The sequence below is a fragment of the Haliotis rufescens genome, unplaced genomic scaffold, assembly GCF_023055435.1.
Source record: "Haliotis rufescens isolate VD_foot unplaced genomic scaffold, xgHalRufe1.0.p SCAF_14, whole genome shotgun sequence".
NCBI classification, from domain to species: domain Eukaryota; kingdom Metazoa; phylum Mollusca; class Gastropoda; order Lepetellida; family Haliotidae; genus Haliotis; species Haliotis rufescens.
This window is the reverse complement of record NW_025963824.1, coordinates 6,800,310-6,872,398: the sequence shown is the minus strand read 5'-3', so window position 1 is coordinate 6,872,398 and position 72,089 is coordinate 6,800,310. Positions and strand designations below refer to the sequence as shown.

The window sequence follows — 72,089 nt, the reverse complement described above, 5'->3', positions numbered from 1 at the left end:
TAGAAAGTTAATCCTATTATTACATTACCTGGTCATAAAAAGTGTTTATTGTATATCTATTTTATTTAAAGTTTTATAATACATTGTATATTTATATACTCATCCTATCTCACACTATTAATTTCTTCTTTTCCTGGTGTGGAAACGATCCATGAAAAAACACCTCACCCCAACACATCCCACTCATCACCATGTTCACCATGCGCCACTTGAATCCCGTGCAATCTGATCGTCTGACATCCCTTGCACCCTCGTTCTCTTTCTAGAGCGTACCCCTTTGCGCTACTAAGACAGATCCACATCATATCAGGCAACTCATGTGTTCTGTGGTTTCCCATGGACATCAATCTATTGAATGACCGCGTGGCTTTGAACTAGGGGGAGCCTATTCAGGCCTGACTTTAGCCTACCCTGTTTACGAGAGGGAGTGGATCTCGCCTTCTCCGTCCGGGAAGTTCTACAAGACAGGCTACATTCATTACGCTCCAACGGAGCACCTTATTGTGACTTCCATGGGAAAGACATATAGTCCCTACAAACAAGTATATTTCCCTCCATTGTACATGTCTGCGAACCAAATGGTAAGAAAAATAAACAAATGAAATAAAATCAATTTTTCTTGCTGTAATTTCTAGACATGGTCCCAATTCTGAAAAAGCTGGTATCGTCATCATCGTCCTCTGAGACTAAGATGTCCCGGAGGTAGTGGGAGGCAAACGCTGACTGATTTCCAAGAGCAACCTTCCATTTTGGTCAGTGACGTGCAGTTGCTATGTAACGCCATGGTAGATGCCACTGCCTTCATCTCATGTGGGTTAGAGGCAACTGAATGTGGTAAACCAATCTCATTAAAATCAGATCCTAGTTCTCGCTATCGCTTAACAAAGATCTGAGGACATCCCATTATTGGTCACGTCAGAATGACCTTTCATCCAACCAATCAAAGCGTCGCTTACCAGATAATGAAAGTGACAGTCGTAAGGGTTTTCTCATCATGCAACCTCGAAAACTTTAACACGGGGTATTCCGAACGACAGTACAGTGACTGTATGACTGATTCCGTCAAAATTATCGTTTATCTCTCGCTTCCGTGGGTCAAACATTTGAACAGAGGAGACATTGCACAGTATGCGGAAAGCACTGCTATACAATCTCAACCATACATTAGACATTCCGGAAAGTTCGTTTGTTCAGTTTTCAAAATTTTAATCGAGAACTGTGCCAACATATTTTTCAAGCATATTCTGAAATGGAAGTCGCCAGGTTGAAACGAGTACCGTAAAGCTCGAGAAAGCTGCTTTCTAATTGGCTGACGTTTGTCATTTCAGTCGTTGGTCAAAGTTGGCGAAAGGTCGTTCTGGCGTGACCCGTAATGGGTTGTCCTCAGATCTTTGTTTAGCGGCAGCGAGAACTTAGATCTGATTTTAATGAGATTGTGTGGTAAACCTGCAGAGGTGTAAGCCCAAAAGAGCGCAACCAGAAGGACACCATAGTCCGATAAACTTCAGTGTTCACCAGTCAACAACAGGATGACTAATCTCTCACGTGACCGGGTAAGGTTTCAGAAGCCTTTAAGTAGATCCTTTGGGCTCTGACAGGGAATAAAGAGAGATCTTCGATATCGTCAGGACTAAATATCTAAGAAAGTGGCAGAATGGTAAATAATCGGTTTGGCTGTCCAGGAAGATCTGATCTGATCTGCAAGGCGATAAGACCGAATCAGGGCGAGGGAGCTCAGCTACTGTGTGTGGAGATCTTGCAACCAGAGGTGGTTGCAATCACTGAATTAGGAGCAGCCAAATAGGTAGCCCAGGAACCCTTCAGCTTCCGTGTAGTGCGCAAGGGCTGGAGATACTACTTGTTGTGGCAATGAAGTGGTCTGCAATGTAATGTCCCGAGCTGTGCAATAACCCTTAGAAGCCTCTATTTTTTATCATACATGGCCCCGATCCACAAAGCCTTCGTAACTTACACATAGAGTTTACGACTGAAATTAAGATAATTTTACTAATATTTACGACCGATCGCCAAAGCGTTCTTAATCCGTTCGTAATTCATTGTCTTATGATCATTGTCAAGTACTCTACTTCGGTCTCGAAACACCCTTGGTCGTGACCGTGTTGCCTTTTCTTCTAATAAGCCAAGCAAACAAAAAATATGCCGCCCTCTTGATACTAAAGTTACGACAGAAATGTTTGATTTACGATAGGTACTGACCACTCATAATTTTTCTCTTAACTTTAAGAGATATTTTCACTAAGATAGCTTTGTGGATCGCTTAAGATTTTTGTCATAAAGTTACGACGGGTTTTACGATGTTCGTAGCGCTACGAATGCTTTGTGGATCGGGGCCCTGAGCCTTTGTGAAACGTGACGTGCAGCAGTGAAAGCCCCAGACACTCTTCAGTAATATCCATTAGCTAGGAGAGATTTCTGGAGATGCGCCAGACGCAAAGATGAAGCGTGTCCAGTGACGGATGAAGCTGGTGTTTGGAGTAGTAAGTCTGGTCGCAGAGGTAGTCAACATTTACGAGGATGAACCAGCTTCTCAGTGGCCAAAAGGGCGCGACCAAAATAATTTGGAAGGTGTTTGGTGTCCACTTCATTCTGCATTACTTGAGGGATCAATTCTTTTTGTGAAGGCTGGGCATGTTGGGTTGTAGTTTGAGACAATCAATCAATCAATCAATCAATCAATCGGGGTGGTGGTGGGCAGGGTTTGTGTGTGTGTGTTTGAAGCTGGAAACTTTGTTCTAGGATTGTTTCCACACCAGGATCAAAGATAAAGTTTAACCATTTGGTTTTATTCAAATTCTAATTCAATATTGTTTAAGTTAATTTTGGTGAAAACACGTGTGAACTGGTCAGCAGACTGCATGTGATGCAAAAGGACTTTTCTCGTTTGTAAACAAATTCACTAATTCTGAAAGCAGAGCAGTCCGGCCAGATAGAACCCTTTCAGTGTTATGTTTGTCATAATAATAAAGACATGTTATTACAATGAGGAGTAAGATGATATACCGTATTCGACGTAATAAGCGCCCCGCTCTAATAAGCGCCCATATTTGCAAATATATTGAATAGCTAGTGAACAATCCCAATTAGCACCCCTTCCGATTGATCAATGTACACAAGACTTATTTATTCATGTATAATACGCACTCGTGTGTTATATGCACCCTTAATTATGGGCAATTAATTTCTGGAAAATATATCTGTCGTGTATAATACGCACAGACTTTTCTTTTGTATCATTTCAGGCTGTTAGCATAAACCACGAAATTTACGATCTTTCAACTCTGGGTATTTTCTCACGAAAATTATATTCTAATAGGGCCCCCTATTTCTAATTTTGAGAGCGCCCTGGGCGCTTATTACGTCGAATACGGTATATCATGCCTGTGGCAGAGGTACCAGGTTGCAAGGAGTGAGTGAGTATGGTTTAACGCCGCTTTTAGCAATATTCCAGCAATATCACGACGGGGGACACCAGAAATGTGCTTCACACATTGTACCCATGTCGGGAATCGAACCCGGGTCTTTGGTGTGATGACAAACACTTTAACCACTAGGCTACGACCGCCCCTGACTGCAAGGAACTAGGAGAGTGACTTCTAGACAAATAGCCTGCAAAGCCAATGTTCAAACATGTTTCATGTAATTCTGATCTCTGATTGTACTCCCAAGCCCATTCAAACAGATAAAGATACAGAATGAATAAAGGTGATTGACAACACATCGTAAGATGAAACATTTATTTCCCCACTGGAGCAATTGTCCATTTCTATCCAGGCTAGCATGCACACATCAGTCTATCACTTTTAGCATGCGGCCAAAAAGTTTTCTTTCTAGGTAAAAAGGCTACCAAAGACAACCAGCAGACAGTAACCAAGCAATGGAATATAAACAGAAAATAGAAATAGCCACACAAATTACAAACGACTTAAAACCTGCCATTTTAATGGAACCAACCACAGTAAATCATGCAGACTGTTACGGTCTTAATAGAAAATGTGACAGGTTTTAAAAAGTCCTATGATGCAAACTTTTGGGGGATTGTGTCTTGTCTGTAATTTGAGGCTATTTCTATTTAAAGTTTATTCATATTCCATTGCTTGGTTGTTCTCTGCTGGATTTCTTTGGTAGGCCTGTAAAAAGTTGATTCAAAACATTACATTCAAAGCATACTTAAAACAGGTGAGGGAATGAAATGTTTCAGGACTTGAAAAACTTTTAATTTTTTTTACATTCTTGAAAGTATTCCCATTCCAACAAGCAATTCCTAGCGTGTTATACTATTAAGTACGAGGGCAGCATAATTAGTAAAAGCATCCAAGGTTAGTTACATTTAAACTTGGCACCCAACCACGCACACACTGAGGATGTGTTACAGCTATTATTCCACCTCAAAAGCATTTACAGCGAAGACAGATGAAGAGACATGGAGACGGAGAAGCGGAGCTAAACAAAGGGAGGTAACTGAACAAGGGGATGGAACTACAAACAAAGATGACAAGAATTACCTAGAGATGTCTGAGCCAATGTGGCAGACATGCTGGAGACGTCGTTGGTCTCACCTGTAGGGCTGACTCGACCGCTACTCACAGGCGAGGAGGAGTTCTGTTTGCGCTTTAGTGCATCTTTGTAGCATTTGGAGCACATGCCATCGAAAGCAGCATTGCCATAGAAACCACAGCCTGTGCGACAGAGTGTAGTGGGAGGCAGGTTCTGGTTCCCGTTCTGTTCCATCTAGAACCCTGGCAGGCACCCACACAACTGAAACAGAGGATACACAGATGAGGTGGGGAATGGCACGGCTGGGGGGGCAGAGGGTGATGGGAGGTGATGGGAGGTGAGACTCGAGCATCTCGAGGTGCTCCGACAGGCTTGGCACTAGTGACAGAGGACACACGTGGCAGAGCTCCAGATAAGCTGCGTATCTGCGTAAAAATCAGAAATGCAGAAATATGCAGTAAAATAAAATCCAAGCGTATCAAATACGCAACGAAAATTACAGATACGCTACAAAAATAAAACTTGTCAAGTAACTCCGCGTATTCGATAAGCAAATCAGCAACTTATTTGCAATTATAAACAGGCACTCCGTCAACCTTGCCAAACTTCACGATGACAGTTTCATCATGATCATTTGCCATCACACTCTCTTGTGGAAGTATCGTGGTATTTTTGAGTCCTATAAAGCTCTCGAACCCACACGACACCAGTTTGCAGGGACTAGATGAATAGTGTTTTTAAATATTTAACTTAAATACCCACATGTGTAAAAACTACTGGGTAACAGAAATTTGAATACCCAGATAGAATTACTGATACCCAATGATTTTAAAATGCATGGGTAAAATACCCACAACACCAAAAGCTTATCTGGAGCTCTGATGTGAGGTGGGAAACGGCATGGTTGGGACAGAGGGTGAGACTCTCGCATCTTGTGATGCTCTGACAGTCTTGGGGCTAGTGACAGAAAGCTAAAACAAAGAACGCACATGAGGTGGAACAAAGCTGGTTGGGGCTGGGACATCCACAATTCCAGCAACAGTGACAGACAATCATAAGTACAAGGTGTGCTCAGAGTGGTGGAGCACAGCATGCTGGGGTAGGGTCATACCATGGTGGCAGGCAGACACTGCATTGGGGGGGCACCGTATGGTGGGTGAGGTGAGGTGAGGTGAAATGGGGTTTAACGTCGCGTCCAAGATTATTGCACTTATATAGCGACGTGTATTTGTTTGTGTGGCTGCTTGTACTAGTCCGGACTGATGCCGATTTATAGTGCTAGCTCACTGAGATACCATGCCGCAGTTTAACATGAATACCCCACTCAGACACAGTATACTGACTCCGAGCCGACCAGTCCTTGTTTTAGCCCCTTAATGCCGAGCGCCAGACAGGGTAACAACAAGTACCATATTTTAACGTCTTTTGGTATGATGCGGCTGGGGATCGAACCCCGGACCTTCCGCTCTCCGGGCAGACGCTCTACCACTAGACCACGGAGGCGGTCTGTTTTCGGTTTTAAGGTCTGAAGATGCAAGGAGAGTGTCAAGGTCAGTTTGTGAAAGAGTTCCCAGCCTGCTTAGCCCTGGAAGGATTTTAAGGTGTTTAGTGGGGTCCCGAACTGAACGTTATCACGAACTTAGCTAGGAAACTTTATAAGGCTTTTCCAATTCTGCTGAATGAAAATCAATGACAGAAATTGGCACTTGTCCTATAGTCCTTACCAAACTGCCGGATTGACTGGTCCAGCATCGATAATTTACAGACCGCCATCGTACAGCTTGAATATTGCGGAGTGCGGCGTAAAACAACAAACCAACCAACCAAACTGCCCAACAGTTAAGAGTGAGTGAGCGAGTATGGTTTTACGACGCTTTTAGCAATATTCCAGCAATATCATGGCAGGGGACACCAGAAATGGGCTTCACACATTGTACCCATGTCGGGAATCGAACCCGGGTCTTCGGCGTGATGAGCAAACGCTTTAACCACAAGGCTACCCGACCGACCCTTATAGAAAAAGATCCTAGCAAAAGTTAATAAAAATCATGAAAACGTCCTGACGCCATTTGTCTCAAGCAAGATCACTGATCAAAGAAACAAAAACTGATGAATACTGAACATTAACAAGAGGAAACAATGTGGTCACACCTAAATGCAATATCAGTTACAGGGAAAAGATTACAGCAGACTCATTGTAAACAACCTGTTCAGTGAAAAATGTATTCTTTGGGCAATCAGATGGTTTGCATATTTTATGTGTGAGTGAGTTGGGTTTAACTCTGCTTTTAACAATATTCCAGTTATATCACGACGTGCCAGCTTAGGAGAAAGCCCAAAGAAATGCAGGTCTCAGACGTTTACAGCTTCAGTGAAACACTTTTATTTTATGAAGCCCTCTTGATTTTCATTGGAACAAGGGCTGAGAATAATCAGAACTTCTGTTTGCATCGACCATGGGGTTCATCCCAGGATCAATCAAAAGTGTCCACACTCCATTGTCAGAAAACCTGTTCCTCCAAAACCTTTTCTAAATGTGTCTTATAAGAAGTGTTTTTAAATGATAAATCTCTGGGTGATGATGAAGCAAATACCACTGCATCCACCAGCTGGATGTAGAATACATAATGATAATGTGTATTACATTTGTTGACATCTGCAGAGCTCCAGATAAGCTGCGTATCTGCGTAAAATACGCATCAGAAATGCAGAAATATGCAGTAAAATAAAATCCAGGCGTATCAAATACGCAACGAAAATAACAGATACGCTACAAAAATAAAACTTGTGCGTATCAACAAAATATTGTGAAGTAACCCTGCGTATTCGATTAGCAAATCAGCAACTTATTTTGAAATTATGAACGGGCATTCCGTCAACCTTGCCAAACTTCACGATGACAGTTACATCATGATCATTCGCCATCACACTTTCGTGTGGAAGTATCGTGGTATTTTTGAGTCCTACAAAGCTCTCGAACCCACACGACACCAGTTTGCAGGGACTAGATGAATAGTGTTTTTAAATATTTAACTTAAATACCCACATGTGTAAAAACTACTGGGTAACAGAAATTTGAATACCCAAATAGAATTACTGATACCCAATGATTTTAAAATGCATGGGTAAAATACCACAACACCAAAAGCTTATCTGGAGCTCTGCATCTGTAAAAAACCTAGGCATGGGCTGGAGGTGTCGGTTGCATTACAAATCACATATCAGTAATTTCTTCAACAAATTGCACACCTTGAATGTCAATAATACAAACTTCCAAAGTAAATTCAACATGACTAGAAATTCTCTTGAAACAGAAACAGCACCAATTCGAAGGTGAGAACTGATGTTCCATCTGCGACCAGTCCAAAGTCAAAGTAAAGAAAAAACTGCTGCAAAAACCTTCTAGCACAATTTGGTCCATCTGTTTAAGGATTTATCTTGGATTCTAAACTAATTTTGAATGATTTAAGTCTGTATTTTCTTAAATTCAGAGGTATCGCAGCATTGTAATATGTATCCAATACAATAATGCCCCATCAATTTGATTGGTCCTGTTATCAGTGAACTACAAGTCATCCCAACAAAGCTGTATTACCGTGTTCACCGTAATAAGCGTCCCACTCTAATAAGCGCCAACGGCTATATTTTCTAATATATTGGCGAGTGAACAATCCCAATTAGCACCCCTTCCGATTGATCAATGTACACAAGACTTATTTATTCGTGTATAATACGCACTTGTGTGTTATATGCAACCTTAATTATTGAAATAGGGGGCTCTTATTAGAATTTTATTTGGGTGAAAAAAAGCAGAGTTGAAAGATAAATTTCGTGGTTTATGCTGACAGCCTGAAATGTTTATATAAGAGAGATATATTTTTCAAGAATTTAATTGCCGATAACTAAGGGTGCATAATAAGTATTGTGTACATTGATTAAAGGAAAGGGTGCTAATTGGGATTGTTCACTCGCCAATATATTAGCAAATATCGCCATGGGTGCTTATTAATGTTCTACCGACATCTGGACATTCGGATCTACCACTGCTGTACATGCTCATCTCGAATATCAATGTGGGAATCCATTAGCATCCACCAGGAATTACATAAACAGTTACATCTGTTTAGTAGATATTGCTTACCACCTATCAAACACCAGCTGACTGATATTACAACCTATATTTGGGTGATTTTTGCTTTGTTAGATAAATGAAATATTTGCAACTGTCAGTTCTCTTTGGTTATCAACCAAGATATTAATATCGATAGCTGGAGCTTTAAATCAATTTTACAATCATCTGTTTCCCTCATGAAAGTGGGAACGGGTAAAGTTGAGTGAGTATTGTTTTACGCCGCTTTTGGCAATATTCCAGCAATATCACAGCAGGGAACACCAGAAATGGCATTCACACATTGTGCCCATGTCGGGAATGGAACCTGGGTTACAGCGTGACAGCGAACACTTTAACCACTAGGCTACCAGACCACCCCGGAACAGGTCAAAAGGGCCACAGATACCCAAGTCAAAAGGGCCACCAACTCTAGTAACAAAACATAACATTATACAAAATAATACACCTGATGTGATGAAATGGTCAGTGTGACACTTTCAGCTGACAGAAATAAACAAAACCCATGACTAGATGACATGTGAGCATTATTTGAAAGAAACTAAGAATTTCAATATGAAATCTTACATAATGAGTGATAACAGTTATTAGCCACCAAAAATATCATGATGGGGACACCAGAAATGGGCTTCACACATTGTACCCTTGTGGGGATAAGACCTGGGCATTAAATGTGATGAGCAAATTCCCGAAACCAGTATGCTACCCCACCGTCCTAACATACTATAAATATCCAAGGAGAAAGCATTTAACATACATTACAGTGTCAGATATTAAGGGATACCCCAGCTTGTTACTGGATGAAAATATTGCTGAGGTTTCGGAATAGTTCATAAAGACGCAGACTGAATAGGTATTTGCATAAAAATTGAGAGTTGATTTATATAATTCACATACAGCATCCTTAAACTTAATAAATGTGTTAGTACTATGTCCATGGAAAGTAGAAAGAGACAAATGCCAACCATTAACAACATTAAGACTTTACAGATACTTAATATGCTGCTATCGTACCGCAGTCACCCTGGTACAACCATTCCCACTTCCTGGGGCAATTCCATCACAATATTCCAAGGAAATACTCTGGTACCATTCCAACTTGATGAAGGTTAGCTGATGTGATATACAGACCAACAAAATCAAAATATCCAGGGTTAGAAATTGGCACTAGTCCTGTAGTCCTTGCCAAACTGCACAATAGTTAAGGTATCATAAGGACAAGTAGAAAAATGCCATTTTTAAGTGTTTTGTTATTTGTTATCATTATAAGGACTAGTGGACTAAAATTGCTAGTTTCTACTGCTGATATCATGTGTAAATAAGATTTTAAAAATTGACTTCATGAAGACAAAGTTAAAGTATAGTTCACACATTCCCTAACTGTTGAGTCCATGAACAAAGCACTTTGATCCCCCTACCTAACAGTAGATGACCCTATTGTGACTCACAGCTGGCCACAGTGAGATCTATTATTCAACCAACTGTTAGGCATACATATATAAGCCAAACTTACATATTCAGACACGTTCCTACTGCAGATACATTAATTCCACTATCCTTTCTTACTGATTCAAACTTTTTAGCCTAAAATATGCCGTAAGTTTGAATTAATTGATCACAATTGAAGCACAACTCCTAAACTTCCACTTTGTTTACATCTGACTTACTTTCATTCAATCCGACAAAGATACGTTTAGTTAGCCACATTTTAACATTTTGACTTATAAAGACCGAGTACAGGTATCGTCAGTTACATAAATCTCCACAAAAGGTTAGAGAAGGAAAGTACGTATATCTCCTGCTTTATCAAACCAGCTGAACAAGCTGGGTCGTTGCGTTGGCAGAGAAATAAACACACGGAAGGAAAATACCGTTCACACAATAACTACCTGGTCAAATTTCATGAAACCAAGTTTACAACACACATTGAACGATTCCCTTTGTAATGGATGGAGTCATGGGTGAAAATGCAGACCGAGAGACCCTGTATTTCATCCATATAGACAATCCAAAATATTGTTTTGCTTTCTCACCCAGTCCAAGATGGCGACCGAATAATCGTCTGAACAGAAAAGTCTCCTTTCGTCGCTCAAATATCCTCCTTAAACGCGCTTCATTGGCAAAATATTGGTTTGTAAGTCTTGCTAGGATCTTTTTTCTTGAACTAACGGTCAGTATTTACCTGGTGGACTTTAGTTTTAACTGCGTACCAAACCTTTTCTGTTGCCTACGTGTGAACCCAGCTCAAAGTCACAGTGTCACGATTCCTGATTATTCTAGTCACATGACCTCCATTCCAAGCCGCTGATTGGCTGAAACGTACATGACCCCATATTGCGACCTCTCTAGTGACGTCACAAACAGATGACTAGTTGCATGATAGGTCCCGTTACTAAATGAACTTTCCCTCTAAACAAAGGAAACGCGTGATTAAGACGATGCTGTGCCCCAGACGTTTATTACCCATCTAAAGTATTAGCGGTTTCTAATATGTAATGAATAAATTATGAGATAAAACTTTTGGATTAAAGTGAAAGCGATGTATTTAGAATCTGCCACACCCACCTACCCTACAATTGTCTTCCGTTACTCTATATAGTAAAGTTGTCCCATCCCTTTAAACTAAGCATGCGTAATAACTATGACACACATCGTAATAACTAGATCCGTCTTCGTCATCATATTGTTTCTTCATCGGAACATTTTTAAACACATGTTTAAGGTAAATAGTTTACATCGTTGATAAATGACATTAACATGGCTTTATTTTTCTATGCCACATATTGTGTTTAATGTGTGTGTGTGTTGACAAGTTATTAACAGGCTTATATTAACAATGTAATAAGCGCCACATAATCTCTTTATCCAATGTGATGTTGTTGGAATGAGCTTTCTTAACGCGGTTATTTAACTGTGCGCCATTGTGACAACGAACATTCAGTCATTCATTCATTCATTCATTCATTCATTCATTCATCGTACCCGTCAAATCCAACGTTCTTAGTAAAATTCCTTTCCTGCACCTTATCGACAATTTATTGATGTGGCATATAACCTAACGTCAACGTCAACGTCAACGTCAACCAAGTCCACATTACCAAAAAAATATTCAGATAAAAAACAGTTCAATTTTGATAAGTGAAATCAAATACATTGCTGACTTTTCTGAAATTGCTTGCCATGTTTTAAACAAAAATTAGCATTTAATCGACTAATGTTTGACCGACAAACGCCAATTTTCCCGAATTATATTTTTAATTTTAAGTGCATACACGCAACCACGCAACCACGCATACACGCAACCACGCATTCACGCAGTCACGCACGCACATACACAAACCTTTTCCGAGGTTCCCGGGAATTGTCTAGGATTCCAAAACTTAGTACCTGTGGTAATGATTTTTTTCTTTTGGGGAGTTGGGGGGGTGTCGTTATATTGGATTTTTGAATTATTTTCATACATTATAAGGGATTGGAAAATTTTAATTTCAAATTGGGAATTTTTTACTGTCATTTACTGCAAACTTAGCAGGCCTAGATACACCCCTGGCCGTATCCGCGCTTGGGGTTCGACTCCCAAGTTTATGATGTTTATGAAGTTTGTTGATGTTGTTTATGATGTAAATGGTGTTAATGATGTTTATGATGTAAATGGTGTTTATTATGTAATGATGTTTATGATGTTTTTGATGTTTATGATGTAAATAGTGTTTATGAAGTTTATGATGTTGTCTCAAGTTGACAGAAGATGGTTACCAGGAGACAAGGCCACAGGCCACAGACTGAAATCTGAGACGGACAACGACATAATGTTATCCCCTCCTGTAATTCTTATTTAACGCCGTATTGATACTAAAGTGGAGTTAATCCTCGCCGCGTCGGTCGTAAATTTCCCCCGAGTTAAACACATAGAATAACATTGAAATTTTAATATTCAGCTGTCACCCGGATTAACACGGAGATGGATAATCCTTCGTTTAATCCTCTCCGCGTCTCTGAGACAAATCTGCCAGTCACGCTTGTCACATGGGACTTGTCGCGCCATGGGCGAGGTCTGTATTATCCATGAGTTCAATTTATTCACACGTTTTAATGTCTTCTGAATTCATTCAAGCGACCGAGAATTGATTAGGCACATACGCCGAATACCCCCTAATTGGGAGTGACCTCTTGACCGACATTGATTATCAGGCCTGCGGTCAGTACGTGACTGATATTGACTACCTACACAGAGGTCACCTTCCGGGTCGGACTGACCGGTGTCACCACATGCAACGTCCTAAAGTACAGTAAACTACGGTTATAACGAACTCAAAGGGACTACTAATTTTAGTTCGTTATAACCGTAGTTCGTTATAAGCATATATACAGCATAACTACAGCAAATCGTCGGGACCAAAAAAGTAATTTCGTTATAACCGTAAGTTCGTCACACGCGTGTTCGTTATAACCGTAGTTTACTGTAGATATATATGGATGAAGGTAGAAAGAATAGATAGGAGAGATCGATACAGTGAGTGCATGTTGTTTAATGCCGCATAGTCGGCGATATTCAAGTTGTTACCGCGAAATATAGAACAATAGATACTCAAGAGAGAGAGAGAGAGAGAGAGAGAGAGAGAGAGAGAGAGAGAGAGAGAGAGAGAGCTTTCAATTTACGTTGATCACGTCGCGTCAGCTTTGTAGAAAAACACCTCGCAGCCGTTAACCACTTTGATAAAGCAATATTAGACATAGTTAGACATAGTGTTTAGTGCTGATAATAGACAATAATTAGCGGATCATGGCCAGACTACGGGACACAACTCTGCATCACTTTGATGTCATATGTGTTGCCGACAGATACACATCATTTGGATATATCGTGTCGTGACACACATCTGCCGGGAATATAGCTTCTTCATCTCATTTCTCTAATCAATAACCTATTTAAAGACAAGGGGGTTTCCCGCTTATGAATACTTTCGGTTTGGTTCTGGTGAGCTTGACATATTTATAGAATATAGAAAATACAAATGATAAAAAAACCTATGTCAGCAGATATTTCAGGATTTATGAAAGAAAATTAACATATCATCATCATCATCATCGTCGTCGTCGTCACTATCATTATTCATCATCATCATCATCATCATCATCATCTTCATCTCGTCGTCAGTATCATTATTCATCATTACCATCATTGTCATCATCATCGACGTCGTCTCTATCATTATTCATCATCATCATCATCATCATCATCATCGTCGTCGTCGTCGTCGTCGTCGTCGTCACTATCATTATTCATCACCATCACCATCAATGTACATATATAACTTTGGGTGTTCCAAAAAGGTGAGCGGAACACTACAGAGACGGGAGTCACCTCTGTCCGCCGGTACAGACGCGTGCAAGTGTTTTTTAATTACGAAACAGTATGTGTCTAAGCATAGACTACATCACGCGAACAAAAAACGATTTTCACTCTGTGAGGTTATTAGAGCGTGAACCTTCATAGAGAGAGAGAGAGAGAGAGAGAGAGAGAGAGAGAGAGAGAGAGAGAGAGAGACGCTTAAACGGTGTTTGGTTGTAGATTTTGTATTTTTCCCCCATCACGTCAAACGCTGTCCGAATGATAATAAATGATCTATTTAAAAAAATAGTGAAAACTGCGAGTTGATCTGTTTTTAAATCCGGGATGATATTAAGCCCGTGTTTCAAAGTCTAAAATTGAAGCATAGGCATAGGGTCTAAAAATAGATGCCTGATTTTGAATTACCACATTTTTTTAATATGTACGTAAAAATAGAGGACGAAGTAGATTCATCTAAGAGAAGAAATACGGTATTGGTGGTGTTCACTACACGGACAGATATGCTTTACATTGCTACACAGTCGCTTGAAGTGAATACATTGTGTTCTAAGACGCTTATGTCAGAACTCGTCATAGATGGAGGTGTTTATCACCGCCATGACAGCGAATGTGGTTATGATCCGTGCTATTAATAGATCCGACCCTTCCGTTACCAGGATGACGCGACGCTATAAATAGATTATTATATTTTAGCATGGCTGCCGCCTGTTCTATGACTTGCTGACCTTATGCTTATTTTAGAAGGCAATAATACACAGCACAGCGTGGAGTAGACTCACACTTAGTCTATGAAAACATTTCTTTAAAATAATTGTAATTTATATTTTTCAAAAGAGGAAGGAATTAAGCCAACCTCCTCGACAGAACTAGGCTTGTTTTTTTTTCATCTAGCCTTGCCTAGGCTTTTAGTTAAAAAATGAATATACAGTAAAGTACGGTTATAACGAACTCAAGGGGGCTACTAATTTTAGTTCGTTATAACCGTAGTTCGTTATAAGCATATATACAGCATAATTACAGCAAATAGTCGGGACCAAAAAAGTAAGTTCGTTATATCCGTCAGTTCGTTATAAGCGTGTTCGTTATAACCGTGGTTTACTGTATGTATATATAATTCCACGGTCATGTCACAGGACTAAACATGGAATTACATGCTAAGAATGTGTAACAATGTGACTACATATCTATAGAGAGGGTCAGAATAGGTCTGCAGGTCCCGTGAAGATCCGGGGTAGAATAGGCCTTCAGCGACCCATGCTTGCCGTAAAAAGTGACCATGCTTGACGTTAGAGGCGACTAACGGGATCGGGTTGTCAGGCTCGCTGACTTAGTTGATGCATGTCATCGTATCCTAATTGATCGATGCTCGTGATGTCAATCACTTGATTGTCTGGTCCAGACTCGCTTATTTACAGACCCCCGTCATATAGTTGGAATATTGTTTGAGTGCGGCGTCAAACAACAAACAACGCAGATAAACGAAATAGCCACACGATCGCACCAATAGTGGTAGAGATATAGAGAATCTCACCCGAGTGTCAAATATATCAACACGAGTTGATAAAAGTGGAAAAACATCCGAGGCTTGCCGAGGATTTTTGCCACTTTTATCAACGAGTGTTGATATATTTGATATCAAAAGACACGAGGGTGAGATTTTATTTATCATCCAACAACATTCTTCCAACCTTTCAATTTGTAGACAGTAATTAGCAGTATTTTCAGTGTAAAAAAGTACTGCTAACAGCTTCGGTAGCAGAGCCATTAGTGATGTCATTTGATTGTGACGTCATGGTAACCGGTGACGTCACAATGGTCTGCAAAGCATTGTGATGTAATTTCATTGCGGCGATATCTACTGTATCGCTTGATCTAATCCAAGCGATATCTCCTGTGGGAGCCAGTTTTGGATGATAAATGACAATCGGTATTACAGATAATCGACGTGAAAATTGTGAGATTTGCCGTGAAATACCAAATGAACAATGACGTCACAATGGTCTGTAAAGCATTGTGATGCAATATCATCTCACCTGATTTTTTACCTGTGCGCTGTGCACACGACCACATGCAACCACGTGCATTATTAAGTGGTGTGTATGACTGTGACAATTAAGCACAAAATGCATTCACAGAGAAAGTGTGTTCAGTCATATCCGCATTCTGTATGAGAAACACACGGACCGCGTGGGATCGTAGCATGCGAATAAGCGGATCGGATGGTCAAACCCGGGACTTGGTTAATTGCGTGTCACCGTGCCCAGACGGTTTGGTTTGTTTGTTGTTTAACGCCGCACTCAACAATATTCCAGCTATATGACGGCGGTCTGTAAATAATCGAGTCTGGACCAGACAATCCAGTGATTAATATCATGAGCATCGATCCACGCAATTGGGATCGATGACATGCATCAACCAAGTCAGCGAGCCCGACCACCCGATCCTGTTAGTCGCCTTTTACGACAAGCATAGTCACCTTTTACGGCAAGCATGGGTTGCTGAAGACCTACACTACCCCGGAATCTTCACGGGTCACGTGCCCAGGCGGCGTGGATCGTCGTTACAATATCAACCACTGGATTGTCTGTTGCATGCTAGATTAGTCGCAGGCCACTGTCATATAGCTGGAATATTTTGCCGCAATCAACAATATTCCAGCTACATATGACGGCGGTCTGTAAATAACCGAGTCTGGACCAGACAATCCAGTGACTGACATCATGAGCATCGACCTACGCAGTTGGATACGATGACAAGCATCATTTGTTTGTTTGATGGTTGTTTAACGACGCACTCAGCAATATTCCAGCTATATGACGGCGGTCTGTAAATAATCGAGTCTGGACCACACAATCAAATGATTGATATCATGAGCATCGATCCACGTAATTTGGATCGATGACATGCATCAACCAAGTCAGCGAGCCTGACCACCCGATCCCTTGGTCGCCTTTTTCGACAAGCATAGTCGCCTTTTACGGCAAGCATAGTCGCCTTTTACGGCAAGCATGGGTTGCTGAAGACCTATTCTAACCCGGATCTTCACGGGTAGCTGGAACATAACTAGTGCAGCCGACTCGATGCCATTTTTTCAGATACAAGTCTAACTGTTTCAACGAAGCTTCTGCGATTCGAAGCATTTTATAATACTTTTGTAAATAAAATTATTGCTTGACTTTTAGATCGAAAAAAAACCCCCATTTCCGAAAGCCTCTTAAGTAATGTCCAACATTAGACCTACACAGGACAACCTATTTTATGAAATCAAGATCCCGTGCTTCTGAAATAGACACTATGCACACGCGGCAATTTTAACGTAGGTGTATCACGTGATCTAGATGGGGAAATGACGTGCCGACAAGTATTTGTTGGAGTCGGGGTACATTATTCATTGTATGTCGCTACCAAAGTACCGTGGTTTCCTTCCGTCAGAAATAGACCCGGTTGTCCTTGCGGGTTTAATGGTTAAGGCCGTGTGTACATACTGAATGTCAACACGCACGCGACAAGATTCAGCCTCTCCGAGATACGGCGGATTTCAACCGTGTTCTCTGATTGTATCATGTAGACATGTGCACCCAAGCTAAAGTTAAGAACCTCACAATTTTTTTTGTAAACGTCAGATCATACCCGCGTCAGTTATGCATGAATATTTAACAAAAATGGAAACACTGCGAGGCTTGACGAAGAGTTTTTTCCACTTTGATCAACGAGTGTTGATATCTTTGATATCAAAAGACACGAGAGTGAGATTTTATTTATCATCCAACATCATTCTTCCAACTCATTCAGCTTGTAGACAGTAATACGCAATGTCTTAGTGTAAAAAGTACTGTTAACAGCTTCAGTAGCAGATTCATTAATGACATCATTTGATTGTGACGTCATTGTAACAATGTCGTCACAATGGTCTTCAAAGCATTGTGATGCAATTTCATTGCAGCGATATCTACAGGGCACTCTCAAAATTAGAAACAGGGGGCTCTTATTAGAATATAATTTTGTTGAAAAAAAAACCAGAGCTGAAAGATCGTAAATTTCGTGGCTTGTGCTGACAGCCTGTCATGATACAAAAGAAAAGTCTGTGTATATTATACACGACAGATATATTTTCCAAAATGTAATTGCCCATAATTGAGGGTGCATATAACACGAGTGGGTATTATACAGGAATAAATATGTCTTGTGTACATTGATCAATTGGAAGGGGTGCTAATTGGGATTGTTCACTAGCCAATATATTAGCAAATATCGCCGTGGGCGCTTATTAGAGCGGGGCGCTTATTACGTCGAATACGGTAAATATCTTTATATATATACAGCTCTTCTTTGGCCTTTTGTAATTTCTCTCTCTCTCTCTCTCTCTCTCTCTCTCTCTCTCTCTCCCCCCCCACCCTCTCTCTGTTTCTCTCTCTCCACACACACACTCACACAAACAGAGTCCAGATACTCGTGCTTGTCAAAACTCCTTTGTCCATATATATATATATAGGACAAAGGAGTTATAGATAGTAAAACAATGATAAGGGCTCTTGTACGAAACTTCTCATCTGATCTGATGGACAGCATCCCTGTTATAAACATACAGTTAACGCCTACAAGTGTGGAAGTTTATCCCCATCACAGTTTCACGTTTAGAAGCATCTTGCTAATTTTTCATTATTTCTGAATGCCTCCCCAGATACATAGTTGGCTGGCAACACGAACAACGATCCGCGCTATAGCGGGGACGTTCACTCAAGCTCGTCACATGGTGTGACCACCGTTATCCACCTCCAGCGTAATCCTCTCTTGTAGACCTGGGATGGTTGGTTGGTTGGTTGGTTTGTTGTTTAACGCCGCACTCAGCAATATTCCAGCTATATGACGTCGGTCTGTAAATAATCCAGCCTGGACCAGACAATCAAGTGATTGATATTATGAGCATCAATCCACGCAATTGGGATCGATGACATGCATCAACCAAGACAGCTAGCCAGACCACCCGATCCCGTTAGTCGCCTTTTACGACAAGCACAGTCACCTTTTACGGCAAGAGACCTGTGATGGAGTGACATTGTCGTATTGCCGTGCATGTTAACGCCTCTTTGCAAATTGAGTGGTTAGTTTGTTGTTTAACGCCGCACTTAGCAATAATCCAGCTGTATAATGTCAGTCTGTACATAATCGAGTCTGGACCAGACAATCCAGTGATTGACATCATAACCATCGCTCTACAATTGGGATGACGATGACATGCATCAACCAAGTCAGCAGGTCTGACCACCCGATCCCGTTAGTCGCCTCTTACGACAAGCATAGTCACCTTTTATGGCAAGCATGGGCTGCTGAAGACCTATTCTAACCCTCTATATAGATATCCAGAAGTTAAAAAAGGGAGCAGTCTAAAATATCAAAATCCTCTCTCAGATAATTTCACTGCCTACAACATTCTACTTTTGGTTTTCAAAAGGGAGGGTCCAGACCCCCTGGACCATCCCCTCCTCTGGATCCGTCAATGCCTCTTACGGCATGTATGGGTTGCTGAAGACCTATTCGATCTGTACCCGGATCTTCATGGGTCTCTCCTTTTCGGTAAAAACCAACGGTACGAGGGATGGCTGAAAAGTTCGGATACTACCTATTGGTTTGGTTTGATGTTTAACGCCGCACTCAGCAATATTCCAGCTTCGATTTCCGCAATTGGGATCGATGACATGCATCAACAAAGTCAGCGAGCCTGACCACCCGATCCCGTTAGTCGCCTCTTAAGACAACAATAGTACTTCGCTATTTAGGGCAATCATGGGTTGCTGAAGACCTATTCTACGATGTAATACCAAAGAGTCCTTCTTCAAATTATTCATGACCGCCTCCGTGGTCTACTGGTAATGCGTCCGTCAATCAATAAATTATTGTGAGGATGTCTTGAGTCTGCTGTTCTGAGTGTACTGGTTATGTCAGAAACCTGTGTTTGCGGGTTAGAATCCCATCTTTGCGTATGTTGTAGATTTGTCGACCACCTCCGTGGTCTAGTTGTAGAGCATCCGCCCGGAGAGCGGAAGGTCCGGGGTACGATCCCCGACCGCGTCATACCAAAAAACGTTAAAAGATGGTACTTGTTGTTACCCTGTCTGGCGCTCGGCATTAAGGGGCTAAATCAAGGACTGGTAGGCTCAGAGTCTGTATACTGTGTTTGAGTGGTGTAGTCATGTTAAACTGCGGCATGGTATCTAAGTGAGATGGCACTATAAATCGGCATCAGTCCGGACTAGTACAAGCAGCCACACAAACACACACACGTACATGCACGTCGCTATATAAGTGCAATAATCTTGGACGCGACGTTAAACCCAATTTCACCTCTCTTCAAATTAGTCATACTCCTGAGGCAAAAGGTGTTAAAAAAAAGGAAAGCGCGGATATGTCTTCATAAAGTGGTCAAAATATGTCTGTTCGAAGTGGTGACAAACAAATCGGAATAAAAAATAACTAACATTTACAGCAACAAAATCTAAAAACATGAATTGAAAGAAAACTGTTTCGATTACATTTCATTGCGTTGTTCAAACTGTTAAATTCAGTTGAGTTAATGATATCAAGTTCAATACGCGATGAGATCCAATCTCATTAAAATAAATCTAAGTTCTCGCTACCGCTTTATTTTTATGAGATTGTATTAGGACATGCATTATGTTATTTCTCAGTTGTTGTTACATATATATCTAAATAGTGAGTGAGTGAGTTTGGTTTTACGCCGCTTTTAGCAATATTCCAGCAATATCACGGCGGGGGACACCAGAAATGGGCTTCACACATTGTACCCATGTCGGGAATCGAACCCGGGTCTGCGGCGATATCTAAATAGAAGAGTTTTAGGATTGTCTGGTCCAGATTATTTCCGAAAAATGAACCGCTTCAGTTCCTCACTCGACTTTAAAATGTTTAGCGGCAGCGAGAACTTAGAACTGATTTTGATGAGATTGTAATTCACGCTTTGTGGATCAAATCCTTGCAATGTCAGAAGTAAAAAACCCATTGAATTATTTAAAAAATATTTAAAATCAGTAGAAGATATTACATCAATATTTACTTTTAAAATGTCTATTATTGTTTTTTTAAAATCACTGTTGTTTGAACCTGGCTACGAACTGGATGTGCTGACTTCACGGTCACTGGGCTCCTGTCTACATAAACTAAATGCGCTAAGTTTGCGGCGTGTACCTACAGTGAAACCCGTTTGGTGGTCACTGGAATTGAGAATTATTTCCCTTGGTGTGTTCATTGTAAAATCAACAGCTATTGGTTAGTTCTTGTACCGCTAGCCAATCAAATGTACCGTTACATACACAACCAACACACGCCATTTTGTTCGTCGATTTTGCGAATTTTCACGTGCTCAAGAACTGTGTTTTCAATAGAGGTACTCCACTCTGGCTGTATTGACGACTATGTCTGAATATAATCATCTAATGTCTGGTTATCAAAGCAATTTCCAATGGTTTCGGCTCAGTATCAATTCAAAACCGAAGAGGCAAATGTGCGTATCTGATTTGCCATGTTTGACTAAAATTTCCAAAAATTGAAACTTGCAGTAATCTTTTGGCTTTTACGATGATGCAACTTCACATCAAGTTGTAATTGTGGTCAATATGTTCTGCAATTGACGCAAGACAATGGCCACAGGATATTCAGACATGCCTCATTGCCCGAATTTACTGTAAACACAAAAGTGATGCTTGTGAAATGACTGAGTTAACTTGTATTTAATGCAACAGTGGAACATTTCCGTTAAAGCAAAGATGAGAGAGTTGTTGTGTTGTTTACCGGCCCAGGAAAACCACAAACAGGCGTATAAATACGTCAATCGAAGTGTAAAACCCCTAAATGTATTGTTGACACGCAGATCGGCTTTTAATATGGCTGAAAGTGTCGTCTGATCAGGCAATACAGATATGTACCCCAGGTACGTTTCTGTTCACAGAAATGTACCCTAGCCAAAATCCATATTAGTTCCCTAGAATGAGTCCATTTCGCCTCAGCCTTTATTGCGCAATGCCCCTTACCGGTTCCTTGAATGCTTACGTATACCACATATCCTGGATGCCAAACCGCACTAAAATTCAACATGACAGTACGCATTGTATACTTTTCACTCACTGTTTCCTTTCCATAAATGGATCGGAACTGTCATACTGTTGTATGAGATGCTTTCCAGTGTGCTTTATTAAAAGTGAGCAAATACAGTGACGTATGTACATAGTCCACGATGCACAGCACTATCCAGTATGCAGTCGTCATCAGGCGAACCAGAACTATAACTTGAACCGGTTTTGCTTTCGGGTTGAGGAACTTGTCCGCTGTTTAGGGTACCCGGTACCTTTCTGTATTCTGCTTTTGGTTAGGGTACATTTCTGGATACAGAAACGTACGTGGAGTACATATTTGTAGTACCTGTGCCGACAACGGCCCCTAAAGCTATAATATGATGTAACTTATGATATTTTAGTTACTACTCAATTCTAAGATGCAGAAATTGTCTCTATTGTGATTGAATGAGAAATGTTTCCGACTGCTTCAAATTCTGCCTGGGTCAGTGAATTTTCAGCGGTTATGACTTTACTACCCCGGTACCTGACCCCCTATTACCCGACCCACCTGGGTGCCCACTTTAGGTCTGAAGAGTTGGGATCAAAATGTCTGATTGGGAATTGTTTTACCCAGAGCTCCAGATAAGTTTTTGGTGTTGTGGGTATTTTACCCATGCATTTTAAAATCATTGGGTATCAGTAATTCTATCTGGGTATTCAAATTTCTGTTACCCACTATTTTTTTTACACATGTGGGTATTTAAGTTAAATATTTAACAACACTATTCATCTAGTCCCTGCAAACTGGTGTCATGTGGGTTAGAGAGCTTTATAGGACTCACAAATACCACGATACTTCCACAAGAAAGTGTGATGGCAAATGATCATGATGTAACTGTCATCGTGGAGTTTGGCAAGGTTGACGGAATGCCCATTTATCATTTCAAAATAAGTTGCTATTTCGCTAATCGAATACGCAGGGTTACTTCACAATATTTTAATGATACACACAAGTTTTAATTTTTGTAGCGTATCTGTAACGTTCGTTGCGTACTTGATACGCTTGGATTTTATTTTACTGGGTATTTCTGCATTTCTGATGCATATTTTACGCAGATATGCAGCTTATCTGGAGCTCTGTTTATCGCAGCCCTGGCCAAAACTATTTAGATACATGTATCAAACGATCAGATTATGCGTACACTAAAATTGACTGAAGCTTTATCTTTACTGAAACATAAACAAGTCAAAAGGAATGTGTGCATTGTCAGAAAGACATGCGAACATTAGCGACTTGTATGAGCTATAGTGAGTTTTTGTCATTAAACAATATATCACATGCCTATCCCAGGGTCCAGGTAGTCCTGTGGGTACCCGGGTCCTACTCAGTACCCATACCGGCATACCTCAGATATTTTTCCCATCTGATACCACCAATTAGTTGTCTTATGCCGATTCATCTTCCCGAGGCGACCCGTGAAGATTCCGGGGTAGAATAGGTCTTCAGCAACCCATGCTTGCCGTAAAAGGTGACTATGCTTGTCGTAAAAGGCGACTAACGGGATTGGGTGGTCAGGCTCGCTGACTTGGTTGATGCATCTCATCGATCCCAATTGCGTGGATTGATGCTCATGATATCAATCACTGGATTGTCTGGTCCAGACTCGATTATTTACAGACCGCCATCATATAGCTGGAATATTGCTGAGTGCGGCGTTAAACAACAAACCAACCCTTGGACGCTGTAATAGAACGGCCCAGGTAAAGCACTGTCCACTGAACCAGTGAAGCTGTATTTTTCGAAGACACCACATCTTCTTTTTCAGAGATGTCTCTATCGAGAAGAGAGTATGATGATCTGAAGTCTGTCTTGGACAAGACTGTGCACAAGTTCCTGGGTTTCAGTGAGCCCACGTTGGTTTCGGCTGCTCTGGACTGTATCGACCGAGGATATGACAGGAAGAAGACTGTCGGTGAGTGAATGTCACATGTTGATATGGTGGTCAAAATTACACAGGAATGTCAAGGGATCTTTGTCCTTAAGACCCGTGAAGATTGGGGATGGAATAGGTCTTCAGCATGTCATGCTTGTCGTAAAAGACAACTATGCTTGTCGTAAGAGGCGACTAACATGATCGGGTGGACAGGCTCGCTGACTTGGTTCATGCGTGTCATCATATTCCAATTGCGTGGATCGATGACCATGATTTCAATCACTGGATTGTCTGGTCCAGACACGATTATTTACAGACCGCCGTCATATAGCTGGAATAATGCTGAGTGTGGCATTAAACAACAAACCAAAAAAACCAAAATCTTTGTCCTTGACCTTGAGGGAGATGGGGCAGCCTCGTGGTTAAAGCATTTTTTGGTCGTGCCGAAGATCCTAGATCGATTGCCCACATGGGTACAATGTGTGTTTGTTTTTTGTTTTTTGTTAACGCTGCACTCAGCAATATTCCAGCGATATGACAGCGGTCTGTAAATAATCGAGTCTGGTCCAGTCTTCTGTTATTGTGTTATCTTCATACAGTACAGGGGGCACGGGTGGCCCAGTCGTCTAAGGCGCCGCAATTCGCTGTGCAGAGTTGCGTCCCTTGGGCACACCACAAACCTATGATTGTGGGTTCGAATCCCGGTTCGCCCTGATTATGTTTCTAGGTTTGTCAGCACCATACCCGTGCTCGTGGGTTTCACCGAAGTCATAAACGTCTGAGACCTGCATCACTTTGGGCTTTCCTACCACATTAAGCTGACGCCGCGATATAACTGGAATACTGTTAAAAGCAGCGTTTAACCCAACTCACTCACTCACTCACTCTTCATGCAGTATTTGTCTGTGATGGTGTTTGTCTTCATGCAGTATTTGTCTTCATGCAGTATTTGTCTGTGATGGTGTTTGTCTTCATGCAGTATTTGTCTTCATGCAGTATTTGTCCGTGATGGTGTTTGTCTTCATACAGTGCATGTTGTTTCCAGACAAGCTGACGGCCATGCTGGACACCGGTCAAGCCAGCAAGTTTGTGGACAAAGTGTTCAGTGTCTGGGAAGAGTACAGGTCCAGCACCAAACATGGCCGCACCAAGAAGAGAAAGGTCAGGATGGAAAACCTTCTTGGTCTCACTGAGTCCTCAATAGGGTGTAAACTGTTCTCAATGCTTCTGACCGGTGAGGGGGCGGTCGGGTAGCCTAGTGGTTAAAGCGTTCGCTCGTCATGCCAAGACCCGGGTTCGATTCCCGACATGGGTACAATGTGTGAAGCCCATTTCTGGTGTCCCCCGCCGTGATATTGCTGGAATATTGCTAAAAGCGGCGTAAAACCATACTCACTCACTCACTCTGACTGGTGAGGATTCCGGGTAGAATAGTTCTTAAGCAACTCATGCTTGCCGTAAAAGGCGACTAACGGGACCGTCCAGTGATCTTTGTCCTTAAGACCGGTTAAGATCCGGGATAGAATAGGTCTTCAACAAGCCATGCTTGACATAAAAGGCGACTATGCTTGTCGTAAGAGGCGACTAAAGGGATCGGGTGGTCAGGCTCGCAGACTTGGTTGATGCATGTCATCATATCCCAATTGCGTAGATTGATGCTCATGATGTCAATCACTGGATTGTCTGGTACAGATTCGATTATTTACAGACTGCCGTCATATAGTTGGAATATTGCTGAGTGCGGCGTTAAACAACAAACACACACACATATCATTCTACTCAATGATGTCAATTTACATTAGTTAAGGACACACAAAGAAAATAAGGGAGGTGTGTGTTGTTTTTACCCCAAAAGTAGCATGTAATAATTGACAAAGTTATCAATCTATCTCAATTGTACGCTGGAGGAATGGGGGCGGTCGGGTAGCCTAGTGGTTAAAGCGTTCGCTCGTCACGCCGAAGACCCGGGTTCGATTCCCGACATGGGTACAATATGTGAAGCCCATTTCTGGTGTACCCCGCCGTGATATTGCTGGAATATTGCTAAAAACGGCGTAAAACCAAACTCACTCACTCACTCACTCTGGAGGAATGAGCTTGGAGATCACAAGATTAACATAAAAGTGCTTCATGGATGTACAAAATCCTAGAAAATATTGCGCTTGGTAGTCATGTTATTTGTTTTGAAGACATGTCACCCAATGTGTTAGTTACGGTGTTGTAGTGTGCAACTAAACATGTGATAGAGGTATTCTAATGTGTCCAGTTCAGCAATAGTCCAGCTATATGATGGCGATCTGTAAATAATCGAGTCTGGACCAGACATTCCATTGATTGACATCATCAGTGTCGATCCATGAAATTGGGATACGATGACATGCATGAACCAAGTCAGCAAGTCCGACCACCCGATCCTGTTAGTCGCCTTTTAAGGCAAGCATGGGTTGCGGAAGAACTATTCTACCCCGGATCCTCACTGGTCAGAAGCATTGATAACTCTTTACACCCTATTGAGGACCACCTGATCCAGTTAGTCGCCTCTTACGGAAAAAATGGGTTGCTGAAGACCTATTTTACCCCGGATCTTCACGGGACTCTGCATACGTAAAATATTAATAGTTTAAAAAGATTAGGCATAGCATTAATAACACTATTTTCCGAGCAGCATAAAACATAACTCAACTCACAATGGTGATTGCTGCTATGTTGTGTGAACCACTAGTTTGCCTAGACTGGGGTTGATGATATACAGGGAACACTGATATAGATAGGACACTGATGATTGTGTTGGTAAGGGAGCTCTGACATGTTGCTATGGTTACAGGATGATGAGAAGGAGGAAGGCACAGAGCGAGTAAAGAAGCGGCGGTTCGCTGATGACACAGCAAGTGTGATTCCTGGCCCAGGTCAACCAAGTCCCGGACAGCTGACGGCAGATAAAGTGGGTACATGTGTAGACAGGTGTCTGGTGTCATGCATAGGCAGGTGTCTGGTGTCATGCATAGACTGGTGTGTGGTGTCATGCATGGGCAGGTGTCATGCATAGACTGGTGTCTGGTGTCATGCAGAAGCAGGTGTCTGGTGTCATGCATAGGCAGGTGTCTGGTGTCATGCATAGGCAGGTGTCTGGTGTCATGCATAGGCAGGTGTCTGGTGTCATGCATAGGCAGGTGTCTGGTGTCATGCATAGACTGGTGTGTGGTGTCATGCATGGGCAGGTGTCATGCATAGACTGGTGTCTGGTGTCATGCAGAAGCAGGTGTCTGGTGTCATGCAGAATCAGGTGTCTGGTGTCATGCATAGGCAGGTGTCTGGTGTCATGCATAGGCAGGTGTCTGGTGTCATGCATAGGCAGGTGTCTGGTGTCATGCATAGGCAGGTGTCTGGTGTCATGCATAGACTGGTGTGTGGTGTCATGCATGGGCAGGTGTCATGCATAGACTTGTGTCTTGTGTCATGCAGAAGCAGGTGTCTGGTGTCATGCATAGGCAGGTGTCATGCATAGACAGGTGTCTGGTGTCATGCATAGACAGGTGTCTGGTGTCATGCATAGACAGGTGTCTGGTGTCATGCATAGATAGGTGTCTGGTGTCATGCATAGACAGGTGTCTGGTGTCATGCAGAGGCAGGTGTCTGGTGTCATGCATAGACAGGTGTCTGGTGTCATGCAGAGGCAGGTGTCTGGTGTCTTGCATAGACAGGTGTCTGGTGTCATGCATAGATAGGTGTCTGGTGTCATGCAGAGGCAGGTGTCTGGTGTCATGCATAGATAGGTGTCTGGTGTCATGCAGAGGCAGGTGTCTGGTGTCTTGCATAGTCTGGTGTCATGCATAGATAGGTGTCTGGTGTCTGGTGTCATGCATAGTCTGGTGTCATGCATAGTCTGGTGTCTGATGTCATGCATAGACTGCCCATTTCTGGTGTCCCCCGCTGGATTGCTGGAATATTGCTAAAAGCGGCGCAAAATTATACTCACTCACTCACTTGTCTTTCAATACTCCTGCCAATAACCCTCGATTCCTTACCAATATGATAATGTCATGACACACACAGAAGTCAAATTTCAATTTTCTCTATCACAAACAGATCAAAGACATGATGATGAATGCCCAGAAGATGATTCAAGAGAGGAAGGCACAGATCCAGGCCACCATGCCCCCAAGCAACCCTGCCCTGGTAAGTTTTGTGTTGATGTCACCATGCCCCCTCCCAACCCTGCCCTGGTAAGTGTTCTGTTGATGCCACCATGCCCCCAAGCAACCCTGCTCTGGTAAGTGTTGTGTTGATCCAGGCCACCATGCCCCTCCCAATCCTGCCCTATTAAGTGTTGTGTTGATCCTGTCCACCATGCCCCCAAGCATCCCTGCCCTGGTAAGTGTTGTGTTGATCCAGGTCACCATGCCCCCAAGCAACCCTGCCCTGGTAAGTTTTGTGTTGATGTCACCATGCCCCCTCCCAACCCTGCCCTGATAAGTGTTGTGTTGATGCCACCATGCCCCCAAGCAACCCTGCCCTGGTAAGCGTTGTGTTGACCGAGGCCACCATGCCCCCAAGCAACCCTGCCCTGGTAAGTGTTCTGTTGATCCAGGCCACATGCCCCTACCAGCCTTGCTCTGCTAAATGTTCTGTCAATCAAGGCCACATGCCCCTACCAGCCTTGCTCTGCTAAATGTTCTGTCAATCAAGGCCACATGCCCCTACCAGCCTTGCTCTGCTAAATGTTCTGTCAATCAAGGCCACATATTCCCCACCCAATCCTGCTCTGGTAAGTGTTCTGTTGATCAAGGCCACATGCCCCTACCAGCCTTGCTCTGCTAAATGTTCTGTCAATCAAGGCCACATATTCCCCACCCAATCCTGCTCTGGTAAGTGTTCTGTTGATCAAGGCCACATGCCCCTACCAGCCTAGCTCTGCTAAATGTTCTGTCAATCAAGGCCACATATTCCCCACCCAATCCTGCTCTGGTAAGTGTTCTGTTGATCAAGGCCACATGCCCCTACCAGCCTAGCTCTGCTAAATGTTCTGTCAATCAAGGCCACATATTCCCCACCCAATCCTGCTCTGGTAAGTGTTCTGTTGATCAAGGCCACATGCCCCTACCAGCCTAGCTCTGCTAAATGTTCTGTTAATCAAGGCCACATATTCCCCACCCAATCCTGCTCTTGTAAGTGTTCTGTTGATAAAAGCCACATACGTGACACAAATGATAACCTGGCTATTGTCTTTATGAGATGAAATGTTTTGAATGAAGTGTGATACGTTTGTGCATTTCTTCCCCTACAGGGTACAGCAGGACTCATGACTGATGCCATGGACAAGGCGAGACGGGCCGCGGAGCTACAGGCCCAGATACAGGCCCGACTCACCGGGCTCAGTCAGTCCGTCCCCGGCCTGTGAGTAGCCCAACACAGCTGTCTAGTCCTCTCTGAAGTGAACTGATATCAGCAGTGTTAGGAGCTGTCTAGTCCTCTCTGAAGTGAACTGATATCAGCAGTGTTAGGAGCTGTCTAGTCCTCTCTGTAATGAACTGATAGGAGCAGTGTTAGCTGTCTAGTTCTCTCTGTTATGAACTGATAGAAGCAGTGTTAGGAGCTGTCTTGTCCTCTCTGTAATGAACTGATAGCAGCAGTGTTAGGAGCTGTCTAGTCCTCTATGTAATGAACTGATAGCAGCAGTGTTAGGAGCTGTCTACTCCTCTCTGTAATGAACTGATAGCAGCAGTGTTAGGAGCTGTCTACTCCTCTCTGTAGTGAACTGATAGAAGCAGTGTTAGCTGTCTAGTCCTCTCTGTAATGAACTGATATCAGCAGTGTTAGGAGCTGTCTAGTCCTCTCTGTAATGAACTGATAGCAGCAGTGTTAGCTGTCTAGTCCTCTCTGCAGTGAAGTGATAGCAGCAGTGTTAGCTGTCTAGTCCTCTCTGTAGTGAACTGATAGAAGCAGTATTAGGAGCTGTCTAGTCCTCTCTGTAATGAACTGATAGAAGCAGTATTAGGAGCTGTCTTGTCCTCTCTGTAATGAACTGATAGCAGCAGTGTTAGCTGTCTAGTCCTCTCTGTAATGAACTGATAGAAGCAGTGTTAGCTCCAGTCCTCTCTGTAGTGAACTGATATCAGCAGTGTTAGCTGTCTAGTCCTCTCTGTAGTGAACTGATAGAAGCAGTGTTAGCTGTCTAGTCCTCTCTGTAATGAACTGATATCAGCAGTGTTAGGAGCTGTCTAGTCCTCTCTGTAATGAACTGATAGCAGCAGTGTTAGCTGTCTAGTCCTCTCTGCAGTGAAGTGATAGCAGCAGTGTTAGCTGTCTAGTCCTCTCTGTAGTGAACTGATAGAAGCAGTATTAGGAGCTGTCTAGTCCTCTCTGTAATGAACTGATAGAAGCAGTATTAGGAGCTGTCTAGTCATCTCTGTAGTGAACTGATAGCAGCAGTATTAGGAGCTGTCTTGTCCTCTCTGTAATGAACTGATAGCAGCAGTGTTAGCTGTCTAGTCCTCTCTGTAATGAACTGATAGAAGCAGTGTTAGCTCCAGTCCTCTCTGTAGTGAACTGATATCAGCAGTGTTAGGTGTCCAGTCCTCTCTGTAGTGAACTGATATCAGCAGTGTTAGGAGCTGTCTAGTCCTCTCTGTAATGAACTGATAGCAGCAGTGTTAGGAGCTGTCTAGTCCTCTCTGTAATGAACTGATAGAAGCAGTGTTAGGAGCTGTCTTGTCCTCTCTGTAATGAACTGATAGCAGCAGTGTTAGGAGCTGTCTAGTCCTCTCTGTAATGAACTGATAGAAGCAGTGTTAGGAGCTGTCTAGTCCTCTCTGTAATGAACTGATAGAAGCAGTGTTAGGAGCTGTCTAGTCCTCTCTGTAATGAACTGATAGAAGCAGTATTAGGAGCTGTCTAGTCCTATCTGTAATGAACTGATAGCAGCAGTGTTAGCTGTCTAAACCTCTCTGTAATGAACTGATAGCAGCAGTGTTAGGAGCTGTCTAGTCCTATCTGTAATGAAATGATAGAAGCAGTGTTAGGAGCTGTCTAGTCCTCTCTGTAATGAACTGATAGAAGCAGTGTTAGGAGCTGTCTAGTCCTCTCTGTAATGAACTGATTGAAGCAGTGTTAGGAGCTGTCTAGTCCTCTCTGTAATGAACTGATATCAGCAGTGTTAGGAGCTGTCAGGCCTCAGTCAGTCTGGACCAGATAGTCCAGTGGTTGACGTTGTGAGCAACAATCCACGCGCTCATTTGGTCGTCTTTTTGACAGAATGAAACATCAGTAACATGTAGAAACCTATAACTGTTACTTGTTAAATTGTGTTAGTTTTAATTGTTGCATGACATTTGACAGATTTTGTGCAGGGTCCAAGGGAAGTAACTCTGTCTAATCAACAACAATTTTCTTGCTTTTCAGGAAGCAGATTGCATTGTCAGGGTAAGTTGGATTTGTTTGTTTGTTATCGCTGCACACAGCAATATTCCAGTGATGGCGGTCTTTAAATAATCAAATCTAGACCAGACAATCCAGTGATTGACATCATGAGCATCTATCTATGCAATTGGGATACCAAGACATGCATCAACCAAGTCAGCGAGCCTGACCACCCGATCCCGTTAGTTGCCTCTCAAGACGAGCAAATTCGCCTTTTACGGCAAGCAAGTGTTGCTGAAGACTTATTCCACCCAGGATCTTCACGGGTGCCATAAAATCTACACTTTATCCCAGAAAATGAAAGACCATTATGTCGAAATAGTCAAAATTATGTCTTAGTTTGACAGCAGAAATATTCAACCTCCTAATGACTAGTTCCAATTTTCAAATGTTTTTGAAACTTGTATTGAAGAAATAAAAGAACAATTTATATTGTCACCTGTTTCAACCTTGCTACCTTTGATTTTCTGATGTGCAAAATGACAAAGGGACTGTGTCAGTGTTCTACTGGTTAGAATGTCTCCCTGGAGAGTCAGTGGTTCGATCTCAGGTTGCGTGATACCTACAGATGGTACATGTTGTTACCCTGCCTGGGCTTTGTAATTTTTTAATTTTTTAATTTTTTATTTTTTTGACTGCCTCAGTGGTCTAGCGGTAGAGCGTCCACTTGGAGAGCGGAAGGTCCGGGGTTTGATCCCCGACCGCGTCATACCAAAAGACGTTAAGAGATGGTACTTGTTGTTACCCTGTCTGGCGCTCGGCATTAAGGGTCGAAAACAAGGACTGGTCGGCTCGGAGTCTGTATACTGTGTCTGAGTGGGGTATTCATGTTAAACTGCGGCATGGTATCTCAGTGTGCTAAATCGGCATCAGTCCGAACTAGTACAAGCTGCCACACAAACATGCACACGTGCATGCACGTCGCTATATAAGTGCAATAATCTTGGACGCGACGTTAAACCCCATTTTACCTCACCTCATGTTTCTTGATAAAACAAGGAATGGTTGGCTCAAAGTCAGCATACTGCATCCGAGCAGGGAGTCCATTTAAATTTTGGCATGATGTCTCAGTGGGCTCGGATAAGTCCCCCCCCTTCTTCCCACTTTTTTGATGGAAATACGGTTGGTAGGTCCATGATCCAAGAATAATAAATAATGACTTTGTGTTGACAGCCCCACCCCCCTGATCCTGAATGAGGAGGGTCAGACGATTGATGCTAACACCGGCATGGCAGTTCAGCTGCAGTTACACACTCCCACACTCAAGGTAAGTTTTTATCAAAAAATTATATTTTTTTATCCATTACCTAACCACAGCTTAAAATTTGGGGGCCGTAACCCTCATTCACATCCAGGCACTGGTTGGGGAGGGAACCAGCGGGGGGATCAAAGATGCTGATAGCCTGTGTAGTGCGGTCTCCCTGGCAACAGGTGATGAAGATGCTCCTCCTTGCAGGCCAGGAGCGATCGGATAGCCTAGTGGTTAAAGCGTTCGCACGTCACGCCGAAGACCCGGGTTCGATCTCGACATGGGTACAATGTGTGAAGCCCATTTCTGCTGTCCCCCGCCGTGATATTGCTTGAATATTGCTAAAAGCGGCGTAAAACAATACTCACTCACTCACTCACCTTGCACGCCAACATTCGAACCCTCAATCACATCCAGGCACTGGTTTGGGAGAGAACCAGCGGGGGGAGAAAAAAGATGCTGTAGTGTGGTCTCCCTGGCAACAGGTGATGAAGATGCTTCTCCTTGCAGGCCAACATCCGAGCCAAGCGGCGGGAGCAGTTCAAGGGCCTGATAGACAAGCCGCCGGAGGAGATCAGTGACAGCAAGTTCTTCGACCCCCGAGTCGGGTGAGTTACACGAGTTATCTCCCTTCCTTCAGCAACTTGTGAGAGAAATGGAATCTGACAGACACTCGTGTAGTTATCTCTCTACTTTTCTTCCTCCAGCATAGGGGCGGTCAGGTAGCCTAGTGGTTAAAGCGTTCGCTCGTCACGCTGAAGACCCGGGTACAATGTGTGAAGCCCATTTCTGGTGTCCACCGCCGTGCTATTGCTGGAATATTGCTTAAAGCGGCTTTAAACCATACTCACTCACTCACTCACTCCTCCAGCATTGTTTGATGAGAGTTATCAAAGTCATACGCTACCTGTCCTTGGTAGACTGATATTTTGTCTCAGGCAGTGGCCGTCATTGGTTCCATACAGATTCAGTTAGGATAAACTTTTATATGTTGTATCCTCCTGTTGGAATCACGGGTGGCCCAGTCGTCTAAGGTGCCTCAATTTGCTGTGCTGAGTAGCCTCCCTTGGGCACTCCAGGAACCTATGATTGTGGGTTTGAATCCAGGTTCGCCCTGATTATGTTTCTAGGTTTGTCACCCATACTCATGGGTTTGACCATACTGGTATATGTCTGAATCCTGCATGGGGCACGGGTGGCCCAGTTGTCTGAGGTGCCTCAATTCGCTGTGCAGAGTAGCCTCCCTTGGGCACTCCAGAAACCTATGATTGTGGGTTTTAATCCCGGTTCGCCCTGATTATGTTTCTAGGTTTGTTAGCACCATACCTGTGCTTTTGGGTTTGACCATAGTGGTAAACGTCTGAGACCTGCATCACTTGGGGCTTTCCTCCCCCATTAAGCTGACACGCTGTGATAAAACTGGGATACTGTTTAAAGCGGCGTCAAACCAACTCCCTCCCTCTCACTTACTCACATCCTCCTATGCTACAGTGCTAAGGGTGCCACGAGACAGAAGCGATCCTTCAAGTTCCATGACAAGGGCAAATTCGAGTCACTGGCCCAGAGGCTCAGAACAAAGGTAGGTTGTCTCTGTGATCATGTTGCAGTCTTTATTATTTCCATGCAGAACTGCCAGTTTAACTCTGTTTTAAAAATACAGAAATCAGGTATGCAGTCTGTGCTAATCTCATTAAAATCAGATCTTGGTTCTCGCTACCGCTAAACAAAGATCTAAGGACATTCCATTTCGGGTCACGTCAGACCAACCTCGCACGAACTTTGACCGACCAATGGAATGACCAATCAGAAGGCAGGTTTCTTGTGCTTTATGGCACTAATTTCAAATTGGCGACTACGCTTCGAAACATATTTTGACAAATTCTCGATTACAAATTTGAAACTTGAACAAAAAAACATTCTGGAATGACTAATAGATGGTCTAGATTGTAAGGATTCAGTCGTTAAACCCGTAAGTATCATTCGGAATACCTCATGTTAAAGTTTTCGAGATTGTATGATTAGAAATCACATTCCGACTGTCACTTTCATAATCTGGTAAGCGACGCACTGATTGGTCGGATGGAAGGTCGTTCTGACGTGACCCCAAATGGGATGTCTTCAGATCTTTGTTTAGCGGTAGCAAGAACTGAGGTCTGATTTTAATGAGATTGGTTATCATGTGGTCATGTTCCATTGTTTGTTGATATATTTTAGTAATGATTCTGAAATCCATCAGCCATTGATCGGATGTTTCACAAATGACTTGACCACAGGATTTGAGCAACAAACACACAGGGCACTATTGTAAGTTTTGTACATTTAATCCCATCTTCCCGAGAGTTAACTGACTATAAAAGTCCAGTTTCCACCCTTGCCGAACTAGGCTGGAATTCCTGGGCTCGATCGTAGCGCCACCAGTGGCTATTAGGAGTAATGACCTTTCCAAGCCTCTCCTATGGACCAATCAGATTCCACCTCTCGTATCACTTGCATTTGCGTCAAACAAAATGGCGGCACCCAGTCAAGACGATCTAATCGATAATCAAGATCTATATTGAGATAAAACAGGTCTTACGTTGCGAAATGCATCAAATCAGGTGAGCACCTTCATTAAAAACATGAAAAGACTTGGAAAATATCTCTTGACAACGAGTTGGCGGTGCACATGCTTTGCAAATCCTGCATTCGACCGAAATCTGCACGACAGTTTACGAACTGGATTTCGATTCCGTTGCGCGATTTTGATTGGACTATGCATAGACTCGTCAGTCCAGCCAAAATGTAACTAGTTCGGCAAGGGTGGAAACTGGACTTTCTTAAAAAGTCAGTTAACACCTTTGCCGCGGGAAGATGGTTTAATCCAGGAACTTTACATTCAAAAATTGAAATGAGTGAAATAAATATTTTTGAGACAGCGAGTGACCCCCAGTTATGATATAAAATAAACTTGCTTCATGAACTGAGAGCAAGTTTCATGTGTCAATCAATAAATTATTGTGAGGATGTCTTGAGTCTGTGTCTCAAAAGAGTACTGGTTATGTCAGAAACCTGTGAAGGCGGGTTAGAATCCCATCTTTGATGATGTTTCTAGATTTGTCGACCACCTCCGTGGTCTAGTGGTAGAGCGTCCGCCCGGAGAATGGAAGGTCCGGGGTTCGATCCCCTACCACATCATACCAAAAGACGTTAAAAGATGGTACTTGTTGTTACCCTGTCTGGCCCTCAGCATTAAGGGGCTAAAACAAGGACTGGTTGACTGTGTCTGAGTGGGGTATTCATGTTAAATTGCGGCATGGTATCTCAGTGAGCTAGCACTATAAATCGGCATCAGTCCGGACTAGTAAAAGGAGCCACACACACATACACGTACATGCACGTCGCTATATAAGTGCAAAAATCTTGGACGCAACGTTAAACCCCATTTCACCTCACCTTCCTTTTAGGTCGGGGGTATATAGTTATACCAAGGTTCTGTCCATCCGTCCGTCTGAAAACTTTGTCTGCGCGATTTCTCTTAAACTATTCAGTGGATTCATCTCAAACTTAGTACATATAATCTGTGTCATATGGAGGGGTGCAGTCCAAAAAAATAAATTGTTTTTATTAATTTTCCATTATTTTTAAGAATTTTTCAAACCCTAACGTCCGTCTGAAAACTTTGTCTGCGTGATTTCTCTTAAACTATTCAGTGGATTCATCTCTAACTTAGTACATATAATCTGTGTCATATGGAGGGGTGCAGTCCAAAAAAATAAATTGTTTTTATTAATTTTCCATTTTTTAAATGAATTTTTCAAACCCTAACCCTATCCTAGCTATTTAATTTGAAACTACTGACACACTAGGCGTGTCGGGGGTATTAGTGAGCCACGCCCACTTTTTCTCTTGTTTTAAGCCTGTGTTTGGTTTACTAGCCAAACATAGAATAGACGTGGACCATTGTAGCTGTAGTGTAATTCACACTGGTCTGCTAGGCAGAGACTGCTAATTTTTGCTGAGGACAAGTGAAACTCCAATGATGGCGGTAGTCCTCATTGATAGTAGCATTTGAGGGTTTGTTTCCCAGAGCTACAGATAAGCTGCGTATTTGCATAAAATACCCCCCCAAAATATTCAAAACCCAATTACTTTATATGAACTTGCGTTCAGAAACGCATGAAAAACTGAAATGAAAAACTCCAATGTATAAAAACAGCATGCGTAAAACGGAGCTTATTTCCGAAACACAATCACGAGCTAATTTAGTCAAGCCTTTAGTTAGAACCCTTATATACATCTAAAATATTTTTTATTTTTTTTGAAATCTCAAAATGTTAGCTCATTTGGAGAAAAACCCAATAGAGTGATTAATAGATGAGTGAAAAAATGTAATAACCCAATTAAAATAGAAACCTTCGAGTAAAAACTCAATTGCTAAAAAAGTTATCTGGAGCTCTGGTTTCCTGAACATGTTCCCGATGCCTTCACAAACTGGAACTGAATATAATGTGAGCATGCATAATGTTTTTGTCTTGTTTAAGCAGGACACAAAGTTCCACTAGTCCTTTTAAAAAACGGCGTTTCTGAGGCTGTGATAATTTGTGTGGGAGTGAAGTCTGTAGATGTATAGCAGTAGAGGGGTCACAGTCAGTGTTGGTATTCTGGTTCCCAAGCAGAAAATAGACTTGGACAGTTTCTGTTATGAACCGATTTCATATACGCTGAATGTAATATTGTCATTTGGTGATTTGCTGTTAGTCACTGTATGTATTGTGTTCCTCAGGCCCAGCTCGACCGGCTGCAGAATGAGATCGCTTCAGCTGCCAAGAAGACGGGTATAGCCTCCGCTGCCAAACTGGCAACAATAGTGCCGAAGAAGGAGATAGTGAGTATATTGTCTGTCCATGAGAGGTATAGCCTCCGCCGACCTGTGAAGATCCATGCTCATAATATCAATCACTGGATTATTTCATAAAGCTGGAATACTGCTGAGTGTGGCGTTAAACAACAAACCAACCAGCAACCAACCAACCGTGAAGATCCGGGGTAGAATAGGTCTTCAGCAACCCATGCTTGCCGTGAATGGCGACTATGCTTGTCGTAAGAGGCGACTAACGGGATCGGGTGGTCAGGCTCTCTGACTTGGTTGATGCATGTCTTGGTATCCCAATTGCGTGGATCGATGCTCATGATGTCAGTAACTGGATTGTCTGGTCCAGACTCGATTATTTACAGACCGCTGTCATACAGCTGGAATATTGCTGCGTTACACAACAAACAAAGAAACAAACAAACAAACAAAGAAACAAACCAACCAATAAATAAAGCCTCCGCGGCCAAGCTGGCAACGATAGTCTCAAAAAGGACAAAAAGTGCCCAGCTGCTGATTTGAGGAAGAGATTTTGAACAGTTGCCTCTGTGTAGATCTTGATATATCTTCTGTGAAAGTTTGCTTGAGTTGAGTGTGGTGTGTTTCAGAAAGAGGGAGACACGCCGGACATTGAGTGGTGGGACTACTTCATCACCATTAAGGAATCGTAAGTACACACCCACGTCCTGAACAGGGTTAGAATTGGGAGTCGTAAGTACTCACCCACGTCCTGAACAGGGGTAGAATTGGGAGTCGTAAGTACTCACCCACGTCCTGAACAGGGGTAGAATTTGGAATTTAAGTAAATACTCACGTCCTGAACAGGGGTAGAATTGGGAGTCGTAAGTTCTGCCCCACGTCCTGAACAGGGTTAGAATTGGGAGTCGTAAGTACTCACCAACGTCCTGAACAGGGGTAGAATTGGGAGTCGTAAGTACTCACCAACGTCCTGAACAGGGGTAGAATTGGGAATCGTAAGTACTCACCAACGTCCTGAACAGGGGTAGAATTGGGAATCGTAAGTACACACTCACGTCCTGAACAGGGCTAGAATTGGGAGTCGTAAGTGAACACCCACGTCCCGAACAGGGTTAGAATTGGGAGTCGTAAGTGAACACCCACGTCCTGAACAGGGTTAGAATTGGGAGTCGTAAGTACACACCCACGTCCTGAACAGGGTTAGAATTGGGAGTCGTAAGTACTCACCAACGTCCTGAACAGGGGTAGAATTGGGAGTCGTAAGTACTCACCAACGTCCTGAACAGGGGTAGAATTGGGAATCGTAAGTACTCACCAACGTCCTGAACAGGGGTAGAATTGGGAATCGTAAGTACACACTCACGTCCTGAACAGGGCTAGAATTGGGAGTCGTAAGTGAACACCCACGTCCCGAACAGGGTTAGAATTGGGAGTCGTAAGTGAACACCCACGTCCTGAACAGGGTTAGAATTGGGAGTCGTAAGTGAACACCCACGTCCTGAACAGGGGTAGAATTGGGAGTCGTAAGTACACACTCACGTCCTGAACAGGGGTAGAATTGGGAGTCGTAAGTACTCACCCACGTCCTGAACAGGGGTAGAATTGGGAGTCGTAAGTACTCACCCACGTCCTGAACAGGGGTAGAATTGGGAGTCGTAAGTACACACCCACGTCCACTCACCCTTTACCGTACCAGGATCCTCCAATTTTCAGATTTTATAACCATTGGTCTGTTATTCCACACATAGGGCGGGTCGGTCGGGTAGCCTCTTGGTTAAAGCGTTCGCTCGTCACGCTGAAGACCCGGGTTCGATTTCCGACATGGGTACAATGTGTGAAGCCCAGAGATACCCAGTTGTGTAAAGTGCAGTGAATCAATACAGAGAGTATTGTCCCTTTGGGGTGTCAGGATCAGGTTGTCACTCGTTCACACCACAGATTCTGCCTATATGGTTTCAGATATGAGGAACTGCCTTCAGACAAGGTATCAAGACGAGCCATGTTACAGGGTATCACCATGCTAGTTGAACATCCAGCTCAACTCAGGCCACCTGGTGAGTGAGTTACCTCCCTTGGGGAACCATCCTTGGGGCTGCTCTCATTCTCAACAGGCAAATTGAAACGTTGGTGCTTGGAGAGGCAGTGATCAGTTTTGCAGGAAGTCTTTTCTAGCAATGTTGTATTATCTGTAGATTCTTGGCGTCGAGACCCGTGAAGATTCGGGGTAGAATAGGTCCATGCTTGCCGTGAAAGGCGACTATGCTTGTCCTGAAAGGCGACTATGCTTGTCGTAAGAGGCGACTAATGGGATCAGGTGTTCAGGTTTGCTGACTTGGTTGTTGCATGTCATTGTATGCTAATTGTGTGGATCAATGCTCATAATATCAATCACCGGATTATCTGGTTCAGACTTGATTAAATACAGACCACAGTCATATAGCTGGAATATTGCTGAGTGCGGCATTTAACAACAAACAAACAAACAAACAAACAAACAAACAAAAATCTTGTCCCCCTCTCCTCCTACATATTGGAGGAGTTGTCCGTGTACAGATACTAGAGATGGAGGGATTGACTGATTTTGATGTTGAAAAGGATTATTGTTTGCCAAAAATGAAAGTGCACCCCCAGTATGTCTGCCTCATCACTTCAGATGCATTTTGCTGTATATTTTCATGAGTAAGGAAAGACCAGCTTAACTCGATTCCAGATCTATGATTATTGATGTGAATATTCAGGGCAGTAACCAGCAGAAAGATACCTGGTAGTATCACTGCTTTCCATCTATTGACTCCTCCCTCTGTTGACTCCTCCCCTGCTATACATCTGTTGATTCCTCCATCTGTTGACTCCACCATCTGTTGACTCCTCCCCCTGTTGACTCCTCCCTCTGTTGAGTCCTCCTCTGTTGACTCCTCTGTTGACTCCTCCCTCTGTTGACTCCTCACCTGCTATTCATCTGTTGACTCCTCCCTCTGTTGACTCCTCCATCTGTTGACTCCTCCTTCTGTTGACTCCTCCCTCTGTTGACTCCTTCCTCTGTTGACTCCTCCCTCTAATGACTCCTCCTTCTGTTGACTCCTCCCTCTGTTGACATCTCCCTCTGCTGTTGCAGCTGAGCCCACGAAAGAGATCAGCATCCCTGTGTATCTCACCAAGAAGGAGAGGAAGAAACTGAGGAGGCAGAACAGGCAGGAGGCGGAGAAGGAGCTCCAGGAGAAGATCCGTCTCGGGCTCCAGCCGCCACCGGAACCTAAAGGTGAGCATCAGAACGCTATCTGATTGGCCAGTCATTGTCTTGTAAAACTCTCCTCTTCCAATTAGGCTGGCTGGACTATATAGACATCATGACGTAATGTTTTACCTTGACATCACTTGCTTATTACTTGACAACTGATGCTTTTCTCACTTAGATATTGTGTTCGGTCACAAGACAGAACTTTTTGTCTCGCATGACCCATGAAGATCACGATTAGAATTGGTCTTCTGCAACCCATGCTTGTTGTAAGAGGCGACTATGCTGGTCATGAAAGGCGACTATGCTAGTCATGAAATTCGACTATGCCAGTCATGAGAGGCGACTATGCCAGTCATGAGAGGCAACTACGCCAGTTATGAGAGGCGACTATGCCAGTCATGAGAGGCGACTATGCCAGTCATGAGAGGCGACTATGCCAGTCATGAAAGGCGACTATGTCGGTCATGAAATTTGACTATGCTAATCATGAGAGGCGACTATGCTAATCATGAGAGGCGACTATGCCAGTCATGAGAGGCGACTATGCCAGTCATGAAAGGCGACTATGCCAGTCATGAAAGGCGACTATGCCAGTCATGAGAGGCGACTATGCCAGTCATGAAAGGCGACTATGCCAGTCATGAAAGGCGACTATGCCAGTCATGAAAGGCGACTATGCCAGTCATGAAATTCGATTATGCCAGTCATGAAAGGCGACTATGCCGGTCATGAAATTTGACTATGCTAATCATGAGAGACGACTATGCTTATCATGAAAGGCGACTATGCTAGTCATGAAATTCGACTATGCCAGTCATGAAAGGCGACTATGTCGGTCATGAAATTTGACTATGCTAATCATGAGAGGCGACTATGCCAGTCATGAGAGGCGACTATGCCAGTCATGAGAGGCGACTATGCCAGTCATGAAAGGCGACTATGCTAGTCATGAAATTCGATTATGCCAGTCATGAAAGGCGACTATGCCAGTCATGAAATTTGACTATGCTAATCATGAGAGACGACTATGCTAATCATGAAAGGCGACTATGCTAGTCATGAAATTTGACTATGCCAGTCATGAAAGGCGACTATGCCGGTCATGAAATTTGACTATGCTAATCATGAGAGACGACTATGCTAATCAAGAAAGGCGACTATGCTAGTCATGAAATTCGACTATGCCGGTCATGAAATTTGACTATGCTAATCATGAGAGGCGACTATGCTAATCATGAGAGGCGACTATGCCAATCATGAGAGGCGACTATGCTAGTCCAAAGAGGCCACTAACAGGATTGGTTCTGATGGCGATGGTTCTGTTTCAGTGCGGATGGCCAACCTGATGCGAGTGCTGGGTACGGAGGCGGTGCAGGACCCCACCAAGATAGAGGCTCACGTCAGGGCACAGATGGCCAAGAGGCAGAAGTAGGTCAACTCAGTTTGAGGGGGCAGAAGTAGGTCAACTCAGTTTGAGGGGGCAGAAGTAGGTCAACTCAGTTTGAGGGGGCAGAAGTAGGTCAACTCAGGTCAAGGACAAAACCAGCCAAATCGGTCATCACTAATTTGTCCACTTTGGAATGACAAGACGGTCTGATGTCTGTTTCCTCTTGTATTTGGGTGGGAAATCTATTTCTTGTACAGAGTTACCTCCCTTGGCTGCACCAGAAACCGGTGATCATGGGCATTGATTCCCAGATTCTTGTCATTATGTTTATATGAGTATAGCTGCAACTAACATGATATTGGAATAAATTATTCCTCATAAAATAATAGTTTCAGATACATTTCTTCTGCTCATTGTATCAAAATTGTTTAAAGTTATATTATTGGGTAATTTTTGACCGAATCACCGGTAGATTCAGAGAACCGTGTGTACAGCTGATTGCTACTTTCGGCTTAGTTGACGAGACAAGACGCACGGTAATCTTAATCTCTGCATATAAAACAATGCCAATCAGAACAGGAATGCAATTTAGTCGGCTAATGTGATGTTTTATCTCAAAATTCAAATTTGTATTGGCCAAGTTTAATTGTTATAATCTGTTCCGTTTCCCTGAATTTGCTGAAGGGCTACGATGTCATTTTTTCTGCGGAAGCCAAACATGTTTTTATTGCAAAAGTAGGGATTTTGTATGCACTAGTGATGTGCTATATTCCGATTCGCTTTATAGCCAGGGAAGATAAATTAGCATCGTTTTCAAGCTTGTTTTACGAGACAAGTAACCTCTGGTATGAAACATTGTCCCGCATACAATACACAAATACCATTGAATTTGTATTTGAATACCATCATCATGTCTAGCGATGTTGTATCGCAAGTTTAATGTTTTCATGGACCAAATTTGCAAACAGCAAAGCAAGCACACAAACCCCTATTGCCGCCATGACCATAACACGAGATGCGCAGTAAAGCAGTGCGCTTGAAAAGGGAAGTAACTGCACGTTATATTGGATCACATTGATTCTTAGAATTGTAGCATTTCACTGTTGAGGTCGTGTGTTCGAGACATGGAATATTTAAGGATTTTTTTTTTGAAAATGGAAATAAAAACGAAACGTGCGGCAGACTTAATGATGATGCGGCGGTGCCTGAGAACCAAGAATATTTTTTTTTAGCCTTATGGTTAATAGTTCAAGGGAGGTAACTCTGTCATGTCACAAGATGTTTTTCTCATGTAATGTTACAAACAACTCTCTAAATTTTTGGCTACAGTCAATAAGGGATGATGTTTGTATTAACAGACTTTGTTAAACCCTGTTCACTGACGCTTCATGCCTACAAAAGAAACGTTACAGATACATGAGACCCGTGAAGATCCGGGGTTGAATAGGTCTTCAGCAACCCATGCTTGCCGTAAAAGGCATCTATGCTTGTCATGAGAGGCGACTGACAGGATCGGGTGGTCAGGCTCGCTGACTTGGTTGATGCATGTCGTTGTCCCAATTGCGTGGGGGGCGCGGTTGGGTAGCCTAGTGGTTAAAGCATTCGCTCGTCACGCTTAAGACCCGGGTTCAATTCCCGACGTGGGTACAATGTGTGAAGCCCATCACTGGTGTCCCCCGCCGTGATATTGCTGGAATATTGCTAAAAGCGGCGTAAAACCATACTCACCCACCCCACCCAACAATTGCGTGGATCGATGCTGATGATGTCAATCACTGGATTGCCTGGTCCAGACTGCCGTCAAACAGCTGGAATATTGCTGAGTGCGGCGTTAAACAACAAAAAAACAAAACAGATGCATGCTTTTCTCCAGTTTTACAGGAAACAGTGTTGGACAAACAAGACACATTTTGTTTTCTACAATTTTATTTCGATGCCTGATGATACTCTTCATGATGAATGTTTGAGTTTGAATATATTTTTAATTGAATTTAGTTCTCCACCAGATGTCTCCTGGTGTTGTCATTGAAAATAACATAATTTCAAATGGTTTGCGTTTCAAGATTGTACTAAATTGTGTTCAGGACTAGTGAAAATTCAATAATGGTCGTCCCCATAGACTGGTAGCACAACTCAGAACCAGTTCTCGATGCTTCAAGTTTGCTGAAATTTGAGACGAGTAATATGAGATCGCGAGAACCGCAGGAATGGATCAAGGGGTTAGCGTCTCTGACTTGGTTGATGCATGTCATTGTATTGAGGGGCATGGTAGTCTGAAACATGTATCATAGACCCTTGAACATCCGGGGTAGAATAGATCTTCAGCAACCCATCCTTGCCGTAAAAGGCGACTATGCTTGTCGTAAAAGGTGACTAACGGAATCGGGTGGTCAGGCTCGCTGACTTGGTTGATGCATGTCAGCGATCCCAATTGGGTGGGTCGATGCTCGTGATGTTAATCACTGGATTGTCTGGCCCAGACTCGATTATTTACAGACTGTCGTCATATAGCTGGAATATTGCTGAGTGCGGTGTTAAATAACAAGCTAACAAACAAATAGTGTCAAGGGGTTACCTACATGCGAGCCCTGGAGATCTAGATGATGTAAATGAGAAAAATCAGGACAGTGTTAAGATTTGCCTGGTGTTTGTTTCAGAGCTCACGAGGAGGCCAACGCAGCTCGGAAGTTGACGACGGAACAGAGGCGGGAAAAGAAGATGAAGAAAATCAAGGAAGACACAACACTAGGAGTGAACGTCAATGTGTATAGGTCAGTACCGCAGGACGGCCGAGTTGCAGGACCCGTGAAGATCTGGGTGGAATAGGTCTTCAGCAACCCATGCTTGCTGTAAAAGGCGACTTTGCTTGTCGTAAGAGGCAACAAACGGGATCGGGTGGTCAGGCTCGCTGACTTGGTTGAAGCATGTCATCGATCCCAATTGGGTGGATCGATGCTGATGTCAATCACTGGATTGTCTGGTCCAGATTCGATTATTTACAGACCGCCGTCATATAGCTGGAATATTGCTGAGTGCGGTATTAAACAACAAACAAACTGCAGTCATATAGCATCCCTGCATCCCTGCATCCCAAGCACTTCCTCCTGATGAAAAAATACTGTAAACCAAACTCACTTGATCTTTCCCTGTGTAAATAACCCGTGAAGATCTATCTATCTCCGGGCAGGCTCTCTATCCTCCCGACCTCAGGGCAGGCGCTCTACCCTCCCGACCTCAGGGCAGGCGCTCTACCCTCCCGACCTCTGGGGCAGGCGCTCTATCCTCCTGACCTCCGGGCAGGCGCTCTACCCTCCCGACCTCCGGGCAGGCGCTCTATCCTCCTGACCTCCGGGGCAGGCGCTCTACCCTCGCGACCTCCGGGGCAGGCGCTCTACACTCCCGACCTCCAGGCAGGCGCTCTACCCTCCCGACCTCCGGGCAGGCGCTCTATACTCCCGACCTCCGGGTGGGCGCCCTTCCTTCCCGACCTCCGGGCGGGTGCTCTATCCTCCCGACCCCTGGGCAGGCGCTCTATCCTCCCGACCATGTAGGTGGTCTTCACTTGCAGGTAAAGCCTCCACCACAAATCCTTTTTTCTTGTTACAGAGTTCGTGATCTCAACAACCCAGCTCGGAAGTTCAAGATAGAAGCTAACGCCAATCAGTTGTTCATGACAGGGTTTGTCGTGATGTACAAGGACTGCAATGTGATAGTCGTGGAGGGAGGTAGGTTGTCAAGGCTGCCATTCTTCACATACAGCATGGGGCTACGGGTGGCCCAGTCGTCTAAGGCGCCAAGATTCACTGTGCAGAGTTGCGCCCCTTGGGCACGCCAGAAACCTATTGTGGCTTCGAATCCCGGTTCGCCCCGATTATGTTTCTAGGTTTGTCAGCACCATACCCGTGCTCGTGGGTTTTACCGAAGTGGTAAACGTCTGAGAACTGCATCACTTTGGGCTTTCCACCCATTAATCTGACATGCCGCGACATATCTGTAATACTGTTAAAAGCGGCGTTAAACCCAACTCGCTCACTAATTCACATACAGCATAGAAGTCACATTTGTGGGGGCGGTGGGTAGCCAACTGGTTAGGGCATTCGCTTGTCACGTCGAAAGTCCGGGTTCGATTCCCCACATGGGTACATGTCTGAAGCCCATTTTTGGTGTTTCCCGCCATGGTATTGCTGGAATATTGCTGGAATATTGCTAAATGTAGCGTAATACCATACTCGTGTGGTTTTGAATAGACAATGCCGTTTAGAAATTGGTCAAACGTAACATACCGTATTCGACGTAATAAGTGCCCAGGGCGCTCTCAAAATTGGGGGCACTTATTGGAATATAATTTTGGTGAAAAAGGATGACAGCCTGAAATGTTTATATACGGCAGATATATTTTTCCAGAATTTAATTGCCCATAATTAAGGGTGCATATAACAAACGAGAGCGTATTATACGCGAGTAAATAAATCTTTTGTTCATTGATCAATTGGAAGGGGTGCTTATTGGAATTGTTCACTCGCCAATATATTAGCAAATATCGCCGTGGGCGCTTATTAGAGCAGGGCGCTTGTTACGTCGAATACGGTATGTTATACAGTCAAACAAGGTTGTGTCAAACTTTGATTTATTGAACTTGTGGTTGTTTGGGATTACACATTCTGAGTAAAGTACAAATTTTAGGTCATTTCTTGGTGGAGTCCCATAGGGAATCGAACCCACACTTAAAGAGAAGGCACATAATCGCCAGCACTCAAACCCACTCAGCAACCAAGCCTTTCACAGATTGAAAGTCTGACAACTGGTAGTCTAGATCTTGTACTTTGTGCACCCCTCCCATTTTCCCACTTTGTACTTTCAGACCCGTGAATATCCGGGGTAGAATAGGTCTTCAGCAACCCATACTTGCCGTAAAAGGCGACTATGCTTGTCATGAGAGGCAACTAAAGGGATCGGGTGGTCAGGCTTGCTGACTTGGTTGATACATGAAATAGATTCCAATTGCGTGGATCGATGCTCATGATGTCAATCACTGGATTGTCTGGTCCAGACTCGATTATTTTACAGACCGCTGTCATATAGCTGGAATATTGCTGAGTGCGGCGTTAAACAACAAACAAACAAACAAACAAAGAAACAAAACTTTGTACTTTCGATCTCTACTGGGAAAGTGTAATCCCAAATATGACATTTCTGTTTTTAATGTCATTTTCATGCCACTGGAAACTGTTCACTTTATTGTCACTCTGTAGCGATCTCGGCCAGTGGATTTATTTCTCTGACAGATTTGACTTTACACTGTCAGACCGCCTCCGTGGTCTAGTGGTAGAGCGTCCGCCCGGAGAGCGGAAGGTCCGGGGTTCGATCCCTGGCTGCATCATATCAAAAGACGTTAAAAGATGGTACTTGTTGTTACCCTGTCTGGCGCTCGGCATTAAGGGGTTAAAACAAGAACTGGTTGGCCCCGATGTCAGTATACTGTGTCTGAGTGGGGTATTCATGTTAAACTGCGGTATGGTATCTCAGTGAGCTAGCACTATAAATCGTCATCATTTCGGACTAGTACAAGCAGCCACACACACACACACACACACGTGCACGTCGCTAAGTAAGTGCAATAATCTTGGACGCGACATTAAACCCCATATCACCTCACCTTACACTGTCAGTTATATAATAAAGCTGAGTATTACTGACTTACTATGTGTGTAATCAAGCTGATTGTGTGTGATGTGGAATGGAGTGGTGCTCATGCTATCAACCACTGGTTTGCTTGCCTGACTTGATAATTATAAAGAGGCTGCTGTTATTTGGTTGGATTCACTCACACACTGTTCTGTTCAGGTCCGAAGCAGCAGCGAAAGTTCCGGCGCTTGATGATGCAGAGGATCAAATGGGCTGAGGACACCAAGAAGAAGAAGGATGACGGTTAGAGTCTCTCTCTCTCCCTCTATCTCTATCTCTCTCTCTCTCTCTCTTGTTCTCGTTCTCTCTTGTTCTCGTTCTCTCTCTCTCTCTCTTTTGATCTCTCTCTGTCTCTTCTCGCTCTCGTTCTGTCTCTCTTTTGATCTCTTTCGCTCACTCTCTCTCGCTTTCTCTTGATCTTGATCTCTCCCTCTTTCTCTCTGTGTCTCTCTCTCTAGCTCTTCTCTCTTCCCCCCCTCTCTCTGTGTGTGTCTCTCTTTCTCTCACTCTCTCTCTGTGTCTCTCTCCTCCCTCTTTCTTTCTCTCTCTTCCTCTTCCTCTCTCTCTCTCTCTCTCTCTCTCTCTCTCTCTCTCACTCAAACTTTTCACACCTAACCGTTTTATTAACGTGCACAAAATCTTGCATCTGGAAGAGTGATCCTGTTACTAACCAAAAATATAGGAAAACAACATCTCCAACTGGAAAAAATATTCTTCTGTGTTATCATAATAATCATATTTCATTTTTAATGTGTCTAATATCCAACCAGTGCTTCTCTGTGGCGCTGTAACATATCATTACCCTGGGCAATGGATGGATCAGTGTGCACTTGATATTCATTCTGAGATTCAGGGGTAGAATAGGTCTTCAGCAACCCATGCTTGCCGTAAAAGGTGACTATGCTTGTCGTAAGAGGCGACAAACGGGATCAGGTGGTCAGGCTCTCTGACTTGGTTGATGCATGTCATCGATGCCAATTGGATTGTCTGGTCCAGACTCGATTATTTTACAGACTGCCGTCATATAGCTGGAATATTGCTGAGTGCGGCGTTAAACAACAAACAAACAAACAAACAGTGTAGAGCAGGACTGAAGCCCTAGAAACTCTCAAGCTCTCAAGGAGCTGCCCAACATCTCCTGCTATCTTTGCCCCTCTTACACGTGTGAAAAATGCACTCGTCTTCCCCTGGATGACTGATGTAACATAGCTCTCTTCTTCTTCAGATGACAGTGACTCGGAGGAAGAGGAGGAGAAGTACAACAAATGTGTGCTGGTGTGGGAGGTACGTAGTTGTAGGGGTGGTACGTAGTTGTCATAGTTGTAGGGGGAGGCACGTAGTTGTAGGGGAGGTATGTAGTTTTAGGGTGAGGTACGTAGTTGTAATGGGTGGTACGTAGTTGTAGGGGGAGGTATGTAGTTGTAGGGAGGTATGTAGTTGTAGGGAGGTATGTAGTTGTAGGGGGAGGTACGTAGTTGTAGGGGTGGTACATAGTTGTTGTAGTTGTAGGGTGAGGTACGTAGTTGTAGGGTGAGGTACGTAGTTGTAGGGGGAGGTACGTAGTTGTATGGGGAGGTACGTAGTTGTCGTAGTTGTAGGGGGAGGTACGTAGTTGTAGGGGAGGTACGTAGTTGTAGGGGAGGTACGTAGTTGTAGGGGAGGTATGTAGTTGTAGTGGGAGGTATGTAGTTGTAGGGGGAGGTACGTAGTTGTAGGGGTGGTACATAGTTGTTGTAGTTGTAGGGTGAGGTACGTAGTTGTAGGGGAGGTATGTAGTTGTAGGGGTGGTACGTAGTTGTAGGGTGAGGTACGTAGTTGTAGGGGAGGTATGTAGTTGTAGGGAGGTATGTAGTTGTAGGGGGAGGTACGTAGTTGTAGGGGTGGTACATAGTTGTTGTAGTTGTAGGGTGAGGTACGTAGTTGTAGGGGAGGTATGTAGTTGTAGGGGTGGTACGTAGTTGTAGGGTGAGGTACGTAGTTGTAGGGGAGGTATGTAGTTGTAGGGGGAGGTACATAGTTGTAGGGGAGGTATGTAGTTGTAGGGAGGTATGTAGTTGTAGGGGGAGGTACGTAGTTGTAGGGGTGGTACATAGTTGTTGTAGTTGTAGGGTGAGGTACTTAGTTGTAGTGGGTGGTACATAGTTGTTGTAGTTGTAGGGGGAGGCACGTAGTTGTAGGGGGAGGTACGTAGTTGTAAGGTGAGGTACGTAGTTGTAATGGGTCGTACGTAGTTGTAGGGGGTAGTACATAGTCGTGGGTGGTATGTAGTTGTAGGGGGAGGTTTGTAGTTGTAGGGGGAGGTACGTAGTTGTAGGGGGAGGTACGTAGTTGTAGGGGAGGTACATATTTGTAGGGGGAGGTATGTAGTTGTAGTGGGAGATACGTAGTTGTAGGGGCTGGTACGTAGTTGTAGTGGGTGGTACGTAGTTGTAGGGGGAGGTACGTAGTTGTAGAAGGAGGTACATAGTTGTAGGGGGAGGTACGTAGTTGTAGTGGGCGGTACGTAGTTGTAGTGGGTGTTATGTAGTTGTAGGGGGAGGTACGTAGTTGTGGGGGACAGTGTGTGCTGGTGTTGATGGTCATGATGATGATGACGGTGATGTGTGATTGTGACGATGGTGATGGTCATGACGGTGATGTGTGATTGTGACGAGGTGGTGATGATGACGGTGATGATGATGATGATGATGAAGGTGATGATGACGCTGGTGATGACGCTGATGATGATGAAGGTGATGATAATGGTGGTGATGATGACGGTGATGATGATGACGGTGATGGTGGTGATGATGATGACGGTGATGGTGGTGATGATGATGATGGTGGTGGTGGTGATGGTGGTGATGATGACGGTGATGCTGACGGTGGTGGTGATGACGGTGATGCTGATGGTGGTGATGATGACAGTGATGATGATGACGGTGATGGTGGGGATGATGATGACGCTGGTGATGATGAAGGTGATGATAATGGTGATGATGATGATGGTGATGATGACGGTGATGATGATGACGGTGATGGTGGTGGTGATGATGATGGTGGGGATGATGATGATGCAAACAAATATTTTTCTCAGTTATGTTCCGGTTCTTTTCTTTCAGGGTATGACAAAAGCAAGAGCCTTCTCTGAAATGAAGTTCAAGCTGTGTCCAACAGAATCCTTCGCTCGTGAACAATTCAGGAAGTGTGGTGTGGAACACTACTGGGACTTGGCCTTCAGTGGTGCTGTGTTAGAGACAGCGGGGGAGGAGGTATGATGACCGGGGAAGACACTACTGGGACGCGACAGTCGGTTGCACCGTCTTGAAGAAGGCAAGGATGATGTGTGATGCTTGGATGGGAGAGACAGGAGGAGGCACATGGTTATTGCCTTGAATGGAAACTTCCCATGGAGGAGAAGACGGAGACGTGGGAAGGCAAGGGAATGAGCAGGAGGAAGGTCATGTGAAGAATATGGACACTCACTTCATTCCTCAATGGATAATAGCTATGGAGTGTGAATGCTGACTAGATGTGGTGAAATAACAGATAACGTATACTGAAGCTGACATGTTTAACGCCCAATCTCCTATTGAAGACATGCCTTTCAGATACTTTTATCAGGAGTTTATCAAGGCTCATGTCATGTCCAAGGTGGCCCTCTGTGGTCCACATCTACGGTTAGGGACGTACTTGACGTCACAGCCTGGTGACCTGGGGCCTACTGGATCCGTGTGTTAATCATTAAAGGCGATTTCCTTGTTTGAAACAAAACTTGCTGATTTGGTGAAGATAATCAGAAAATGACAGTCTGCAGTTTGATTGTGAATTTACAGTGAATATAGAAGTGCCAGTTTAACCAGGGTTTTACCGTATTCACAAAGGGTCCTATCAGGCAGTATGAGGGCCCTGTAAATTAATGAAATGGTGTAGTGTAGTGTACGTTTAGACAGCAAAAGACAGGGGTTGGTTTATGTCCCAGGTCACTCACACCAGAATGTCAGAATAACTTGTCATACTTGTGAACGCTGTGGAGCAAGATCTACATGGTCTGGTAAGACGGGAGTTGGTTTATTGTCGATATGTCCCAGATCACTCACTCTAGAATGTCAGAATAACTTGTCATACTTGTGAGCGCTGTGGAGCAAGATCTACATGGTCTGGGAAGACGGGAGTTGGTTTATTGTGAATCATGTCCCAGGTCACTCACTCCAGAATGTCAGAATAACTTGTCATACTTGTGAACGCTGTGGAGCAAGATCTACATGGTCTGGTAAGACGGGAGTTGGTTTATTGTTAAACATGTCCCAAGTCACGCACTCATGTCTGTGCAATGTCTGTGCAATGTCAGACTAGGAAGCCCTGCAAGGTTATTTAGTAGGGTGAGGTGAGGTGAGGTGAAATGGGGTTTAATGTCGCGTCCAAGATAATTGCACTTATATAGCGATGTGCATGCACGTGTGTGTGTGTGTGGCTGCTTGTACTAGACTGGACTGATGCCGATTTATAGTGCTAGCTCACTGAGATACCATGCCGCAGTTTAACATGAATACCCCACTCAGACACAGTATACTGACTCCGAGTCGACCAGTCCTTGTTTTAGCCCCTTAATGCCGAGCGCCAGACAGGGTAACAGCAAGTACCATCTTTTAACGTCTTTTGGTATGACGCGGCCGGGAATCGAACCCCGGACCTTCCGCTCTCCGGACGGATGCCCACAAGACCACGTAGGCGGTCCTATTTAGTAGGGTGAAATGATACAGCAAGGTCACGGTACCTATCACGATACAAACTTCTTGACTATAATTATTTCGGAGCAGGTTCCAAAGGAAAAGCTAGCTGTAAACACATGTTCATAGCGGCTATATATATAGGGGTGACTACTGGTCTGGAAATCACTATTGCGATAACTGTTGATATTGAAAGAAACTATTGCGATAACTATTGATATTGCAGGTAACTATTGCGATAAATATCGATAGTTTTCAGTATCATTTTAGATGGATTTCAGAGCTGAATTAAACCTTGGAACTGAGGTTTCCTTTGAATGTGAACAACAAATAAAAAGTAAAGTTTGAGTTTGTTTTGAGCAGCATTGCTTGTATTTTATTAATATGGTAAATACAATCAAAACTATCGATATTCCGAACTGAAATCGATACTTTTGATCGGAAACTGATTCAACAATCGATTTATTGACTTTAAGTGCTTACCAATAGCAACATATCGATATTTCGATTTATCGTGTCACCCCTTATAATTAGTAGTGAACTGAGAAGTAACACATTTTGCAATATTTGACAGACCAGAAAGCTGGGGTGAGGGTAGGGGTCATTAAACATTAGTAATTAATTAATTTTAGCAATCACTTTTTCTCGTATGGATAAAAAAAACGTATTGTGTATCGTATCATCGCATGAAAACTCACGGTGCACTGATGTATCGTTTCACCCCTATTATTTAGCATATATGGCAGCAATCTGATATGATAGTTAACTGTTATTTGAACCCTGATGATAGCACATTGGCTGTGCAGAGTTTGCCTCCCTTAGTCAAACCAGAATTCTATAATTGAGGGTAAAATTCCTAGATTTATCCTGATTATGTAGAATTCTTGTTGGTACCATTGCCATGCTCCAGGGTTTCACCAAAGTCGTAAACAGTTGAGATCTGCATCACTAAGGCCTTCCTCCAACAATCAGCGACCCGTGAAGATTCCGGGGTAGAATAGGTCTTCAGCAACCCATGCTTGTCGTAAAAGGCGACTAACAGGATCGGGTGGTCAGGCTCGCTGACTTGGTTGATGCATGTCATCGATCCCAATTGGGTGGATCGATGCTCATGATATCAATCACTGGATTGTCTGGTCCAGACTCGATTATTTACAGACCGCCGTCATATAGCTGGAATATTGCTGAACGCGGCGTTAAACAACAAACAAACCAACCAACCAACAATCACCTCCCACTGTTCAATGGGACAATAATCCACTCACCTGTCTGCGGTGCTTGAAGTGTCTTGTCATAATGATGAAATACCAACTCTCTCTCTCCATTGACACTGAATAAAGTTTTCCTTAAGTGGCAAAATATGAATGTTCTGCACATTCTATTTAAAGAATGCAGTATGGTTAAAAACAAACGTTGTAAATATGGAATAAAAGTTTTTCTAAATTTACTTGTTTTGTAATCTTTTCATTTCTTTAGTCACAGAGACTGTGGACGTGCTGTGTGAATATTGTTGCAAGGTTGATTGTCTGGTAAGGGCAGGAGTATGTATAAGACTGCTGAGACGTCACATTGACAGTTAATATTGTTGCAAGGTGGATTGTCTGGCAAGGGCAGGAGTATATATACAAGACCTGCTGAGACTCCACAGCGGACATGTGTTGTGAATATTGTTGCCTGGTGGATTGTCTGGCAAGGGCAGGAGTATATATACAAGACCTGCTGAGACTCCACAGCGGACATGTGTTGTGAATATTGTTGCAAGGGTGATTTTCTGGTGAGGGAAGGAGTATATACAAGACTGCTGAGACTCCACAGCGGACATGTGTTGTGAATATTGTTGCCTGGTGGATTGTCTGGTAAAGGCAAGAGTCTACTCAAGACCTGCTGAAACTCCACAGCGGACATGTGTTGTGAATATTGTTGCAAGGTTGATTTTCAGGGGAGGGAAGGAGTATATATACAAGACCTGCTGAGACTCCACAGCGGACATGTGTTGTGAATATTGTTGCCTGGTGGATTGTCTGGCAAGGGCAGGAGTATATATACAAGACCTGCTGAGACTCCACAGCGGACATGTGTTGTGAATATTGTTGCCTGGTGGATTGTCTGGCAAGGGCAGGAGTATATATACAAGACCTGCTGAGACTCCACAGCGGACATGTGTTGTGAATATTGTTGCAAGGTTGATTTTCAGGGGAGGGAAGGAGTATATATACAAGACCTGCTGAGACTCCACAGCGGACATGTGTTGTGAATATTGTTGCCTGGTGGATTGTCTGGCAAGGGCAGGAGTATATATACAAGACCTGCTGAGACTCCACAGCGGACATGTGTTGTGAATATTGTTGCCTGGTGGATTGTCTGGCAAGGGCAGGAGTATATATACAAGACCTGCTGAGACTCCACAGCGGACATGTGTTGTGAATATTGTTGCAAGGGTGATTTTCTGGTGAGGGAAGGAGTATATACAAGACTGCTGAGACTCCACAGCGGACATGTGTTGTGAATATTGTTGCCTGGTGGATTGTCTGGTAAAGGCAAGAGTCTACTCAAGACCTGCTGAAACTCCACAGCGGACATGTGTTGTGAATATTGTTGCAAGGTTGATTTTCAGGGGAGGGAAGGAGTATATATACAAGACCTGCTGAGACTCCACAGCGGACATGTGTTGTGAATATTGTTGCCTGGTGGATTGTCTGGCAAGGGCAGGAGTATATATACAAGACCTGCTGAGACTCCACAGCGGACATGTGTTGTGAATATTGTTGCCTGGTGGATTGTCTGGCAAGGGCAGGAGTATATATACAAGACCTGCTGAGACTCCACAGCGGACATGTGTTGTGAATATTGTTGCAAGGTTGATTTTCAGGGGAGGGAAGGAGTATATATACAAGACCTGCTGAGACTCCACAGCGGACATGTGTTGTGAATATTGTTGCCTGGTGGATTGTCTGGCAAGGGCAGGAGTATATATACAAGACCTGCTGAGACTCCACAGCGGACATGTGTTGTGAATATTGTTGCCTGGTGGATTGTCTGGCAAGGGCAGGAGTATATATACAAGACCTGCTGAGACTCCACAGTGGACATGTGTTGTGAATATTGTTGCCTGGTGGATTGTCTGGCAAGGGCAGGAGTATATATACAAGACCTGCTGAGACTCCACAGTGGACATGTGTTGTGAATATTGTTGCAAGGTTGATTTTCAGGGGAGGGAAGGAGTATATACAAGACCTGTTGAGACGTTTGGAGCAAATGAACAAATGAAAGCAGTGCCTCCCCCATATAAATGAGTGTATTCGTAAGTTGTAAAGCCACATTCCTACAGACATACAAAGTAATGATGTGTTTGGCGTATTAATAAATATATACATATTTAAGAAAATAACAATAGAGTGGGAGTTGCCAATCGTAAATAAAACACCTCGGGGAGAATACACCATGAGGGGCGCAGTACCTTGGTTTATTGCTGTTACAGGAAATGAAGCTATATTTAAGGCAGTACAATATTATATATGTACAACTAAAAGATTTGTGTAAAGAACTGTTCATTCAACATTTTATGTCTTCTATTTCAATTTGAAATTGTGAAATTTTGTAGGTGAGGTGAAATGGGGTTTAATGTCGCGTCCAAGATTATTGCACTTATATAGCGACGTGCATGCACGTTTGTGTGTGGCTGCTTGTACTAGTCCGGACTGATGCCGATTTATAGTGCTGGCTCACTGAGATACCATGCCGCAGTTTAACATGAATACCCAACTCAGACACAGTATACTGACTCCGAGCCGACCAGTCCTTGTTTAAGCCCCTTAATGCCGAGCGCCAGACAGGGTAACAACAAGCACCATCTTTTAACGTTTTGTGGTATGACGCGGCCGGGCATCGAACTCCGGACCTTCCGCTCTCCAGGCGGACGCTCTACCATAAGACCACGGAGGAGGTCTGAAATTTTGTAAATACCAGGGAGAGGGCATTCTAAGTTGGAAGAACTTGTCCCCCAATCCTGTTCACTCCTTGTGAATAAATATGTTGAAATAAAAAAAACCCCTAGGTTTATACATTTCTCCAAAACTAATCTGGCCTAATATATTTCTTAAATCTAAACTCCAGCTTATAATGTCGCTCCACGTGTAGTGTTCATTAAGTCATATGTATATATTCATTAACACGCTAAACAAATATACCCAGAGAGCAAAATTGACGAGAGATTATACAATGAAACGTGTATTCAAAATTAGAGGTTAGAAAATAACATCCAGCAATTTTCTTCCTTCTTTATTTGTTCACACGTCAATGGATAAATTAATGACTAAATCATTGAGAATGTTTCATCAACTATTGTAATCATGATTTATTAATTTGTTCTTATTGTGCTTCAGTGCAATCATAACACATAAGGCTTGAGTGGGCCCGTTTGAGTTCTTCTCAAATCATTATGAAGCATGGATGAGACGTTAGTACTACCATGTTGCATCAACTATTGTAGTCATGATATATTTATTCGTTCTTATTGCGCTTCAGTGCAATCATAACACATAAGGTTTGAGTGGGCCCGTTTGAGTTCTTCTCAAATCATTATGAAGCATGGATGAGACGTTAGGACTTGCATCTTTCTAAAGGTAGGCTAAAACGCTGAGTTCAAGAATAAAGGATCTAAATGATCAGAACCAACGCTTCTGAATGTATTCGTTCCCCCTGTAATTTGTCAGCAGTTCGTTAGTGTTTCTGTCATTTCTGGATTACGGTGTGTAAACTGTATGAACGTCAAATTGTGTTGTTCTTGTCAGCAGTTCGTAAGTGTTTACGTCATTTCTGGAATACGGTGTGTAAACTGTATGAACGTCAAATTGTGTCGTTCTTGTAAGTAGTTCGTTAGTGTTTCTGTCATTTCTGGATTACGGTGTGTAAACTGTATGAACGTCAAATTGTGTCGCTCTTGTAAGCAGTTCTTTAGTGTTAACGTCATTTCTTGAATACGGTGTGTAAAATGTATGGACGTCAAATTGTGTCCTTCTTGTAAGCAGTTCATAAGTGTTTCCGTCATTTCTGGAATACGGTGTGTAAAATGTATGAACGTCAAATGGTGTCGTTCTTGTAAGCAGTTCGTAAGTGATTACGTCATTTCTGGATTACGGTGTGTAAACTGTATGAACGTCAAATTGTGTCGTTCTTGTCAGCAGTTCATAAGTGTTTACGTCATTTCTGGATTATGGTGTGTAAACTGTATGAACGTCAAATTGTGTCGTTCTTGTCAGCAGTTCGTAAGTGTTTCTGTCATTTCTGGATTACGGTGTGTAAACTGTATGAACGTCAAATTGTGTCGTTCTTGTCAGCAGTTCGTAAGTGTTTACGTCATTTCTGGATTACGGTGTGTAAACTGTATGAACGTCAAATTGTGTCGTTCTTGTCAGCAGTTCGTAAGTGTTTACGTCATTTCTGGAATACGGTGTGTAAACTGTATGAACGTCAGATTGTGTCGTTCTTGTCAGCAGTTCGTAAGTGTTTCCGTCATTTCTGGATTACAGTGTGTAAAATGTATGAACGTCAGATTATGTCGTTCTTGTAAGAAGTTCGTAGGTGTTAACGTCATTTCTGGAATACGGTGTGTAAACTGTATGAACGTCAAATTGTGTCGTTCTTGTAAGTAGTTCGTTAGTGTTTCTGTCATTTCTGGATTACGGTGTGTAAACTTTATGAACGTCAAATTGTGTCGTTCTTGTCAGCAGTTCGTAAGTGTTTCCGTCATTTCTGGATTACAGTGTGTAAAATGTATGAACGTCAGATTATGTCGTTCTTGTAAGAAGTTCGTAGGTGTTAACGTCATTTCTGGATTACGGTGTGTAAACTGTATGAACGTCAAATTGTGTCGTTCTTGTCAGCAGTTCGTAAGTGTTTACGTCATTTCTGGAATATGGTGTGTAAACTTTATGAACGTCAAATTGTGTCCTTCTTGTAAGCAGTTCGTAAGTGTTTACGTCATTTCTGGATTACAGTGTGTAAAATGTATAAACGTCAAATTGTGTGGTTCTTGTAGGAAAGTTCGTAAGTGTTTACATCATTTCTGGAATACGGTGTGTAAACTGTATTAACGTCAAATTGTGTCGTTCTTGTAAGTAGTTTGTAAGTGTTTACATCATTTCTGGAATATGGTGTGTAAACTGTATGAACGTCAAATTGTGTCGTTCTTGTAAGCAATTCCTAAGTGTTTACGTCATTTCTGGAATACGGTGTGTAAATGTATGAACGTCAAATTGTGTCGTTCTTGTAAGTAGTTCGTAAGTGTTTCCGTCATTTCTGGAATACGGTGTGTGAATGTATGAACGTCGAATCGCGGCGCCTTAGACGACTGGGCCACCGGAGTGGTAAACGTCTAAGACCTGCATCACTTCGGGTTTTCCTCCCACATTAAGCCTCGTTAAACATAACTCACTCACTTGATCAATGAAGTTAATATTAGAGTATAGTAAAATACGTTCACTTAATACTTCATTCCGAACATTCTTAAACTTACAAACAAGCGGTCAAGCAGGTTCAAACCAACAAGGCTTGCGGCATTGAGAATTGTGAATGAATACATCAAACATACCGATGACATGGTGCTCGAACTGTATGGATGATAATAATAATAATAATAATAATAATAATAATAATAATAATAATAATTATAATCATGGACGGACTTATTTTTAGATAGCACAGAAGCTGTATTTAGAGAAGCCTACTCAAGAACAGATCAATTTTTACATTGAACTTTTTTATATCAGGTCTTTGAAAGGCATTTAGAAGTGATACACCCATGGAAGAGAATATCACACATCCACATATGACATCCACATATTCTCTTCCTTACAAGACCGCCTCCGTGGTCTAGTGGTAGAGCGTCCGCCCGGAGAGCGGAAGGTCCGGGGTTCGATCATACCAAAAGATGTTAAAAGATGGTTCTTGTTGTTACCCTGTCTGGCGCTCGGCATTAAGGGGCTAAAACAAGGACTGGTCGGCTCGGAGTCAGTATACTGTGTCTGAGTGGGGTATTCATGTTAAACTGCGGCATTGTATCTCAGTGGGGTAGCATTATAAATCGGCATCAGTCCGGACGAGTACAAGCAGCCACACAAACACACACACGTGCATGCACGTCGCTATATAAGTGCAATAATCTTGGACGCTATGTTAAACCCCATTTCACCTCACCTCTTCCTTACAAACATGATAATTTGAATTTAAAAGTACAAGTACTTTGAATGATCACTGAAGTAAACGTTACCATGAGAACATAACAACTATTACCAGCTGAACCGTAGCAACTTAAGTAAAACAAGATAACTGCAGATGCTTATTCAAATACTACCAGATAATGATACTTAATCATTTTAACAAAAATCAAAATTTCTACTTTTACAAATTTACATATAACGTGAGAATGTGTTTATAAATTTTATGCTGGTAATTTGCAGTATTGTAATTCTCTTAAATGTGACTGCAGCTGAAATACCTGTATCTTTATCGAGTATTCTACAACATAAAGTACAAAATCGACAGGCGCTTCACGATATTGCGGATGGATTCATATAGTAATATATTCAAAAGAGATTGACAAGTCTGTATGTTTGTAGCTACAGAGAGAGTTTTACGTTTTGAGTATTGTATTCTCGACGGTCACAGACTGGTTGTCTTTAAATAAATACATTTAGCTGCCGACTCTAAGCTACTCTTAACATTGATACATCAAAATATTGCCAGTGAAAATACATACAATAAGTCAAATAACATGACAAAAATATAAATGCAGACAATAGAAACACGTTCACAACTAAGTCACTTGATACAGTAAACGTTATACACGTTGGACAGAATATTTAATAACCCTCCACGACTCCCATAACTAACTAGTTACTTGGGGCTAAGTCTGGGCCGTAGAGTTAAATCACCCACCCTACAGCCCAGACTTAGCCCCCAGTGACTATTTCCTGTTCCGGCAAATGAATTCTGCCCTACGTGGAAGACGCTTCCAGGATGACGAGGACATAAAGGCTGCCACAGAGGCGTGGTTAGAGGTCCAATCTGCGGATTTCTATAAAAGTGGTATTAAAAGCTTGAAGGACAAATGGAATAAGTGTTTTGAGGTGAATGGAGATTATATTGAAAAATAAAAGTGCAAAAGATTTTCTGCGACTTGGTCTTATATTGAAGTTGCAAAACTTATTGAACGCCCCTGTACATGCAGTACAGTGATTCATCTGTCATCATCCCAAATCACAGAATTCAGGAAATGAGTGCTTTAAATGTCATTTTAATGGATCAATTTCACAGAGGTAACCCCTTAAGAGATGGCATGGGATGTCATTCATGTATAGAATTCAGGATATGAGAGCTTTAAATGTCATTTCAATGGATCAGTTTCACAGAGGTAACCCCTTAAGAGATGGCATGGGATGTCATTCATGTACAGAATTCAGGAAATGAGAGCTTTAAATGTCATTTCAATGGATCAGTTTCACAGAGGTAACTCCTTAAGAGATGGCATGGGATGTCATTCATGTATAGAATTCAGGAAATGAGTGCTTTAAATGTCATTTTAATGGATCAATTTCACAGAGGTAACTCCTTAAGAGATGGCATGGGATGTCATTCATGTATAGAATTCAGGAAATGAGTGCTTTAAATGTCATTTTAATGGATCAATTTCACAGAGGTAACTCCTTAAGAGATGGCATGGGATGTCATTCATGTATAGAATTCAGGAAATGAGTGCTTTAAATGTCATTTTAATGGATCAATTTCACAGAGGTAACTCCTTAAGAGATGGCATGGGATGTCATTCATATATTTGTGGCCATGTCTTGACTCTACACAGTCCTCATCCATCCCACCAGCCACAAGTGATGGTTCACCAGGAATCCAAGCTTCAATGTTGGTGAGACGTTCCCCATCTGTCCAGTAGAAAGTATCATTCTGGAAAACATCGTTCAGACCAATCCACATGTAGACTGCAAAGAAGAAGGTGACAACAAAACACTACTCAACAGTGTAGTATATTTATACATGAGTGAGTGAATGAGTGAGTGAGTGGGTGGATGGGTGTTTGGGTGTGTGAGTGAGTGAGTGAGTGAGTGAGTGAGTGAGTGGGTGTTTGGATGGGTGGATGAGTGGGTGAGTGAGTGAATGCCACTGTCCCTATCTGGAATCGCCTTTTAACTTCCCATATATATTTAAAAAATTATAGTTACTGTAGTTTATTTATGAGTGAGTGAGTGAGTGAGTGGAAGGGTGAGTGAGTGGAAGGGTGAGTGAGTGAGTGAGTGAGTGAGTGCCACTGTCCATATCTGGTATCACCTTTTAACTTCCCATATATATTTGAAAACTATAGTTACTGTAGTATATTTATGAGTGAGTGAGTGAATGAGTGAGTGAGTGAGTCCCACTGTCCCTATCTGGTATCGCCTATTAACTTCCCATATATATTTAGTTACTGAGGAGACGAGGTGTACGTGAAGTCTTGACAAGTCACAAAAATGTTAATTGAATGCATGATCAGACCATTGCAAAGCTTGACCTTCTAACTGCCAAACGTGGCAAAGAAAGTATCAACCACGAATATTCAGGTGTCTGTGAGGAATCATGTTTGTTTCTTGACTTACCTCTCCCAAAGTGTGGAAACTTTCTGTCCACCAGCTTTTGTTTCTTACTTGAATCCATCTTTACCAGCGATGCACCCTCGGACTGACAAGCACGAAGGGCGTCATGCCAGCCTCTGTCCTTGGGATGCTTCTTGATATAAGTCACGATCTGACCAACCTGCATGCGGTGGTAACCTTTAGGCATACCTGTCCACAATGGAGATGAAATACAGACATACATACACGTGTACATTATATGCATGGCACTACCACTGAAAAGGTGACTATGCTTGTCGTAAGAGGCGACTAACGGGATCGGGTGGTCAGGCCTGCTGACTTGGTTCATGCATGTCATCGTATCCCAATTGCATGGATCGATGCTGATGATGTCAATCAATGGAATGTCTGTCCAGACTCGATTATTTACAGATCGCCGTCATATAGCTGGAATATTGCTGAGTGCGGCGTTAAACAACAACCAAACAAACATTTTCACTGGACAAAATATCATCCATTCCAAAAAATCCAAAACTTGGAAATACCACCATTCCAGTTGGAAATATGACCATTCCAATATTTGGCAAGGTCATATTTCCCAGCTTGGATTTGTTTGGATTTGTTTGGAAATATTTGGATACAGCATGTCATAATCATATCTGTTAAACGTTGTACAACTATTGACCTTATGTGAGATTAGTAATGACATGAAAGTAAATAATTAAGAGTATTTTGGCACTATGTACCACGAAAAGATCAAATCATGAGCAAATTTAATTAAAAGAATTTCTGTCATTTAAAGTGGCTACTCTTTATATTTAATTTCTTATCTTCCTTGTGTATAATCATATGACATTGACTATGAACTTTGAACAATTAAACAAATATTTTGTTTTCCCATACCGACTTACGGTTGTCGTAGAACAAAGACCGTTTCGAGAATATAGAGGGCCTCATTATTATAATTTGAACTAATATACGTATGTACATAATAGTACTAGGTATAAATGAATTTTAATAAGTGTTCGTACAAGAATATGAACTTCGAATTATCTCGGAATTATGCGCAACACATAGGGCTGGAAATTTTATAATTGTTCTGGAACTATCTGACGGTAATTCAAAACAGGGAACAAGATATCGTCAAATGAATCATTGAGCCAGGAGTGCAACGATTTAAATGCTGACAAAATGAATAAACATATCTGGAACAGAATAGACTGTTCATGCGGACAATTATATGCTACGTCTATTGCCAATGAAGTTTATCACCCCATGTTATAGCATTTGTTTCATATAAAAGATAGAAGCCAAATAAATGGGACAATTAGTTGTTATGAATTAGCTTTACCTCTGTGACATATCACGCAACTAAATGTGAATATGTTTATCAAATAATCAATTACAGTAATTAACCTAGTGTCCTTATTTATACACAATTTAATTACGTATTGGGGTACAATATATAATACACATATACACGGAATGATTTCTTATTTTGTCAATTTAATCATAACCCAAATCATACAAATCAAAATGTGAAAGTAGTGACTAACTTTATGATCAAGGGTATAAATACTCAATTGTATCTATTGATCCTAATAGTATAACAATAAACCCTGTGTATATACTGAGCATATTTAGATACATCCGGATCTACGACCGCAGCCATATAATCAATCAAGGAAAGTATATTAGATTGAATTACAAATATGATTTCACTAAAACAAAATTTTCCGTTATCCACGTTAGCCTAAACCTGGGAGAAATAAAGTTCTGTTCTGTTCTGAAGACGCCGTCATGATTAGTTGGCGCCAGTCTAGACTGTCCAATCAACGTGAATATACAAACCGTGATGTTACGTGGAGGGGAATGTCCGAGTAACTCTCCATTCCTTAAAAATAATGGAGCAGAGGCCCTGCAGGGGCCGAGGCCCATTATTTTTAAGGAATGGAGAGTTACGAGGATATTCCCCTACTTAAAACTCATCCCTACTTTTACACTTTGACAAAATATTCTGTAGTTGAAAATATTTGAAAAATTCAAATGCTGCTTCAAGATAATGTACAGTTGACAAGCAACTCTCCATTCCTGAAAAATAATGGAGCGTTCAAACAATAGAATGACGTCACAGATGTGTTTTAATTGACCAGTTGATGACACCTGTCAAACTCAAAGTGCCCCTGGTCCTCCACCCACCATGTGTAATACTTTAGCGTACTTGATTGTTTAATTTGCAGTTATATCACTGTTAGGCTGAGTGATGAGAGAATACATTTTGTTGTTTTTGTTAACGATCGTTTCCATTTTCAACGTGGTAACCTTATAAGTGACTAACTTTTTTATCATGATGAAATGAAACATATTAAAATAATCAGAGGGACTGACGATCGCATTTTTCGCATAAATGTCATGCTCGCATTAATTTCATGATTTACTGAAGATAGATTTGAACATTTCTGAGCAACGATCATGTTTGGGTAAGGGAAGTAATCTTGTCTCCGCTTGCAATTGGATTCAGTTCCGAGATCGCAGCTTGACTGTTCCGTACGGCCGAAAGGCGGCATCCATGTTGTTCACGCTCCGCTGATCACGGGGCCTCATTTGTCTGTATTCTGCTTATGAGCCGGGATACGCATGAAACACGGGTGTCAAAACGAATATATTTACCAATTATACGTACGGTCAATTAGCCAGTCCAAGAGACAATACCCTGGTTCTACCACCTTTAGGTGTAATTACGTCGCATGCCTTTAGGTGTAATTACGTCGCATGCCCCTGGTTCACGGTTCGTCTGATCTCCCGTCATAAAACCACGATGTTTATTTACCCGGAGCCTCCGACAGCGCCGACTTCCTGTGTCCATGTACGTATATGGCAATAAATGGTTTGACAGTTGTTTGACGGAATCAATCAATAATTATTGACACGGGGATGTAATTAAAATTTGTCACTATTCACAACTCCTATTTTTATTTTTCTATTGTTCGGCTGTTTTCGACCAGTTTTATATGCATAAAAAATCTTCTCTTGTATTTATAAACCAAACCTAAAAACATTATATAAGAACAATTGTGTTTTTAAACCGTAAGTTTTCTTTTAAAACAACCATGCTAGTAAGATTTCAGCCGTAATATTACTTGAGTCACTGCACAGATTACACATCTTATATGCTGCAAACGCAGCGAATGTAATGCTACTACGTCACAGCTGCCTCAGTAATAGAGGGCTGGAATGTTTTTGTGAAGGCAGTTAGAGCAGACGAATTTCCCCCCTCGCTGTATAATGACGGTCGCTAACCATATATGTGTATTTTTCGTGTTTTCGGCTTGATTTGATTGTCCTTTGGTGAAAACAAATGTTCAATTGTGAAAGCAAACCCTTTTCCCCTGAACGTTAAAAGACAGCTGACTTTGTTTTTGTCTGAAATATCAACGTTGGAGTCGTTTATATAATCGGAAATCCATATTATGGTAAATATTTATAATATAATATGGACAATGGTAAAATTCATTATCACAGTTTAAGTGCTATTCACAAATGTATGTAAATCTACTTCTTGATGAATGAAGCATGGCAATAAATGTATGCATCTGATTCTTCATTTGTTCTGTATTCTTTGACGAGAATGAGTTTCGTTAATGATGATCACTCTCAAAGATTTTTTGATAAGAGGATAGGACTTTAACTGGAGAATAGTTATGAAAAATATATATATAAAGTAACTGAAACTGATACCTCATTGATTTGCTAATCGGGACTTGGAAATCATAGTCTGTCATTAAATTGATTTTAAAATATATGGTTTTGACTGTAGAACGTCCTGAAATCATAATATTATGTGGTAAACAACTTATCTTATCTTATGTTAAGTAAAACAATTATTGATAACTTCCTGAATTCCAATTGTTCAATGAACAGAATTATTCACAGCTCTGGCGTGGGACAACAATAAATTAGATGTTACCAAGGATTGTCCATTTTATGATCTTAGGCACATGTCGGCGCACTTACATGTGAGCCGTCTAGACGACTGTGTGTTTTGTAATTAAATGACAGCTGCCATCCAGCCGAATACTTAATCTTGAGACCTATTAGTTGTCTCAGCACTACACAATCAGCAATCTATAAAACAACAAAAATCCTCATCCTAACCGACTCCCTCTAAAAACACTAAAAAACACCCCAAACTAATAAATCAAATACTCAACAGCTCAAACAACTTAACTAGGACAGGTAAACAAATAGAGTTCATTTGGACCCCCGCCCACGTAGGAATCTTTGGAAATGAAAAGGCAGATAAAGCAGAAAAATTATCCCTTAAACTCCAAGAAATAAGCTTAAACTTACCCAGCTCAAAATCAGAAATCAGAAGTCTCACTAAACAAAAAATCAACAAAAAATGGCGAAATATATACGAAAACTTAAATAGCCAAATCAGGAAAGTACTCCAAAAAACCCCCTAAATAAACCAAAAATACTACACCCATCCAAAATAATCGACAGAATAATTAGTAAACTACAAACAGGCCACACCAAACTAAATAATCACCGTAAAATAGCTACGCACAACAGGAAACTGCCCACATTGCAAACAACAAGAAACACCAGAACACGTACTCATTCACTGCACACACTACCAAACACACCGAACAACACTACAGACCACCCTAAATCTTAAAACCGGACTGACACTAGAATCAATCCTAAATCCACAAAATAAATTAGAAAAATTCAAAGCCTTAGGTTTATACCTAATTAAAACAGGACTAATTAGTCGCATTTAAACCCCAAATAAAATAATAAAACCAAAACTACCTTATCCAACAACCACCCAACACACACAGCTCCCTTAGTTCGCCCCCCACCCACTCTTGGCATTCTTTCCAAATCTCAAAATTTCAAAATGACTATATAAGCAACCCTTAAAGCGCCCCCCCCCCCCCCCCCCCCCCCCCCCCCCACTGGGTTGCACAAACTCACTTTTCCCCTTTTTGGAAACACATTAAATGATTAAATGGCCTGGCCGGGCCCGTGTGCGACATACGTTTGCAGTCGGAAAGCGCACGTTAAATCTCCAATATAAGTAAGTAAGTGTCTTTTCGAGTCAAGTGCGGGTCTCTCTCTCACCTTAGGGAGAATGCGACTGTAAAAGCCCCTCGCTAGACAGACAAGTAGTGAATGTTTGAGATAAATTTATTATTTATTATATATAGTTTAAACTCAATAAATAATTCATAGTCTTTTTATTGTTCAAATTACTGATAAAACATATTTTAACTTGTTCCTTCTAACCATATTTCCAAACAATTCCAAACCATTCCAAGTCATTCCAAACATTTCCTGTGTTGGAAATATGTTTGGAAATGTTGCCATTCCAATTTTGGATTTTCAGGAAAGATCGATCCTTCCAAGCTTTGGAAAGTTTGGAATGAGCGATCTTTCCAAAGCATCCCAACGTTCATTCCAAATTGGAATGGACGCTATTTGGTCTTGTGTATGTTAGTTGAATGATGCACTTTACCTACCATTATCACATATAGGGGACCAATCGTGATATGTAGTCGATTTTTGGGTGGAGCATAATCCATTTATTATCATCAGCGAAGACAAGATTGAGAAAGACGTTTTCCTGGGTTCTTTATCCAACACATGATTTAAATCTCCTTGGTACAACAGTAGGTGTCATAGATAAAACTCATTTCTGCTTGTTGGTGTAAATCATACAACTTGCCTTCTATACCGGGTTTATCAAATCTTTCTGTGTCTCCAGGATCAGAAAGTGTGATTGTGTTATTGTGTGTCTTTATTCAAGTTGTGTTGATTGTGTTATTGTTACTGTATTGTTTAAGGTGATGTGTTCAGGGGACCACAGAATCAACCATTATTTATAATATGAAGTGATACACTCAAATATCCTATTTGTACAGATTGATGTTTTATATCTAATGCAGAAACTTTGAGTTCTGTAATAATACCTTGCCTTTAATTCTTATATTGTAATGATGAGAAAGATTCTGTTCTACCACTATTATAATTTCATCTTTGACTGGAATAGCCCTTAGTAAAATTTAAGGACTTTCTCATTGAGAGTGAGTGAGTGAGTATGGTTTTACGCCGCTTTTAGCAATTTTCCAGCAATATCACGGCGGGGGACACCAGAAATTGGCTTCACACATTGTACCCATGTCGGGAATCGAACCCGGGTCTTCGGCGTGACGAGCGAACGCTTTAACCACCAGGCTACCCGACCGCCCCCTTTCGCATTGAATATTAACTGTTGTACTAATCGGATCTAGGTGGATGTACAGCTCTCGAAAGGGTAATTTAACTCCACGTGCTGTTGTGTTGGGTTTAACTTTCTCTTTCTTGTATAATCCAAGTGTATTTGCCAAGTCTGTATCAAGGTTTATAAAATATTTTCCACTATTTGAATCCAGTGCTCCATTTGACTCATTTTGTGTGATACTATCTCCATTGAGTGTGCATACACTATAATCCATCAGGTATAGCATGTTATTCCTTATCTATTAGACCCGTGAAGATTCCGGGTTAGAATAGCTCTTCAGCAACCCATGCTTGCCGTAAAAGGCGACTATGCTTGTCGTAAAGGCGACTAACGGGATCGGGTGGTCAGGCTCGCTGACTTGGTTGATGCATGTCATCAATCCCAACTGCGTGGATCGATGTTCATGATGTCAATCACTGGATTATCTGGTCCACACTCGATTATTCACAGACCGCCGTCATATAGATGGAATATTACTGAGTGCGGCGTAAAACAACAAACCAACCAATCCTTATCTATTAATAACGTATTGTAACTCCATGCAGCACTTATATTGGTCCACTGTTGGTAATGTGTCATAACACAGAGAGCGACTTCAAGTTGTCCCATTGAGTTTTCAACAGCATGAAGCAAGATAGACACAATTTTTATGGATAACAACTTCTTTAATACTGTGAAAAGCGACGTTTCGGTATAGATCCTTATACCGTTGTCAAGCAAGACTGAATGAGGGACACAGTGCAGAATATCCTCCACCTACTATATATATTCTGCACTGTGTCCCTCATTCAGTCTTGCTTGACAACGGTATAAGGATCTATACCGAAACGTCGCTTTTCGCAGTATTAAAGAAGTTGTTATCCATAAAAATTGTGTCTATCTTGTCATCCCTCAACTTCTAAGTAATGCCTATCAAACAAGCATGAAGCAGTTGCCTAGACTGCCCACCAGTTATTCACGGGAATGTGACATGCATATTAAATACATAAAGACATTAAACCTTCAGTATGTATCATATAAATACCAAGTACAAGTATTTTTATCCTGAAAGTAGTACAGACGCAAGTGACCTCACACATCAATGATTTAAGTTGATGTCCTTGCTGCTGACTTTCAATCACAATCCCCGATAACTTTGGAAAATACAGGTTCATTACAAGAAATATTAAAACAGCAATGCTTTGTTCTCCAATCCAATGTGGTTCTGGCAAACTTTGCTACATACGGTAATAACAGACGGCAATTGTATATTGGATGAATTAAGAAACTTTCATAAAAAATAATATACTTCTGAAATCAATGACAGAAGTTTCAGAATTTGTTACAAATGAAAGAGGCTGTCGACAAGCAGACCCATTGTCGCCATATATTTTTTCTCCTAGTAGCTGAAATCCTAGGATGTATGATTAGAAATAATAATAAAATTGAAGGGATGACAGTCAATGACAAAGAATACAAACTGGGGCAAAATGCTGATGATACTGGATTATTTCTAAATGGCAAAGATGAAAGCTTATATGCAGCTACAGAAACACTAAATAAATTCTACAAAATGTCTGGCTTAAAAATTAATGTAGACAAGACAAAAGCAATATGGATAGGCTCAAAAGTGGGTAGCAATGATCGTTTATCTTAAGACTTAAAAATAGAAGGGCACAATAATGGATTTGAAGTATTTGGAATTATGTTTAATCCAAACTTAAGTGAACTCTGGGTAATCAATACAAAAAGAAAGCTAGAAGAAATAAATAGACTGCTTGCAAATTGGAGAAAAAGAAATCTAACGATAATAGGAAAACTCATAAAAACTTTTGCATTGTTCAAACTAGTTCATATATTTTCGACACTACCTAACCCTCCTGAGGACTTTGTCTTGTCACTTGACAAAATATTTTACAATTTTATCTGGAATAATAAAGACAAAATCAAAAGGAGCACTTTGACAAGAAAATAAGAGGAAGGTGGATTACGCATGATTAACATTAGAGCCTTTATTGACGCACTAAAACTGATTATATTGTAAAAACAACAACATATAGTAACCCTTGTGATATCCCAATTAAAGATATACTATCTTTGGGTGCTAATGTTGACAAGCAATCTTTTGTTAAAAACCCATACTAGAAAGATGTATTGGAAGCTTGGAACAGCTTTTGTGAAAAGAATATTATCAATGTTGATAATATAGAAGAAATTTTGTCCCAACCATTATGGCTTAACCACAACTTCCAAAAAGCAACATACTACATAAAGCACTGGGCTAATAGTGGAATTTACTCAATTAAAGATATATGCAATGAAAAAGGACTGATGTCATTTGAAGAACTGAAACCAAAATATCCGATAAAAGGTACAATATTAGACTATAGATATGTAATCTTCAATATACCCGAATCATGGAAAACAACAATCAAGAAAACTAGATTTTATTTTTACAAAATGTGTATATAAACAGTTGCTTGAGTGATCCGATGAAGCATGTAAAGTGTGCTAGAATCTTTTATGATAAATTAATATCAAATGAAAATAATCTTAAAGTTTGTGATAAATGGCAATAAATTTTTCACTGTGATTTTAATTGGAAAACGATATTTACTGTTTATAGATATAAACTGAAGGATGTAAAACTTTTAGATTTTCAAAACAGATTTCTACATGGAATTATCTACACAAAGAAGGAACTATTAACAATGAACAGTGTTTGTAGCTTTTATAATGCTGTCAATGAGGACGTCAGCCATGTCTTTTGGGAATTTAATGAAACTAAACAATTTTGGAATGATCTCGAACTTTGGCTTAACAATTATCTTTCACAAAAAAATTCAATTGACAAACTATCTTATTTGGTTTGGTTCTAACTACTCACATACTTTAATCAATCATATAGTTTTATTAGGAAAAAGGCATATTCATGTAAGTGGAATTAAAGGAAGCAAACCGAAATTAGATATACTTTTAAAACTATTTAAACACATATATTCAATCGAGAAATTTATTGCCATAAAAAAGGATGACAAAAATAACTTTTACAAAAAATGGTCACCTTTATTCTCAGCATTTGATTCATAGCTCTCTGTTGATACATGATATGTTTGAGTCTGACTCTGTGTTGCAACCGTGTTGGTTTGAAATAGGACAATGTTTGTTTCAAACCCTTTAATTTAAAAAAAGTGTATTATGCCATTCTATGCAATCCGAAATATGTCTTTGATGGAATACTGTATTAATCTACAACTCTGGGAGCAATAGAAACGTTTTAACCCCCCCCCCCCCCAAAAAAAAAAAAAACCAAAAAAATAAAACCAAAAAAAACCCCCCAAACACTAGGCATCAATTCAGATCTTAACACTGCCTTAATGACACAACAAAGCACAGACGAAACAGGAGTAACAAAACACCACCACAGTGGGTTGGTGAAGACCTATTCTACCCAGGGATAAACAAACACTAGGCATCAATTCAGATCTTTACACTGCCTTAATGACACAACAAAGCACAGACGAAACAGGAGTAACAAAACACCACCACAGTGGGTTGGTGAAGACCTATTCTACCCCGGATCTTCACAGGTCACCACATTCAGTAATTGAACAACCACCACATATTATAACCCAAAGTCAACAACATATCGATCAGAAAACAGCATTCTATAGCAGGTGGTGTTGCAGTGG

At 42.0% G+C, this 72,089-nt stretch overlaps 3 protein-coding genes across 5 annotated transcripts in view; 1 reads left to right on the top strand and 2 right to left on the bottom strand.

Moving 5' to 3' along the window:
- The window catches only part of LOC124112895 (AN1-type zinc finger protein 5-like), a 19,028-nt gene extending 8,085 nt beyond the window's left edge, over positions 1-10,943 (bottom strand). The window contains exons 1-2 of one of the 3 annotated variants that reach the window (XM_046473073.2): positions 10,827-10,943; positions 4,524-4,776 (exon numbers count right to left, since the gene is read on the bottom strand). In XM_046473073.2, the coding sequence (XP_046329029.1) occupies positions 4,524-4,749 (226 nt within the window). In that variant the 5' untranslated portion in view covers positions 4,750-4,776; positions 10,827-10,943. Of the gene's footprint in view, positions 1-4,523; positions 4,777-10,677 lie in introns of all 3 variants that reach the window. The other 2 variants (XM_046473074.2, XM_046473071.2) reach the window with 2 other exon arrangements.
- Positions 10,944-21,286: 10,343 nt separating this feature from the next.
- Positions 21,287-52,284, top strand: LOC124112894 (U4/U6 small nuclear ribonucleoprotein Prp3-like). Its single transcript, XM_046473070.2, has 20 exons — positions 21,287-21,399; positions 23,893-24,039; positions 25,046-25,161; positions 26,825-26,941; positions 28,087-28,176; positions 29,285-29,394; positions 31,399-31,419; positions 32,590-32,683; positions 33,176-33,273; positions 34,157-34,244; positions 37,428-37,529; positions 38,123-38,181; positions 39,453-39,547; positions 40,609-40,752; positions 42,060-42,159; positions 44,776-44,889; positions 45,725-45,843; positions 47,963-48,046; positions 49,029-49,087; positions 50,905-52,284. Exons 2-20 carry the CDS (start codon positions 23,895-23,897, stop codon positions 51,058-51,060), a joined length of 1,911 nt encoding a protein of 636 aa, XP_046329026.1. The 5' UTR covers positions 21,287-21,399; positions 23,893-23,894; the 3' UTR covers positions 51,061-52,284.
- Positions 52,285-61,275: 8,991 nt separating this feature from the next.
- On the bottom strand, positions 61,276-62,337 carry LOC124112877 (CD209 antigen-like protein E). Its single transcript, XM_048395589.1, has 2 exons — positions 62,154-62,337; positions 61,276-61,502 (listed from the first exon to the last, which is right to left on the bottom strand). Exons 1-2 carry the CDS (start codon positions 62,335-62,337, stop codon positions 61,276-61,278), a joined length of 411 nt encoding a protein of 136 aa, XP_048251546.1.
- Positions 62,338-72,089: the final 9,752 nt, after the last annotated feature.

Coding starts and splice junctions, on each gene's coding strand:
- LOC124112877 (XM_048395589.1), bottom strand. CDS start 62,337: ATGCCTAAAGGTTACCACCGCATGCAGGTTGGTCAGATCGTGACTTAT. Junction 61,503..62,153: donor GTTTCCACACTTTGGGAGAG/GTAAGTCAAGAA, acceptor TCTTCTTTGCAG/TCTACATGTGGATTGGTCTG.
- LOC124112894 (XM_046473070.2), top strand. CDS start 23,895: ATGTCTCTATCGAGAAGAGAGTATGATGATCTGAAGTCTGTCTTGGAC. Junction 24,040..25,045: donor TGACAGGAAGAAGACTGTCG/GTGAGTGAATGT, acceptor TGTTGTTTCCAG/ACAAGCTGACGGCCATGCTG. Junction 39,548..40,608: donor AGCTCAACTCAGGCCACCTG/GTGAGTGAGTTA, acceptor CTGCTGTTGCAG/CTGAGCCCACGAAAGAGATC.